The sequence below is a fragment of the Helianthus annuus genome, chromosome 5 (assembly GCF_002127325.2).
Source record: "Helianthus annuus cultivar XRQ/B chromosome 5, HanXRQr2.0-SUNRISE, whole genome shotgun sequence".
In the NCBI taxonomy this organism is placed as follows: domain Eukaryota; kingdom Viridiplantae; phylum Streptophyta; class Magnoliopsida; order Asterales; family Asteraceae; genus Helianthus; species Helianthus annuus.
Window position 1 is genome coordinate 45,538,235 of NC_035437.2, and position 72,089 is coordinate 45,610,323.

General features: G+C 38.2%; 2 non-coding genes across 2 annotated transcripts; both read right to left on the reverse strand.

The window, feature by feature from the left end:
• Positions 1-28,966: 28,966 nt before the first annotated feature.
• On the reverse strand, positions 28,967-29,073 carry LOC118492625. Its single transcript, XR_004894630.1, has one exon. It is a non-coding gene; the product is annotated as a small nucleolar RNA R71 (small nucleolar RNA).
• Positions 29,074-47,155: 18,082 nt separating this feature from the next.
• Positions 47,156-47,262, reverse strand: LOC118492785. The gene has a single exon (XR_004894787.1). It is a non-coding gene; the product is annotated as a small nucleolar RNA R71 (small nucleolar RNA).
• Positions 47,263-72,089: the final 24,827 nt, after the last annotated feature.

Genomic DNA, 72,089 nt, shown 5'->3' on the forward strand with positions numbered 1-72,089 from the left:
ATTCGCTATTAACCATCACATTTCTCCACTCGAACTTCCCTAGTCTTGAACTAGTGGTAAGAACTTAGATCCGTTCATTCTTCATGTTATTTAAGTGGTTAATAGGTGATTTAATGATTAAAATTATGAAACACTAAAGCACTTGCACTAAAGTCTTGAACATATGGAATAAAAGATGGATAAAGAGAAGATATGTGTGTATATCATGTAGATCTTGTGTTGTTATGATTTTTGTTGATTTTCTGATGATTTTTCTGGTTAATATTGATGTTTGATGTTGTTGTGATCACTAAACATGTTAACGGAATCAATCGAACACAAGTTATAAAGCTAAAAGCTTAAACAGAAAGCTGGTTGGTTTTTACAGCCAACTTTAGTTGGCTGTAACCAGACTATAACTTAACAAAAAATGTATTTTCTGAAGTCTAGGTTTATGTACTATGAAATATGGTTCTAATGGCACTGGAATCATAATTTTTGGACTTCGTTTACTATTTTTAAAGACCTGATTTGTAACAGCAGCTAAAGCTGAGTTTTTACAGCAATAAATGGGTGTTATATTTTCAGTCATAACTTGAAACCTAGGTAGGATTAGATCACGAAATTGGTACTACAGATGAACACTGATGACGTAGTAATTGTTCCACTGGTATTTCGTCAATCCGACTTACAATGAATTTTTAATAAATTATTCCATGGACTACAGTCAGAAAAAGATAAATCTGAGTGCAGTCTGGAAAATGATTTTTAGAAAAATATTAGTGATGAATTAGATCCCGAGATTTTTACACAATAATATTTGGATCGTTTAGCACCTTCTGTAAAAAGTTGGGAATTTTTGAAATAAGATAACTATTTTATTAAAATGCTCGAAAACAGCCCAGTTTCGGATATTTAAGTTGAAATGACATAAGTAGTAAATTGGTGTTTAAACGTCGAGTATGTTATCTGTGAATAAAAGCGTTATGTGCAATGTCGTGTGCTTGCTTATGAACGGGAATAGATGGGAAGTTTATATGGGCATAAACCGTTAAAGTGATGCATGTTATGTGCTAGATGCGTGTAGGAATTTTTGTGCTTATTTGAAGTCACTAATAAACTAAGTGGTAATCCTACTAGGACGTGAATGATCTAACATGTTATATGTCAATAAAAGCGTTATGTGCAATGTCGTGTGCTTGCTTATGAACGGGAATAGATGGGAAGTTTATATGGGCATAAACCGTTAAAGTGATGCATGTTATGTGCTAGATGCGTGTAGGAATTTTTGTGCTTATTTGAAGTCACTAATAAACTAAGTGGTAATCCTACTAGGACGTGATTGACCGACTTTGACTATTAGCTATATTTGAGAATCTAACCGAACAAACCGAGGTTAGTTCACACACTTTCTAAGGCATGGGATTCCCGGTGGTTTGGGAATGGGTTAAAGAATTAAAACGGAATCTACATATCTTACTTAGGTAGGATATGTACGGCCATCCTCCTTGGGTAGAATGCCAATATTAATCCTGCGTATTCTCTTTGGGAGAACTACGTACGTTCGTCCTCCTTGGGTAGGACAACAACCTTAAAACTTACTAGACAAAACTCTATCATAAGTCCCTCATTTTATACGACTTAATCGCCGAGGCCAATGGCGAGCGGGTCATTAGTTAATAGCGCTATTAGGTTTAACAAACCTCACACCGTGTCGTCCGAACAGGAGTGTACTAATGGACTATGGCAAACCATCAGTGATGATAGACACTGATGTAGGGTACAACTTACTTGCGTAGTAGTCGATATCATACGGTCTAGTAGTTCACATGGGGAAGCCCCCACTAATCATAAATATGGTCTGGGTAATAAAGAATGAAATGGTCAATCTTACTTTCAACTACGGGGTAACCCCCACGGCAATTACGCCAACGAAAGACAAACCACGTTTTCGGAAATAACTTAAAACTAAACAACCAAATGTGAACTCACTCAACTTTGTTGTTGACTAGTTGTTACATGCCTTACAGGTCGCTAAGTGCTTGGAGCTTGCACGAGGAAGGAGTCGTTGTGGTGTACGGACTGTTATGTTCCGTGCTTAATATTTAAATCCTTATGAACTTATTAAATTTGCGTTTTGAACTTTAACTTATAAACTATGGACTTATGCTTTTGGATTCGCGTTTATGCTTCCGCTGTTTAAACTAAACTTAGTTAACTAGCTTTGGTCATCAATCGTATTGTGGTTGGTTTTATTTACTTAATTACATTGTTCAATATGATTAGTGGCTCGATCCTGGTCATGTCACGCCTCCAAGCAGTGGTACTCCACATGGTGGATTTTGGGGGTGTGACACATAGAGTGTAAAACCTTGGGTTAAAACCATTAAAACCTAAAAAATGGACCAAGTTCAATGTATCTGCCAGAAATTTCAAAAATGGTCCCTGCACTTGTAAAATGTTGGTGCATATGTCTGTTGACTTCGTCTTGTATCAAGTCATGTATCTAGATAGATAGACCAGGACACGTAGTTCGAGAGAAACGAGAAACAGGTCAGAACCAGCAGGTTCGTGCGACCTGGCCAGTTCGTACGAACTGACAAGTTCGGGCGACCTGGACCAGAGCTGGTTCGTGCAACCTGGCATCTCTATATATAGTGGGTCTTGTGATTTCATTTGTAACTTTTCTGATTCCGGTAGAGAAGCTCTGCTGATGTGTCACCAGCTCGTGTAACTTTGTCAAATCAATACAAGAGACAGTTAAAGTGATTCTAAGTGCAAATCAAGTTGCTATAACATCGATACGTCTGATTCCGCCTTTCGTATTGATCGAGAACTCTTCTGATCGACTTGTTTGATCGATTCACCGATCCTACAAGTGGTATCAGAGCTCAAGAGGAGGAGTTCTTACCATTTCAGCTTGTTTTCATTGATAAAATTGATTTCTTCTCATTTCTACTCATTCTTCTACACTTTTTCGTCAAAATTTCAACAAATTTACGGTCAAAATGATCTGAATTTCACATATAACAAGTAAAACACTATTTTAATCAATCCTTGAAAAAATCAGGACCTAAATCAACCTAAAACTTGATAAAATTGACCAGAACGCGTGAAAGACATATCAGATCATTCGACAATTCATCAGATCGCATGAAAGTATGTTCAGGTCGTACGAAGTCGATTCAGGTCGTTTGAAGGTTTGAATCAGGTCGCACGGGTTGAGTGAAATTTGATCAGATCGCACGAAGTTCACCAAGTCGTTTGAAAGATTCTTCCAGCTCGCACGGGGTGATTCAGGTCGTGTGAAACTGAACCAGATCACTTGAAACAATACCAGTTCGCACGGTCTGAGCCAGATCGTACCAAATCCAGTTTGTTTCAAATCATCAGTTCATTTGAACTTTGTGCTTTATAAAACTTTCGTACCAAAACATGGATAACGATTTTTACAATGCTTTTGCTACTGCTCTGGTTGCTCCAGTTACAGTTGCCGAAACTGTAGGTATCGAAAATGAAACGGGAACTTTCCAAAAACGTCCAAAGCTTATGTACATTAAGGACTTTAAAGGATGGCAAGATCGTTTCGAAAACTGGGTGCAAGCTAATAAGTTTGATGCATGGGTTTCGTTAGAGAAAGATTATATTTTACCGAAAGATGATCTTGGAAATGAAAAACCATTAAGTCAATTTACACCGGATAAAAAATTAAGATACACCAGTGAAAAGATGACGATTAGCATTCTCCAACAAGCGGTAAAAGAAGATATTTTCGTTTTGCTTCAACATAAGGGAACTGCTAGATCAATCTGGAAAGCGTTGATTAAAAAGTTTAAGGGTAGTGCTGATATGATAAAAAATAAACGTGCATTACTAAAAAAATCGTTTGATATGCTTACAGCTTTTGAAGGTGAAACAACAAGAACGATTATTGAGAGATATTGTCATCTTGTCATGGAAATAAAAAGATTGGACATCAAGAAAGAAGATGATGAATGGGTTGATAAGCTAGCCGATGCGTTACCACAGAATGAATGGGGAACATATCTGTTGATTTTAAAGCATGACCGACAATTTGAAGATATGAATTTGAGTAAATTTATCCAGAAGTTGGAAGAACATGAGCTAGCAATTCGAAAAACTACTACAATGAGAAGTCCGGGTGCTCAACAGGATGTGAGTTTATACTATAGAGGAAGCAAAGTTGAGACCACTCCAAGTCCAAAGATTCAGACTGCGTTTAGTGCTGATGGTACTTCCGGAACAAATGCAAACAATACAAATCAGAGCAGTGGATATTCTTCGTCTTATTCAAGTTTTGAACAAAATTTCTCAACACCAAGTTCTCAACAACAAAGTTCAACAAACTTTAATGGTCAAGTTTTGCAATGCAATGTAACATTAAATATTCAAAATGGTCAAAATTTCTCTCCAGATATTGCGAAGCAACACATGGCATCACTTGTTACTATGTTAGAATCGTATGAAAGTTTGGTTGCTGGACGAATTGGCAATCCGATGCTCACAAAAAAGGATTATGACCAAATTTATTCTGAGGAACTTGAGTTGATGGAGATCAAGTGGTGTTTAGCTAGTGTTTTGAGAAGAGCAGAAAAGTTCAAACAGATTACCAGAAGAGATGATCTTCGTGAAGCTGCTACATCTCAGCTAGGTTTTGACAAATCGAAGGTTACTTGTTTTCGTTGCCAAGAAAAAGGGCATTTTAAATTAGAGTGTACAAACAGAGAAGCAACTGGAAGACAAGATCCTTTCGGAAACAACGATTATCATAGAAAAGCAATTTATCATCAGGTTGCTCAACAACCACGTACTGTTGAGGAATCAAAGGGTAAAGCTTGTTTTGGTCTGTTAGATCAAGAAGATGAAAGGATTCCGAAATTTTGGACCGTTGTTTGACCCTAAAACGTCAGTCAAGGTAGCTCATCATCACATATAAAGGCGGAATCAGTACATATGATGTTACAACAGCTTGTCCTTTCAATTCCACTGCTTTTATTGCTTTCAAATGTAATTTTGACAGAGTTTCGGCTCCTGAGCACACATACACGCATTCCATATCCGCTGATACAACAACCCTATATATAGGCATGATGGTTTGCTAATATGACAGGTCATATTAGCGGACCTGTTTCACTATGACACAAAAGTGGACCACATTAAACCTTAAAAGCGGACCTCTATACAAATAACCATAAAAGCGGACCTATGTCTAATTTACATAATATAGACATTTTGACCACCTGTTGACCAATTTTGACCTCAGACTTCTTGTAGACGTAGTCAACAGACATCCTATGCATCAACAGACTCCCCCTTGGATGTTGACGTAGTCTTTATCAGTCTTCAGATCCGTAGTCTTCAGTCTTGATCTTTTCACCAACTCTGTCTTCTCTTTATAAACATTCTTCACAAGTTCCAGGATTGTCTCCTAACTCTAACTTCAAACTTCCCATTATCTGTTGAACCAGACTCCCCCTTTCACAGACTCCCCCTCTCAGAATGCTGGGATCTAAAGTATCTGGTTCAAGCTTTGACAATTTACCTCCGTGGGAATAATGAAGTCTCCAAACCTGTTTCTCAATCAATAACATTACAATCTATCTTTTCTAAACAATAAAAACAAATTCAATCAGCTCTAAGAAATCCACTCAAGTTTTCAAGTTCAAGTTAATGACCCTGAACACCTAATTAATCTACCAAGTTCAATTTAATGACCCTGGTTGATCTTTTGACGAATCAAACTGATTTAGTAAAATCATTTTCAACTTTTTCTGAAAATAACAAGTATCAACTTAATGAACTTGTTTGTGACTTTGAAAAAACAATTAAACTTCCAACAATATAAGCTCTCCTCATTCTTCAGCTCAGAATCTCCTGCATCTGCTTCATCTTTCTAGAATCCGACAATCAACTTTCCACTCTGGTTTGTCTAAAATAAAGCAGAAATAAAATCTTTTTGGATTTTTAATGTGATCTAAACTAAGAATTGAAATACAGAAAACTTAAATTGCAGAAAGTAAACTATTTACAAGTTTATTTTTGGCAAGCGTGTCAGGGAATCATATCAGCTTTTCAGACAGATTACAAGTACCGTTAAGCTACATTACATACTCAGACTTAAACAATTCACCTCGATTGTCGATATACTGATCCATCTTAAATTCTCACAAAAACTTCAATCTATTCAGGATACTGTTTAAGTGTCTTAAGAACTTAGATCGATTCATGTGTCCCACCTCTTGAATATACTCCCGTATCCAGAATCCCAATATTCAGTCTTACAGGCAAGAATACTACAATGATGTCTGTACATAAATTAGGGGTTAAATGCGAGAACTGAGGGATCTCAGGTCAGAACTTCCGTTCAGCAGAGAGATATGAGTTTCGACTTTGCAGTATGTCCCCTTTAGAGGATCTTTTCAGCTACAACAGATGATTATCAATTTATTGTCTAATCAGCTGAGGGCTTTATGCTATATTTCAAGCATTTTGGATAAAGTATTAGCCAAGGACTAGGTCAGAACTACCGTTCAGTAAAAGTCCCGGAATAATACCCCAGACATCATAGAGTATAAACACCTAGTATATCAGAATACGAGACCTTTCAAACGAGATTTCAGGGGTTACCTATATATCCAAGTAGTGTTCCCCACGAATTTCACAAGTTTGAAATTTTAGGTTTATATCCCGAATAAATCTACTAAATGTACGAAAACCTATCGACACATCGTTAGTGAGACTGTTTAACTCTTTTTATCTTTCCAAATCTTTAGCATACTGTAATTGTCTAGCTGATGTACAATCATTTTCCCTATATACACAAGCTCTTTTTCAATTTTATCATGTTTTTGGATTTTTGCATTTTTTACTATTTTTGTATTTTTCTGAAAATAAACTATGTACAACTATCTATCTCCCCCTAAATACCAAAACAAATAAAAAACCGACAAACCATCGCAGATTGTTTCTCGTCTTCATCCGCAACAGTACTCTCATCAACGCTCACAACCCCATCCGACACCGAAAGCAATTTCATACCATTAAGTTTTAACAAATATTGAAACCGATTTTTGTCAAAAGCTTTGGTATGCAAATCAGCTTTTTGTTCGTCAGTGTGGATTTTCTCAATTCGTATCAACTTTTTTTCGAAGCAATCGCGAATAAAGTGATGACGAATTTTGATATGTTTAGTTTTAGCGTGATGTACTGGATTTTTAGTTATATTAATTGCGGCCTCATTATCAACAAACAGAGGTGTGTTAAGAAACTGCAAACCGTAGTCGCGCATCTGTTGCTGTATCCACAGGATCTGAGAGCAGCAACTGCTAGCAGAAACATACTCCGCTTCACATGTAAATAGCGCCCTAGATGTTTGTTTCTTACACTGCCAGGTAACCAATCTCGGACCAAAGAACTGGCATCCTGCATTTGTTGATTTCGCGTTGACTTTGCAGCATCCGAAATCTGAATCGGAATACCCTTCGAGCGTAAAATCGCCTTTTCTAGGATACCATAACCCCAATGACGGAGTACCTTTCAGGTAACGTAATATCCTCTTGACAATAATCATGTGCGATGCTCTCGGGTTAGACTGAAATCTTGCTGCGAGGCACGTTGGGTACATGATGTCAGGACGTGAAGCAGTCAGATACATCAAAGAACTTATCATGGAACGGTAAAACGTTTCATCAGCCCTGTCTACGGTGAGATCTGGGTGAATCCCATGATTAGTCGCAAGTGGGGTAGCAACTGGAGTAGAACTTGACATTCCAAATTTATCTAGAATATCATGCACGTACTTCGTTTGATGAATGAAAATTCCCTCAGGAAGTTGTTCAACTTGTAGACCCAGAAAGAATTTCATCTCCCCCATTGATGACATTTCGAATTTCTGCTTCATCACCTGTTCGAAATCTTTGCACAATTTCTCATTCGTTGACCCAAAAATTATATCGTCCACATAAATTTGTACTATCAGAAGATGACCATCAACGACTTTAGTGAAGAGAGTGGCATCCACTTTTCCACGTATGAACTGGTTAGCGAGTAGGTGTTGAGACAAAGTCTCGTACCAGGCTCTCGGCGCCTGATGTAGACCGTACAACGCTTTGTCCAGTAGATAAACTTTGTTCTTGTGGATTGGGTCAGTAAAGCCCTGCGGCTGACCAACATAAACCTCCTCTTTGACCTTCCCATAAAGAAACGCTGATTTAACATCTAACTGATATACTTTGAAATTCTTCCAAGACGCAAATGCTAGGAAAATTTTGATAGCCTCTAGTCGTGCGACAGGAGCATAGACTTCGGTAAAATCAATCCCCTCCTGTTGACTAAAGCCCTGAACAACGAGTCGAGCTTTGTTCCTTACAATCACTCCTCTGTCGTCCCTCTTAAATTTGAAAACCCATTCTGTATTGATTTTCCTTTGACCATCCGGCAAATCAACTAACTTCCACACCCCCAACTTTTCAAACTGACTTAATTCTTCTTGCATCGCTATGACCCAAGAGTCTTCAGTAAGCGCCTCTTTGTAAGTTCTCGGTTCGACCTGCGAGATTAAACAACTTAATGAAAATTCAGTTTGTAAAGGTGCTACTGTAGAATAAAATGTAGGATCGTGTGCTGACCCAAATGAGTCGTTCAGAGGCTTTCTCCTTGATTTCAGGTGCGGAATAACAAGAAACTAAGGTAGAAACAGCAGGCAAATCACTTTTAACTACTTGTTTATTGATTTCAAACTTTTACAGATCAAATCTCGCACCGGCAGGACTTCGGTACGATTTCCACCCAATGTTACAACTGAGATCGCCTTTTGGACTATATATAGAGTGCTGGGACCGCTTATTGGACATGGTCCAATGAGCGGTCCATGTTGTTGACACTAAAGCGGTCCAACACACAAGCCATATTAGCGGTCCAAGCTGGTTTGCCGTTCGAGCGGTCCAAACATGTCCGCTCGAGCGGTCCAAACTCTTAATGGTCCAATGAGCGATCCATGAACCTAAATTTGACTCTAAGAGCGACCCAACTATCTAAAACCTATACAATCTCACTATTTCTCGTATTTCGAGCCCAGATCTAACGTTCTAAGACAATGACTCGATACAAGACGTAATCAGCAGATGTAGTGCACCAACAGACTCCCCCTCAGATGTTGATGGAGTCGACTATCGAGTCACAAAAATGCTATCTTCAGTTCTTCAGTCTTGATCAGTCTTCGGGCTTCTCTTTCTTTGTCATTCTATCAATCTTCAGGAACTCAGCCTGGAATCAAATTTTCTTCAGGAATTTCCTCCTGGAATCATATGCCTGGATCATTCTCTGGCTCTAACTTTCATCAGACTCCCCCTAACATAATGCTGAGATCTCTGTCTGGAAATCGTTATCACCATTGAAATCAACTCCTGGCTTTCTCTGTTTAAGCTCTTCTCTGGTTCTGATGTGTCTCCTGGCTATTCGTAGCAACAGGATCAGAAACCTGCAAAACTCAACCATACTATTACAAACTAATACAATTTGCAATTCAACTTAATGAATCAACAAATCATAAAAAAAGAATTATGAAGATCAAACTGTAGGTTACCATTCAACTTATTCATCAAGTTAATGAACCAAATTTGCATTTCAAATCTTCACAATTTAACACTCTCTTCCAAACCACAAGTTCAACATGTTTAGCACTTGAAATGTCAAATATCAGTTCTTCACACTCTGTTGTCGAAAATCTTTTTGTAGTTTTCAAATATCAAACAAAAATACAATATTTTTGGATTTTTGAATTTTGAACAATACAGAAATGAACACTATTTTTGAGAGATTGTGCAAGAGGATCATATCGGTTTTTGAGACATATCACCAACACCGTTGATCTTGATTAATCAGCAAATGTTAAAAACAAATTTACTTCTGATTGTCAGTATTGTTGTCCACTTAAACCTCTACACAAATTTTCAATTGATTCAAGATACGTATTTAATGTATTAGCACTTAAACTTATTTGAGTGTCCCACCTCTTGAATATACTCCCGTATCCAGATCCCAATATTCTGATCTACAGGTAAGTATAACTACAAATGATATCTGTATATAAATTAGGGGAAAAATGCGAGAACTGAGGGATCTCAGGTCAGAACTTCCGTTCAGCAGAGAGATATCAGCTTCGACTTAGCAGTGGGTCCCCTTTAGAGGATCTTTTCAGCTACAACAACTGATCATCAATTTTATTGTCTAATCAGCTGAGGGCTTTATGCTATGTTTCAAGCATATGAAGAAAGTATTAGCCAGGGACTAGGTCAGAACTACCGTTCAGCAGAAGTCCCGGAATAATACCCCAGACATCAATTGAGTACAAGAACCTAGTATTCCAGAATAAGAAACCTTTCAAACGAGATTTCAGGGGTTACCTATATATCCAAGTAGTGTTCCCCACAAAATAAGTAAGTTTTGATTTTATGTTTATATCTCGAATACAATCTACTAACTGTGTGAAGCCTACTGACACATCATTAGTAAGACTTGTTTAAAAACAATTTTGTCTTTACAAATCTCTAGCATGCTGTGATAGTCCACCGATGTACTATCATCTCCTCTTTTTGCAACAAAACTCATTTTCATTTTTCAATTTTTTTTAAATTTTTCAAAATTTTCTTACTCCCCCTAAAATCAAAATATGTTTCAATTTTGATTTTCCGAGGAAAAAATTGAAAACAAACTATACAAGAAACTTGACAACACAATGTGAATTACCTCAATTCACCATTCTCGTGCAAAAAAAAAACAATCAGAACTCCCCCTCACAACAAACTATTTTCCCATAATGATTTCAAAACACTTAAGTTTGTTTCAATCAAAATGGTTTTTCCGGAAAAATTAGTTTGTGTTCCAACCATTTGTAGATTCGGGGTTATCTCTTCATCTTGTTTTCTTCAAACCTTTTAAAGATTTATTATTTCCAGTTTGATCATAAACCATCAGTAGAAAATCAAGTACAAATTAATGTCCCTGATTTACCACTTATGAGGCGAAAAATCACCAAAGTGAAATTTCTCAAGAAATGTGCCGATTCATGATCCACGATACCATCTTGGGATCTCCGGCAAGTCAGGTTTTTCTATTTAAACAATTTCACCCAAGCCTGACTGACCTTGGGTGATTTTGAATTCTTGCTCAACAATGGTGGAAAATTTGCATCATCCATTGCTAAACTAGAATTCTCAACTTTTACCTCAACCAATGGCTCCTCTGGTTTTACCATACCAGAATCATTGCCTGCAGGTGGCTTGTCCGACTTTGATCTGTCAGATTCATCGCCGACCTTTTCCTTCTTCTTCCCTCTCTGTTCTGTCCTCAGATTTGTATCTGATGAATTCGTCTTGCTTGTTTTTGAAACTGAAGGAGTCGATTCATCAGAACTTTTATTCTGTTTATCCCGTGAACCCGAGGACAAAATCTTCTCGAGATATTCTCTCGCTTTCTTCCTCTTCTTCCTCAGTCGGTCTTTCTGCCCCTGAGAAAGTTTAACTTTCGTCTCTAGAACTTTCGGTTGTTGAACTTTTGGTTCTCGAACTTTTAGTTCTTCGGGCTTGACCTTGACTGGAATTCTTGCCACTTTCTGAGACATAACCCTTGATCTTTCATTCGATCTCCTTGGGCAATCTCGGGCAATGTGACCTTTGATGTTGCAATTAAAGCACCTCCTGGTCTCATATCTCCAGTACTGGCAATTAACAGCAATGTGTCCATGATAGCCGCAGCTGTAACACATTCTGTTATCGTACCAGTTATCACCGTTGTACCAAACACTCAAGTCGTAACACTGTTTGGCCTGGTGATATTCCTTCCTCATCTTTATTGGATTTGACGCTTTAGCACTATGATCTGTCCTGCACCCAGCAATTTTTGAATTTTTAAGTTTTAAATCTTTTGATTTTTGATTGTGATTGGATGATTGAACTGATGAGATTTTTTCTCCATTTTTAATCTTTTGTTTCTGTTTTACAATCTTCTTCACAGGTTTCTGCTTAGAGCATTCTCCCTTTTCAGTCGAGTGTAAAACAGTTTTCTGAAAATTTTCTTTTAACTTCAAAAATTTCTCCTTTTTCTTAATTTTAGCATCAGATTTTGTCTCAGATTCATCTGCTGAATAAAATTCCTCATTTTCATCATCAGTTTTCTCATCATAATCTTCAATCTTTTCACTTATCGGCATAGAATTGAGTGGTTTTGGACAGGGAAAACTCAAACTGTCAGATTTAGTCACAAAACCTTTCAATTTCTTCTCAAGTTCATCAATTTTGTTCCTCGAATTCTCAGCTTCACTTTCAAGCTGAGATATTCTCCCAAAATGAGACTTGATAGTTTTCTCATTCTCAATCTTCAAATTTTCAAGAACAGATTTTTCATTCATCAAAACTTTTATCTGTTCCTGAAATTTTGATTCATTCGCTTTTAGGTTTTTGTTTTCCAATTTTATCCAGAAATCTTCATTTTCAGATGATTTATGTTTGTTTTCAAAAACCTTTTCATTTTCTTTCAAACCTTTGTTCTCTAATGTCAAACTGTTCACACTATCCAACAGTTTAACATTTTCGGCTTTCAGCTTCTCACAAATACTCTGAACTATAAGAATCTGTTTTTCAGCAGTATGCTTCTCGTGTTTCAACTTTTTGACTTCAGATGTCAAACTTTCTGCATCCTTCACAAGTTTGTCATTGACTGTCTTGAAGTTATGACACTTTGAACATACTGAAGCAGACCTTGACGATTCATTCTTCCCAGATTCTTTGACTTTTACTGCTTTTTCTTTCTTTTTCTTATCTTTGATCTCCATCTGTTCTTCAATCCTTTTAATGAGTGGAGTAATTGTCAGTTGAGAAAATTCTCTAGAACTTTTCAAGTTCAAGACATAATCTTCCCATTCTTCTTTCGGTAACGCACTGATAAATTTTTCAATCCACTCTTTTGGTTCTTTTGTAATATTTAAATCAGACATTAAACGAACAAGATGTTTGTATCTCTCAATGACACTTCTTGTACTCTCTCCTGGAAAACCTGAAAATGAATCAAAATCATTCTTTAATATTATTATTCTATCAAGTGTTTCTTGAGTCCTGTTAACGAGATTGAAATCCATGATTCAATAACACGTTTTTCAAACACTGTGACGAATAAGCGAAATAAGTTTGTCCAGATGAGCGATCCAAATAAGCGATCCACCAAATGTCCGAATAAGCGAGCCTGAACCGGTCGAATGAGCGGTTCAACCGTCCGGATGAGCGATCCAAATACGTACGAATAAGCGGTCCGACCAGAAGAGCGATCCTTGATTTGGTCCGGATAAGCGATTTCAGAGTAGTCCGATCGAGTGGTCCATAATCAAATCCACATTTCACCCAGTTAAACTTTTAATTTTGATCCGAAACTTTCCAGGATTTGTCACGGTACTATTTTGCACAATCCCTGAGATTTTGAACGAATTTCGACCGTGAAATCTTCCCGAATCAGAAAAAGAAGGTGTAGAAGTAAGAAAAAGTGACGAAAACCAGCTGATTTCTGCAGAGAACCTCCTCCTGAGCTCTGATACCAATTGTAGGATCGTGTGCTGACCCAAATGAGTCGTTCAGAGGCTTTCTCCTTGATTTCAGGTGCGGAATAACAAGAAACTAAGGTAGAAACAGCAGGCAAATCACTTTTAACTACTTGTTTATTGATTTCAAACTTTTACAGATCAAATCTCGCACCGGCAGGACTTCGGTACGATTTCCACCCAATGTTACAACTGAGATCGCCTTTTGGACTATATATAGAGTGCTGGGACCGCTTATTGGACATGGTCCAATGAGCGGTCCATGTTGTTGACACTAAAGCGGTCCAACACACAAGCCATATTAGCGGTCCAAGCTGGTTTGCAGTTCGAGCGGTCCAAACATGTCCGCTCGAGCGGTCCAAACTCTTAATGGTCCAATGAGCGATCCATGAACCTAAATTTGACTCTAAGAGCGACCCAACTATCTAAAACCTATACAATCTCACTATTTCTCGTATTTCGAGCCCAGATCTAACGTTCTAAGACAATGACTCGATACAAGACGTAATCAGCAGATGTAGTGCACCAACATAAAAACATGTTAAGCCCTGGTCAATTTAACGTCTCGTGCGAACGCCCGATTGCAATTCTCCTATTATCAACTCCTCTGGATGATAAGAAAGAGTTCGCGGCATCACTTTGCTTGGAACTTCTACATTTCCCTCCAGATTAGTAACATTTTAACATTTTGCTCTGCATCTTGTTCACCAACTTGGTTTGTTTGACTTGACAACTGGATCTGCTCCCCCTCAAGGTCTGAATCACCATGATCAAAAACTGGCATGTTATCAGCTTCTTGATCATCATTCACCTCCGACTGATTACCAGGAGCAACTTCATCATCATGTTCACCAGCATTACTAGGACCTGCTTCATCATCATTTGAAGTCTCCCGAGGTCTTCTAGAATACTCTGCTGGGAACCTGAGCTGCGACTCATATTCTCGCGAAATATCCAGCTCATCAAAGAAATCTTCTTCTTCCTCAGATTCTTCTCTCATGTCAAACGAATCCCAAAGTTTGTCATAATGATAACGCCATGAATCACCAGGATTCTGTGGCAGCATAGTGTACCCCTGACATTCAACATTTGCTGCCTCAATAATCTGCTTCTCGCTTGGAAGGAAGACACGTCGCAAAGGACTTGAATAACCCACAAAGATTCCCTCAACGCTCTTCGGACCAAACTTTCCTTTAGGCTCTATCACCGTACAGGGTGACCCAAACGGTTCTAGATACTTTAAATTCGGCTTGCGTTTATTGAGTAGCTCAAAACACGTCTTATTGAACTTTTTTACAGTAAGAACTCTATTGAGAGTATAGCATGCAGCAGAAACAGCTTCAGCCCAGAAATTAATTGGTAACTTAGAGTCTGCAAGCATTGTTCTGGCTGTTTCGATTAGCGTCCGGTTTTTGCGTTCTGCAACTCCATTCTGCTGCGGAGTGTACGGAGCACTGAACTCATGCAGTATACCTCTTTCATCACAAAATTCTTCCATCTTACTGTTTTTGAACTCAGTACCATTATCACTGTGAATTCTACAGATCGGCCTCTGGTACAGATTCTCAATTCTTTTAAACAACGCTGCCAGGCTGTCAAACGTCTCGTCTTTGGATTTCAAAAACATAACCCAAGAAAATCTGGAATAATCATCAGTCACGACCAAGCAGTAGGAATCTCCTGTTATACTCTTGACATTCACTGGACCAAACAAATCCATGTGAAGTCTTTCCAAAGGTCTTGAAACTGAATTGACTTGCTTTGCAGGGTGAGACTTTTTCTTCTGTTTGCCTTTGACACAACTTATGCACTCCCCTTCCAGATGAAAACCTTTAACATGCACTCCTGTGACCAAGTCGTTATGCACTAAGTGATTCATTTTCCTTAGGTGAATATGCCCCATCTTTCGGTGCCATAACCTTGATTCTTTTTCCGTTGCTCTAGACACAAAACAATGAGCCTGACCCGTGGTTGTAGTAGCGACGCTCATGTCCAACACGTACAGATCGTTGACTCTTGGTGCCCTCATGATGATCCACTCTTCAGGTATCACAAATCCCGGTTTCAAGATCAAACATTCTTTGTCGGTGAAATGAGTAGTATACATCCTGTCACAGATCTGGGAGATACTCAGCAGGTTGTTCTCCAGCTCAGCGATGTAGTTAACTCTCTCAAACGTTATAATGCCATTTGACAAGGTTCCTTCACCTATGATCCTTCCTCCCTGATTACCCGCAAAACCCACATAACCACCGTTAATGTTATTCACATCATACAACAGCGCGGTCTTCCCTGTCATATGTCTCGATGCTCCACTATCCATAATCCACCTGGATACAAGTTTTGGAAGATCCTGCACAAAACAAATCATCATTTAAACAACTTCAAGAAAGATGCCGATTCATGCTTCACGAACCAGGAAGCTCCGGCAATTCAAACAGTTTAGTCAAACATTGAGTCCACCCAGGCCTCATCAGCCTTAGGTGCAACCTTGACCCTCGCAATTTGAATTTTGAAATTTTCAGCCTTAAGAGGCGGAAAATTTGCATCATAATCAACAGTAATTTGCTCTTCAGCCTTTTTCTCCTCAGAAGTTGAAACTTTCTTCTCAACTTTTGACTCAATTTTAGGTTTCCACACCTGTTGAGTTACTGCAACCCTTTTGTAAAATTTGTCATTTTTAGTTACCGACTTCTCTACGGGTTCAGTTTTTACTTTTACGTTATCGATTTTAACGTTTTTCTTTTCAACAACTTTCTTCTCAACATACATCGGTGCTTTACCCTTCACATCAACCTTCTTTTGTTGAACCTTCACAGCTTCAGTCTTAGGCTTCACATATGTACACTTTCGTGCAATATGACCAATCTGTTCACATCTAAAACAAGTACGAGTATCAGCTACCCGACTCGTGCCTTCAGACTGAGCCTGCGATGCTCTCTTCTCAAAAAATTCTTTGTTTGATTTTGAAAAAATTTCTTTTTCTTCATCAGCAAGTGAACTTGAACTGTTCACAAACTTTTTCTTTTCGACAAACCTCTTGTTTGAAACATTCTTTTTCTGATACAGTTTACCCCCTGATAACCACCCGACCAGTTGTTTCTGTTGTTATTGTAAAAACGCGGTGGATTAACCGATTTCATGTTATAAACCCTATCTGTCTTTCGACTCAGATTATTCACTGCTGACAACTCGACTTCAACAAGTTTGAAAACATTTGTCAATTTGTTCATGTTAACATTCTCGATCGGAAACTCTGAATCCGAAAACAACTTATCCGAACCCATCATCTTGTACATGACAAGGTTTGATTCTTCATCTAAGTTGTTCTTGGATTTTTTTTTTCGGAATGTATTTATCCAAGAAACACCCATCCTCCTCAGAAGTGTCACAATCCGGTTTAAGCACTTTGTCTACCACACTTTTCACCACATCACTTTGGACACCCTCGTCATTGGAAGACGTGAACGTGACATCAATGTTCTCAGGAAGTTTAACATCACTTTCTTCCTCAATTTCCACCAAACTAGACTGCTTTTTCGTGCAGTTGTCTAAGATTGGCGGTGGAACTTTGTGAAACCCTACACCCGTTCCATCAGAAAACACATCCTTGCCAGCTTTGTTTTTCCTTATAGGTTTGGGAACAATATGCTGCAAAACAAAGCTTGCTGAGCTATAGCTGTTTAACTTCAACTGAATTCTTTCATTTTCAATTTCAGCTTCTTGAACTTTAAGTTTCAATTTAGCAATTTCATCCAGTTGATTGTTAATTGATTCTTCTTTTATTCTCACCACAGCTCTTAGATGTTCGTTTTCTTTAAACGTTTTGCCATTTCAATCATCACTATCTTTGACAATGCTTTTAAGTTTTTCAAACTTTTCAGAAATTTGACGGTTTTCAAGAATTAACTTTTCATTTTCACATTTTATTTTCTCACGTTCAGTTTTATCATGTTCGATTTGAGCCGTTAATTCTTTGATCCGTTCAGTTGAAGCTTTTACAGTTTTGTCACGACCTAGAATCTGATCCTCAACATTTTTAACTTTCGTTGTCAGATTCTTGATTTTCTCATTGTTAAGGTACGTGACAGTGCTACAAAAATTGCATTGTTTGGTGCAATTTTTGCAGTCAACATTTCCGTCGACCTTGTTACCTGACGCATTTGTTGACACAATTTGACTGACCAGCCCCTTTGACTCAGTAACAGAATTAGGGTCTACCTCGAGTGCTTTCGCAGCTAGCACTTTTTCAGCCATTTTTCCAGGTTCTCTTCCGTCAACTCCTGCGTAGTATCAATCAAGCCAGTATCAACATGCTTTGTGTTCTCAAACTCTTCTTTTTCTTTCTTCTCTTTCTCTTCTTTCTCCTTTCTCTCTTTTTCTTTTTCTTCTTCAATCATCTTCTCTGTTGGCGTTCCCCACCATTTGTGCTGCCAGTACTCATCATCCTCTTTTATCTCCTTGATGATGGCTTCCATATCGAGTGTGCTGTCATCAATCGCAATGTTTCCATACCGATCAAGATAACATTCTCTGTCTGGATCCCATCTATTTGCTCTTTTTGCATCCCGATAAATGCGAGAGATCTTCAAGATTCTGTTTTCAGCAATCATTTTTCGATAACAGTACTTCTGCTCTTCAGTACGATCTTCTTTCCACGGAATCGGTTCATCATCATTTGCCATGAATGCGTAACCAACCGCATCTTCTTCCGGTAACACTTCCTTACTCCAATCGTACCCTTCATCATCATAAATCACAGCAAGAGCCCTTGATTTGTCTCTGTTATCTTCAGCCTGCTTCAATCTAGGTGGCTCGGATTTATTCTGATGATATATTGCCTTTTTGTAGTAATCATCTCGAAACGGATTCTCTGACTCATCAGCGTACGCGTTTCTACATTCATGCTTGAAGTGACCCTTCTGCTTACATTTAAAACACGTCACCTTGGACTTGTCGAACCCCAACTTTGTAGACGGACCACCGATCGTTTTTCTTCAAGTAATCTCCATGAAGCGTTGTGCACGTCGAACTGCACTTGCCATCGCCCAACGAATGTCGATCAGTTCCATTTCTTCGGGATCTATCTGATCGTAATCTTCTTTCGTCAGATTTGTATTCCCGATCTTACCAGCCACCAACCCTTCATAAGACTCTAGCACAGATGCCAAAAAGACCATCTGTTGCTTAGCCGACTCCTCATCAAAATTCTGTGCGTTCTTCAAATCTATCGCGATGTTACAAGAAAACTTCGCATCAGAACGGTTTGAAGACGTAGATCCACTGTGATAACCACTGTGGCTTCCACTGCTTTGACTTTCTTTGCTTGCTGAAGAAACATTCTCAGCAGAAAATGCAGTCTTTGGAGAAGTAGCTTTCGGCATCATGCTTTTTGGATAATAAAGATCCAAATTCTGCTGGTAAGATGAGTGATTGACTTTGTACGTTTTCTTCAGTTCCAGCTCGTGACTTTCAAGTCTCTCAATCACCAAATCTAGAGTTAATTTTTCAGAAGGAATAGTGTTCTTCAACATCAATGCGTAATATCTCCAATCCACTTCATCTGGTAATGAATCGAACAGTTTGTCAACTAGTTCTTCATCAGAAAACTTGATTTCATGTCTTACTAGTTCCAGCTTCAGATGACCGAACCTTTCTATCATTTTACAAACCGATTCATTCTTTAGACATCCAAAAAGATCAAATTCTTTTCTAAGAAGCTTTCGTTTGTTTTTCACAATTTCCTCGCTTCCTATACATTTTGCTTTAAGTTTATTCCACAAATCTTTTGCATTAGAGTAATCTATCAGCGAAATGATGTCTTCCCGCACCAACTGAAACAATAACGCAACACACTTTTGCTCGGCTACAAATCCTTCAATTTCTTCATCTGATCTCAATGCTTCACCATTCTTCTTTCCATTTGCATATCCATTCTTTATACTTTTCCAACTTGCAAATGCGAATGCCATCAACCAGTCTTCGAATTTAGTTGCCCATCTACTATAATCTTCTATAGCCATCAGCTTTGGAGGTTTGTTGAATGTTCCAAAGGCACTTTCAGACTCCCAAGCTTCTTTCTTTCTCCCCTTCGGTAAATCCTCATTCGTATTGTTCGAAGATGTATCATTATTTCCAGAACTTCCCGTGAAAGCGTACATGTCGCTGAAAGGATTCAAGAATATATCATCCATCTTGACTATTCCTGTAAAAACAACCAACACTTAGAAAAAAATTTCAAATTTTTTTTGAAAATCTGGACACAAAAGCGGACCAGATTGAAGTCGTAAAAGCAGACCAGATATTGTCTGTAAAAGCGGACCAGATTATGTCTTATAAGCGGACCAGATTGAAGTCTGTTCGAGCAGACCAGACTTGTTCGTTCGAGCAGACCAGACTTGTTCGTTCGAGCGGACCAAGTAATGCACTAAAAGCGAACCAAAAACTCGCGATGTCCGTAAAAGCGGACAACAGTTTTTAACCGATTTTGACCATTTTTAGTCCGAATTTTAGCCTGAAACTTTCTAGGGTTTGTTATTAGTATGATTTACACGTTATACTCAATTTTCAGACAATTTCAACCGTAGGAACCACTGAAAACCAAAAAAGTATGAGAGAAAGTGAGTAGAAAAGAGAGATTTCTGCAGATATAAGCTGTAGTATTATGAACTCCTCGTCCTGAGCTCTGATACCACTTGTTGGACCGTTGTTTGACCCCAAAACGTCAGTCAAGGTAGCTCATCATCACATATAAAGGCGGAATCAGTACATATGATGTTACAACAGCTTGTCCTTTCAATTCCACTGCTTTTATTGCTTTCAAATGTAATTTTGACAGAGTTTCGGCTCCTGAGCACACATACACGCATTCCATATCCGCTGATACAACAACCCTATATATAGGCATGATGGTTCGCTAATATGACAGGTCATATTAGCGGACCTGTTTCACTATGACACAAAAGTGGACCACATTAAACCTTAAAAGCGGACCTCTATACAAATAACCATAAAAGCGGACCTATGTCTAATTTACATAATATAGACATTTTGACCACCTGTTGACCAATCTTGACCTCAGACTTCTTGTAGACGTAGTCAACAGACATCCTATGCATCAACACGAAAGATTTCAATTGGGATGATTATGATACTTCTAGACCTTCAGTTTCTAAAGCATTTGTTGCTCGAATGTTTGAAGAAGAATCAGTCAAATCTATGAACAGTCCGAGAAGACAACCGATTTTTAAGTCATTAGGAAGTGATGCAGACACTAATGATAAGGAAGAGTATATTAATAAAGCTAGAAAACAATTGGATTCTTATAGTTTTAATTTGTTTTTTGCAGATAAAATCGAGATGTTGAAAGAGAAAAGGGCTTCTACACTGAAGAGAGAAATGGAAGCAAGAAGGGTTGCTGAAGAACAGACTAAAGTTCAGATGGAAGCTGATAAGGCAAAAGTTGAAGAAAAACCAACAGAGAAGGACGAGGTTGAAGATAATGAAGTGAAGATAGAATTTGATAAAGAACCGATTGTGATTGAAAAGGTGGTGGAGAAAATAGTTGAAGTTGAAAAAATTGTTGAAGTGGAAAAGATTGTAGAGGTTGAAAAACCTTGTACTAAGTGTTTAAAACCTTGCAACGATTGTGCTGAAAAAGATACAAAGCTTGCTAAATTGGAGAAGCTCAAAGAGAATTTATTGCATAATGTGAGAAGCATAAAGGAATCATATCACCTCCTAAGCAGCAAAGTAAATTTGTACAAAGGAGCTTGTAATGAGGATATTCAGATGAAGAATCTTCTGAAAGCAACAGTTCTTCAAAAGCAAACGGCAATCAACAAATACATTGAGATTAATGCATGGCTGAAACAAGAATTGGCAGCAATGACGATCGAAACAGAAAGAGTGAACAATTTACTTCGAAGTTATCAAAGTTCAGATTATGTTATTGATCGCATCTATCCTACCGTGGCAGCTCATAAGTTTACAGATGATGAAGAAAATTCTGGTAAGAAAACTGGTTTGAAGTATAACAGAGTTCCAAATCCAATGTGGGATGGCTATACCCCCCGAGACTTTGAAAAGGTGGCTGAAGCACTCAATCTGAATCTGAAATCCGAGTCTATCAATGGATTACCAGATAATATTGATGTCACCTTCACAGCGTCTGACACTGATCATGAGTCCGAGTTAATTAAGAAAGTGGTTGATCAAGTGTTGGATAAAGATGAAGAGTCAATGTCAGAGTCTAAATCTGAAAAGTCGAGTTCATCAGACAAAAGCTCGAGTTCACCAGTCAAAAGGGTTTACAATAAAGATTTTCTGTTGTCACAAAATAATTTGAATGACGAAACATTCAAAGTAGCATATACTTTGAATGATTCTGACATATTATATTCTGATGAAGAATTTCCAATAAGAAGTGTTAAAACTGAAATGATTAACAAGGTTTTCAAATTAACAGAAATTAATATTTCTGAAATAAAAGATGTAAATCTTACTAAAAAACCTAAAAATTATACTTCAAGAGTTCAACAAAGATTGAACAAGAAAAAGGGTTACAGTTCTGGTTCTGGTTATCAAAAGAAACCAAACCATAACAGTAATTTCAAAAAGAAAGGATTAGGTTTTATTCCTCCCGAAGATCATAAAAATGAGAAAATTTTTAAACCAAAAACTAAATTTGTTTCAGGAGCAAGTTCAGAAGAGGAGAAGGAGATACCGTTCTAGAAACAGTCAAACAAGGAGTTTCTCGCCGAAAAGCAAAAGAATATGTTGAAGGAATCTGAATTGAGAGTTGAAAGAAGAACCTGTTTCAAATGTCAAGAGGTTGGACATATTGCTTGGAATTGCCCAAAGTCCACCAACACAAAACAGGGAGTTTCTTCTAATTCTAAATATAAAGAGAAATGTGTTGATAAACAGGAACAACCAATAGAAAAATTTAAGGAGATCAAAAATTCGACTTTCGAAGTTGGTGAAAGTTCGAAACATTTTTACAAAATAAGAGCCAATTTAAACAAACAAAAATGGGTTGTCAAGAACTCAGAGGTTGTTTCTGGCAATGAATCTGATTCGTCAAAGTCAGAGGAGCCTGTTGTGATAAATGATGAGAATTCCGTTCCAACAATGGATGATGAAAATTTTCCACCATTGTCAAACGGAAATTTGAAATCAAAACTTGGTAAGATTGAGATTTCAGATCAATTCTTCTCTGATAAGAAAGAATTTGATGCTGAAAAAGCATTTAATGATAAAGTGCTACATATTTTTTGTAAGATGACTGATGGGAAGGTGAAGGGAGTAAAAGATTTTTATGAATCAAAAATTGTTAAACCAAATGAGGATGGTTCACCCATGATTCCTCAGGCATGGGTGAGATTCTTTAAAAAATAAAATCCTGACTTGCCGTGTTAGTGCATATGTCTGTCGACTTCGTCTTGTATCGAGTCTTGTATTAGTCTAGATAGATCAGGGCACGAAATTCGAGAAAACATGTTAGAAGCTTATTTCGTACGAAATAGGACAAGGTATTTCACATGAAATAACTTTGTCATTTCATACGAAATAGCCTGGCTATTTCGCTTGAGTGGTTTCGCACGGAATAAGCCTGCCTATAAATAGGTGCCTTGATGATCTCATTTGTAACTTTCTGATTTCAGTACCGAACTGCTGCCGAAGTGTCTACTCACTGTAAAACGTTGTTATATCAATCAGAAAGACATTTAAAGTAAATATCTAGCTGAATCAACTCGATACGTTTGTTTCCGCCTCTCGTATTGTGCAAAAACTCTTCTGAACGACTCGTCTGGTCGTGCAAATGATCCCACAAGTGGTATCAGAGCTCAGGAGGAAGAGTTCTTACCGATTTAGCTCAAAATTCTGATTTCTACACCTTCTTTTTCAAAACTAACAAGTTTTCACGGTTAAAATGGATTGATTTTCTCACATTATATGCGAAACTGTGTTTTAACAAAGCCTTGAAAGAATTGGACCTAAAATCGGACTAAAACCTGAACAATTTGACGAAATCATGGCCGATATGATGAAGTCAGCAGCATTTCACACGAAATGAGGTTTTCATTTCGCACGAAATAACTTTTTCAGGTTCATTTCGCACGAAATCACACCAAATTATTCTATTTCGTACGAAATCAGCTCATTTCGCACCAAGTTGGTATTTCGCTTGACCATTTCGCACAAAATCACTCATTTCGTTTGAAAGTGTGTTATTCCGTACGAAATCATTTATTTCATATCAGTTTGTTCATTTCGTTTGAAGAGTATTTCGCATCAGTGTTTCGTTTGAAAAATCATCATTTCGTTTGAAAGATTAAGTTTGTGAAATTTTGAAACCGAATCATGGAAAAGGAATTTTACAACGCGTTTGCAACTCCGATTACTATTGCACAACACGCAATGTTGGAAAATGAAACGGGCACCATGCAAAAACCGCCAAAGCTCATGAACATTGAGGAGTATAAAGGATGGGAGGAGCGATTCGAAAATTGGGTGCAAGCAAATTATTTGGATGCTTGGGAATGTGTTGAAACAAAATATGTTAGACCGATGAATGATGATGAGGAGGTTATTGCAATTAAAGATCTTAGTGTTGAAGAGAAAAAGAAATACAAAGAGAAAATATGATGACTAGTCTATTGCATCAAGCTGTTAAGGAAGATATCTTGGTTTTATTGCAACACAATGGAACTGCTTATTCAATTTGGAAAGCTTTAAAGTCAAAGTTTGTTGGAAGTAAAGAAATGATCAAGAATAAGAAATCACTTTTGAAAAAGGAATTTGATCTATTACGTGGTCTAAGAACTGAAAGCACTAAGCAGATCATTGAAAGATATTGCAATTTGTTAGTCAACATGAAGAGGGTAAGCCTCACAAAGGATAATGAAGAATTGATTGAAAAATTGGTTGATGCATTGCCACATGAAACTTGGGGCACATACCTTATGATGTTGAGAAATAAGAAGGATTTTGGCAATTTAACACTGGGAAAGTTCATTGAAAAGCTTGAAGCTCAAGAGATGGAACAAAGGAAGATTTCAAGAATGAAGGACTTTGATGGTGAACAAGATATTGGTCTTTATTACAAAGGAGGTATCAATGATAAGGCTAACTTGTCACCAAAGATTGAAACTGCATTCAGTGCTAAAAGTTCGTCTCGAGGGTCTTCTCAAGGATCTAGTAGCAAAATGGGATTTTCTTCATATCCATCGTTTGATCCAAATTTCTCAAAGACAAAGAATGGCAAAGTTTTACAATGCAACATTGCACTGAATCTTAATGATCAGAATTACTCAGAAGAAGTTGTAAAAAGTCATATGTCTTTGTTAGTGACTGTATTAGAGTCATATGGGAGTTTAGTTGCAGGAGGGATCGGGAATCCAATGCTAACAAAAGAGGATTACGATCAAATTGATGCTGAGGAGATGGAATTAATGGATATAAAGTGGTGTATGGCGAGTGTGTTGAGAAGAGCTGAAAAGTTTAAACAAATTACGGGAAGAGATGATTTCCGTGATGCAAATGTTTCTACTTTAGGATTTGATAAATCTAAAGTTACTTGTTTTCGTTGCAGGGAAAAAGGATACTTCAAGAGAGAGTGCACAAATCGTGAAGCAAGTGGAGCTCAAAATCCGTTCAACGACAATGATTACTATCGAAAAGCAATTTATCATCAAGTTGCTCAACAATCACATCAACAACAAGAACCACAAACTGCACATGCTAAGAAAGCGCTCGAAGAATCTTCTAAGAAAGCTTATTTGATGAACAAATTGATAGATCAAGATGATGAAAAATTACCAGAAGGTTTCAGCTGGGATACTTATTGTCCGGATAAAGAAGTTTTAAAAGCCAAAGCTTTTGTTGCTCGAGTTGCTGAAGACAGTGATAATGATGATGATTATTATGCAAAAAGAATGGAAGATCACTTAAGAATGCTAGAGGAGAGTGACAGTGATGATGGAAAGATTCGAAAGAAAAAGAAGAAGGTTAAAAAAACCAGTCAGCAGTGATGATGAAGAAGTTCCTGTGATAAAGAAAAAAGTAAAAGAAGTTCCAGTTTTCACAGTTGAAGCAGAAGCTGATGCACGAAAGATTCCTATGAAATGTGAAAACTGTGAAGCAGTAAAAAAGCAAAACAGTACTTTGATTCATAACATGAACAGATTGAAAGAATCCTATGATGTTCTAAACAAAGCAATGAATCAGTACAATCAATCAAGCAGTGAATAAGCAACAGCCACGAAAACACTTCAAGGAGCTTTTATGACAAAGCAGAAAGTTGTCAACAATTATATTGAGAAGTGTGCTGTACTGGAACAGAAACTGGAAACCCAGAGGATTGAAACAGAAAGGGTAAATAGGTTGTTAAAAAGTTACTCATGTACTTCTTATGTCATTGACATGATTTATCCAACCGTTGAAGGCATGAAGGCGTTTGAAGAAGTTACATCTGAAGAAAAGACTTCTGAAACTAAAGAAGAAACTGATGTGAAAGATTCTGGTAAGAAACAAATTGTCAGTTACAACAACTGTCCACCCCCGCTTGAAAATGGATATTCGCCACGAAATCCAAATTCTGAAAGAGTAAAAAAGGCAACCAACTTAGTGTGGGAATCTGATCCATCAGATAATTTGCCAGAAAACATTGATGTTACTTACACTGCGTCTGACACTGATCAACAATCTCAATTGATGAATAAAGTGGTGGATTGATGTGCACAAAATGCAACATATAAATTACATCAATTGTGGCATAAAAGTAACCTTTTTTTAGTACTAATGTTGGAAAAAGTGTGTTTTTGTCTTCCTTTTGTATTTTCAGGATTAAATGAGCTCAAATAAACAAAAGAGGTAAAAAGGCAGCTAAATCTAACACAAATAAAAGAAAAGGAACAAACGTGGCATGCCCGAACCCCGACAACATCTTTCCAAGCAAAACAAGAGAACAGAAGGCTGAACACGCCCCGTGCTCAGTGAGCACGGGGGAATGCCCAAGTGTCAGCAGAAAAGACAAAGTTGTAGAAGCTTCCATTGCCCACCACGGGGCCGTGCTCACCGGACACGGGGCCGTGGTCAACTATAAGATTCGTAGAATCCAGGCAAATCTTGATAGTACATATATGCTTCTGCACACGGGGTCGGGCTCAGCGGACACGGGAGCGTGGTCAACTAATGCAGACAAACTGCAATTAATGAAGAAAGAGAGGAGGATGGATACGGGGCCGTGCCCGAGCTTCTGTTCAGCCTATAAATAGGAGTGCTTGGTTCACTTGCAACTCATCCCTTGGCAGACCACCTCTCCCACACTTCACCCACCACCCACCACCATCACAACACCATCATCCACCACCATCATCCATTGTCCATCATAGAGTGTGTGAGTCGTCTCGGGATCCAAGATTGATCGTAAGAGTTCTTGACAATCCAAGGCCATGTTTGCCTATGTCTCTTACATCACTTAGTGAAGACAAGTGTTTAGTGTAATACTTTTTATTTTTAATCTTTTCGCACTTTTTATTTGGTTATGTATTAATGACTTTAATAACTAGTTTCTTATGTTGAAGGTGATTCTTCCTTATCGTTTGCCCGTGGTGTCTTGGCATTATTTTACTGTCTATATGAAATAAAAGATTTTCACCATTCATATCTCCACGGTCTATATAGAGATATGTTGGCTACCTGGTCGGGGGTTAAGGGAACGGTTTGGTAAGAGTCTTGCCATGGTTCAATGTATAGATCCTGCAAAGGACCTGGGTCAAATTTAGTAGGACCTCCTTCAATACCCACCGGTATTGGATGGCGGTGGTCCAAACTCTTTGACCCCCTCATAAGTTAAACTACTATTCAAACTTTAACCCGGCTACTTAGGACTGTATCCCTGCTGACTCAGACTACTTAGCCGAGGGTAACGTTATCTTCAAAAGAGGGGCCTACCACATTATGTATTAATAACTTAATTAATTATCTTTCAATAATCTGATCCTTTAGGATTGTATCCTTGCTGAGTCAAACTACTGGGTTGAGGGTAACGTCACCTTCAAAAGAGGGGCCTACTACAATAAGTAAGATTATCTCTTAAAATGTGCAAAAGTGCGGAAATAATCAAAGGTTACACTACACACGAGTCGGATCCAAGTGATCCATCTTGTCTATCTGTTTTTATTTTTATTTTATTTTCAGCATTTTAGTTAGTTTTATTTTTCTAGTTTAAAAACCTTTTTCTAACTTTTTGATTTGATTAGACGTTGAGGATAAACCGGTACTAAAAGCTCTTTTGTCCTTGGACGACCTCGGAATTTTACCAACACTATACTACGTCCACGATGGGTGCACTTGCCCATATGTGTGTTTTGTGTTAGTAAATATCATGTTTTATAAATTTAAAACTTGGCTAAAAAGCGTAAAAGGGCTTAATATATACACCTAATATATATAACACCTTGCACACATCAAGTTTTTGGCGCCGCTGCCGGGGACACAAGGATTTTAAGAAAGTTAGGAATCAACAGCCTAATCTTTTTTTTCTAAATTTTTCTTTTATTTTTCGGATTTTCGTAATTTTTCAGCTTCTGTAGAACTCAGCACGGGCCGTGTCTGGTCGGACACGGGCCGTGTTCAGCATTGTCACTGGCAGTTTTTATTTTCCGAGTTACAGAGAGCTGAGCACGGGGCCGTGTTGGTGCAACACGGGGCCGTGTCCAACTCCTCAGTAACAGGGGTCCGGGAAACAATCACTGTATCTTCGACCATGGGCCGTGTTCACCTGAGCACGGGGCCGTGGTGAATCTTCTGACCGACATTCCTTTTTGTTTTTATTGCAGGACTTGGAAGTCAGGCGCTACATTCGCATTCTCCACATAGTGTATGAGCTCCAGTTCCAGTAGAGACATAAAAGAACCCCGAGACGAACCCGAACGCTTTCTACGCAAACGACTCAAAGCTTAAAATCAAGAGAAAGCTTCGGGGGACCTACTTCCAATGGTGGACCAACGTACTCTCATGGATTACCTACGTCCCACCGTAGGTAATCTAGGCGCCGCTATCAATGCACCGAATGTCGAAGCCAATAACTTCGAACTTCGGCCACATTTGATACAAATGCTTCAAAACTCCGCAACCTTCCATGGGCTTACGGACGAAGATCCCCATCTACATATTATTAATTTCTTAGAAATATGTGATACCTTTCGGATCAATGGAGCATCCAACGATGCCACCAGCCTTCGAATGTTTCCATTTTCACTAAAAGACCGAGCTAAGGCTTGGCTCAACGCCCTCCCAGTTGGCTCAGTAAACACTTGGGATGAACTGGCCCAAAAGTTTCTATATAAGTATTTCCCTCCTGCTAAAACGGCTAAATTAATGACTAAAATTAATACATATTCACAAGAGGATGGGGAATCCTTATATGAAACTTGGGAAAGGTTCAAGGAGCTACTAAGAAAGTGTCCTCATCACAGCCTTGCGGTGTGGCAACAAGTATCCACGTTCTACAATGGGTTGTTACCACACACAAGACAGACACTTGACTCTAGCTCCGGGGGACTTTTAGGTAATCGCCGCCCAAATGAAATATATAATCAAATTGAGGAAATTGCTCAAACCAATTTTCAGTGGCACACCCCCCGAGGCAATAAATCTATTGACCCGGGCGCCCATAAGGTTGATGAAAGCACTTCTTTACAAGCCCAAATCGAGGCCCTTTCTTCAAAAATAAAAAACTAGAAATGATAAAAACCGCCTCGGTTATGGCTTGTGAAGGGTGTGGTGGGCCACACGAAAATTGGAGTTGTATGAAAGAGTTAGATGATCAAACAGAGTCGGTAAACTACATTGATAATAGACCTAGGCCGTCGGGTCCTCCAACGGGTACCTACAACCAAGGATGGCGTAATCACCCTAACCTTGGCTGGAGAGAACCCGACAATAGTAGTAACCAACAAAACTTGAACCAACTGACAAACTTTCAACAACCAAGAAACGAGTCACAAAATTTCTCTCAACAATAAGGTGGACGAGAAATGCTTAAAGATACTGTATCTCGCCTCATCTCTGATACCGAAAAGAAAAACTCGGATCGATTTCAACAATTGGAATCCAATTTTAGAAATCAACAAGCTAGTATACAAAACATTGAAAAACAAATAAATCAATTAGCTCAAAATTTCTCTGAGAGACCACAAGGCGCGTTACCAAGTAATACCGAAACCAACCCGAAAGCACAAGTCCATCTCATAACATTGAGAAACCGTACCGTGGGTTCCGAAGAAGCTCCACCACCGCCAACTGAGAGAAGCACAACCCCGCCCCATGAAGAGAAGGCTTCTCCACCAATTCAAGAGCCTACTAAGGCTCCTCCGGTTCCATACCCCGGTCGGTTAATTCGTCAAAAGACCGATGAGCAGTTCGCAAAGTTCAAAGATTTATTAAAACAATTGCATGTTAATGTTCCATTTATCGAAGACCTAACTCAAATGCCTAAATATTCAAAATTTATGAGGGACTTCCTCACTCATAAAAGGAAAATTGAATCATTGCAATTAGTTAACTTAAGCGAAGAATGCTCCGCCTTACTACTCAACAAACTCCCGCAAAAGAAGATTGATCCTGGAAGCTTCACAGTTCCTTGCTCAATTGGGGAATCCCCCATTCGCAATGCACTAGCCGATCTCGGGGCTAGCATAAACCTCATGCCAGCTTTAATGTTCAAACGACTCGGCCTAGGAAAAACAAGCCCTACAAAGATGAGCATACAACTTGCCGACCGATCCGTCAAATATCCACAAGGTGTCGCTGAAAATCTATTGGTCAAAGTCGAAAATTTCGTATTCCCGGCCGACTTTGTCATACTAGACATGGAAGAAGACGCTGAAGTCCCATGAATGACGGAACACTAACATTGAAGTTTGGGGTTGGAAAAAGAGTAGAAGACGAAGATCCGGTCCACTACATGAAGGTCATCGACTCTAGCTTGGATGATGCTCTCCGACGGTGCATGGGATGCAAAACATCCCGCTTGGGTAACATATGACCATGTTTTGGGTCTAGCCAAGGACCCTTATAAACGTGGCGCACCACGGAGGCATTCCGCGGAACTATCCTTAGTTTAGATTAAGTTTTATGTTTTCTAGTTTAATTTTAATTTTCAGGAATAAAACACACTCGGGATGGTGAAGGATAATAAGGGAAACTTGCACCAACACCCCATGCACGAAAACAGGGCCATCTGACAAATTTTCTTCGTTATAGCAAGTTCAGCACGGGCCGTGTCCGCCCGACACGGCCCCGTGCTGCACAATCTGCAGAAAATGCCCAGTTCAGGTAACTGGACACAGGCCGTGGTCACTGAACACGCCCCCGAGTCCAGGCTTCTGTTTCTTTTTACAAACTTTTGTTACTGGCACTTGAACACGGGGCCGTGCCCGGTCACCACGGGGCCGTGTCCAGAGTACCGGTAACATGAAATTTTGCTTTTTCGCACCTTTTTACACATTCAATCAACCTAAAAACTTATTTTTGGGACACATTGAGGACAATGTGTAATTTAAGTGTGGGGGAATGCTAAAACTTTGATCTTGCAAGTCCTAATTAACATGCCTTACACAAAACTCTATTGGAACCGCTAATCACCCCAATTTTTTTTTCAAAAATTTTCATTTTTTTTACTTGTCTAAGTTTAAGTTGGGAACTTCAAAATTCTAAAAAGGTTATATTTTTACAAATTTACAACCGATAGCGTCGTGATAAAAAGAACCAACATAAGAAAATTATGAAACGGCATGACAAACTTAGTTAAAATTTGATTATATACTTGATCACATAAAAACCCATTCCCACACAAGTGAGTTTTGAGCCTTTACTTAGCATACAAATACATATCTTTAAACTAAATGCTCATTTTTCGTTTCTTGTGTGAATAGCCGCTTGGTTCTTACAACTCTACACTTGCCACGACAATACATTCCCGGTCCTTACCAACTTAAACCCGAGTAAGTAAATGATGGAGGCATTAGGACTAACCATTTTTATTTCTACACCGTTATTTTTCTTTTTTTTACCACCTACCCAAAATCCCCTAGTTAACCCCTTTGAGCCTAAACCTTTTCGTTTCTTAACCCAATTCAAACACCCTTTTACCCACCAAAACCCTTTTCCCTTTAAACCCTTTATTTTAGTAACAAAGATCGGTTTCTCTTATGACTTGAAAAAAAAATGATGAGAATGAAGCCAAAGAAATAAACAAACAAGTTTATCAAAAATAACTTTGTTTGAAATGCTTCATCGAAATTTTTTTTTTTGAAAAATATCAAGTCTTACGAAAACCGACGCTTTTTACGCTTTTCGCCCCTTTACTAACTACTACCCAACCACCCACCTTTAGCCCAAGCCTAACCCTTTACCCAAAAAGTCCTCTTGATATTTACAAAGGTCTGTAGTTAAAAAGGAGGAGGATTGATTACTTGGCAAGCATATGGTAGGAGTAAGTTCCATGCCGCTCTCGAGTGATTCACTTAAAAAATACACCTTCGACTGAGTTTTGAGTGATCCCCCGTGAGGTATGTGAACTTTTATATAAATGGAATTTTAAAAATACATGTTATGCCCTAATAAATAATTTATCTTATGAAACGTTTTTAATAAATCATGACGAATAAGATTTTAAATAAATAAAAATAAAACTTAATAATGAATCTTGGAAATCCCGACACTCTATGACAAGCCCAAAAACCTTCTCTTCTACCCATTCCATTTGGGAGTGTTAAGCCACATTATAAAGAGTTTTTCTTGAGGATAAGCAAAGATTCAAGTGTGGGGGTATTTGATGTGCACAAAATGCAACATATAAATTACATCAATTGTGGCATAAAACTAACCTTTTTTAGTACTAATGTTGGAAAAAGTGTGTTTTTGTCTTCCTTTTGTATTTTCAGGATTAAATGAGCTCAAATAAACAAAAGAAGCAAAAAGGCAGCTAAATCTAACACAAATACAAGAAAAGGAACAAATGTGGCATACCCGACCCCCCGACAGCATCTTTCCAAGCAAAATAAGAGAACAGAAGGCTGAACACGCCCCGTGCTCAGTGAGCACGGGGGCATGCCCAAGTGTCAGCAGAAAAGACAAAGTTGTAGAAGCTTCCATCGCCCACCACGGGGCCATGCTCAGCGGACACGGGGCCGTGGTCAACTATAAGATTTGTAGAATCCAGGCAAATCTTGATAGTACAGATATGCTTCTGCACACGGGGTCATACTCAGCAGACACGGGGGCGTGGTCAACAAATGCAAACAAACTGCATGAAGAAAGAGAGGAGGATGGACACGGGGCCGTGCCCGAGCTTCTGTTCAGCCTATAAATAGGAGTGCTTGGTTCACTTGCAACTCATCCCTTGGCACACCACCTCTCTCACACTTCACCCACCACCCACAACCATCACAACACCATCATCCACCACCCTCATCCATTGTCCATCATAGAGTGTGTGAGTCGTCTCGGGATCCAAGATTGATCGTAAGAGTTCTTGACAATCAAAGGCCATGTTTGCCTAAGTCTCTTACATCACTTGGTGAAGACAAGTGTTTAGTGTAATACTTTTTATTTTTAATCTTTTCGCACTTTTTATTTGGTTATGTATTAATGACTTTAATAACTAGTTTCTTATGTTGAAGGTGATTCTTCCTTGTCGTTTGTCCATGGTGTCTTGGCATTATTTTACTGTCTATATGAAATAAAAGATTTTCACTATTCATGTCTCTTTACGGTCTATATGGAGATAAGTTGGCTACCTGGTCGGGGGTTAATGGAACGGTTTGGTAAGAGTCTTGCCATTGTTCATTGTATAGATCCTGCAAAGGACCTGGGTCAAATTTAGTAGGACCTCCTTCAATACCCACCGGTATTGGATGGCGGGGGTCCAAACTCTTTGACCCTCTCATAAGTTAAACTACTATTCAAACTTTAACCCGGCTACTTAGGACTGTATCCCTGCTGACTCAGACTACTTAGCCGAGGGTAACGTCACCTTCAAAAGAGGGGCCTACCACATTATGCATTAATAACTTAATTAATTATCTTTCAATAATCCGACCCTTTAGGATTGTATCCTTGCTGACTCAAACTACTGGGTTGAGGGTAACGTCACCTTCAAAAGAGGGGCCTACTACAATAACTAAGATAATCTCTTAAAATGTGCAAAGTGCGGAAATAATCAAAGGTTACACTACACACGAGTCGGATCCAAGTGATTCATCTTGTCTATCTGTTTTTATTTTTATTTTATTTTCAGCATTTTAGTTAGTTTTATTTTTCTAGTTTAAAAACCTTTTTCTAACTTTTTGATTTGATTAGACATTGAGGATAAACCGGTACTAAAAGCTCTTGTGTCCTTGGACGACCTCGGTATCTTACCAACACTTACTACGTCCACGATGGGTGCACTTGCCCATATGTGTGTTTAGTGTTAGTAAATATCGTGTTTTATAAATTTAAAACTTGGCTAAAAAGTGTAAAAGGGCTTAAAATATACACCTAATATATATAACACCTCGCACACATCATGGATCATGTGTTAGATAAAGATGAAATGGAGGAGTCTAAGTTGGAATCAAAGTCTGAAGTCAGCACTTCAAGTCAAACAGTCAAAAAGGACAAACGGGTTTACAATAAAGAATTTTTGTTATCAAAATCTAATTTGAATGATGAAACATTCAAAGTTGCATATAATTTGAATGATTCTGACAAATTATATTATGATGAAGAATTTCCAATAAGAGGTGTCAAAACTGAAATGATTAAAAAGGTTTTCAAACTAATAGAAATTAATATTTCTGAATTAAAAGATGTAAATCTTTCTGAAAAACCTAAAAAATACACCTCAAGAGTACAACAAAGAGAAAACAAGAAAAGGGGTTACAGTTCTGGTTCTGGATATCGAAAGAAACCAAACCATAACGGTAATTTCAAAAAGAAAGGTCTTGGTTTTATACCACCAGAAAATCATAAAAATGAGAAAATTTTTGAACCAAAAACTGTATTTGTTTCAGGAGCTAGCTCAGAATAAGAGGAGAAAAGCTCATTCTGGAAGCAATCTAACAAAGAATTCCTTGCGAAGAAGCAAGAAGGAATGAAGAATGAAGTTGTTCAAAAGAAAGAGATGAGAACCTGTTTTCAATGCAAAACAATTGGTCATATATTGCCAGGAACTGTCCAAAGGCAGTTCATACAAAACAGAAAGTTTCTCTTAAAATGAAAGAAAAGATGGTTGAAAATGAACCACCAACCAAACCTTCTATAGTTTTCAAAAACTCGAAATTTGAGGTTGGTGAATGTTCAAAAAGGTTTTACAAGAGAAAAACAAATCTTGACAATCAAAAGTGGGTTGTTAAGTCTAGCGATGATTCCGATTCGACAAAATCAGAGGAGCTATCTTCTGGCGATGAATCTGATTTCAAAAAGTCAGAGGAGCCACAAGTTGAATTAAAAGGTGAAAAATCAGTTCCGCCAATGGATGATGCAAATTTTCCACCATTAAGGGCTGAAAATTTAAAACAAAAAGTTGGTAAAGTTGAGATTTCAAATCAATTCTTTTCTGAAAAGAAAAAAATTTGATGTTGAAAAAGCCTTTAACCCCAATGTGAAACATATTTTTGGAAAAATGATTGATGGGAAGGTCAAAGGGATAAAGGAATTTTATTACAAAAAGATGAAAGGAAAGAAACCGAGTGTTGATGACTCGGAATCTCCCAAGGACTGTCAGGCTTGGGAAAATTTCTTTAACTGAAAAACCTGACTTGCCGGAACTCCCAGGTTGGTAATTGGGGAGTAGGAATTGGCATCTTTCTTGAGAAATTTACAATTGTGAAATTTCAATTTACAAGTGGTATTTTCAAATTATCATATCTTATCTTTACAAGTGGTATTATGATTAGCAAACCTACAAATTGGTTGACAGAAGGTTTGTTCCTACAAGTGGCAAATCAAGGTCATTAAGTTGAACTTGGTTTGACTATAATACAAAATGATTGATTAAACAATGTGATGAGTTTTTCCCCTACAAATGGTTTGTGAAAATCAACAAAACATATTTTACGGAAAAACCGTTTAATTAAAACAAACTTAAGTGTTTTGAAATTATAATGGGAAAATAGTTTGTTGTCAAGGGGAGTTCTGATTGTTTATGCCAAAGTGAATGGAGAATTGAAGCAATTCGCATCAGTTTGTCAAATTTTCTTTAAATGGTTTTGAATTTTAGGGGGAGTAAGAAATTTCAGAAAATCCAAAAACATTAGAAAATTTGAAAAATCCAAAAACATCGAAAAATTCAAAATGAGTTTTGTAGTGAAAAAGAGGAAATGATAGTACATCAGTAGACTATCACAGCACACTAGAGAATTGGAAAGTCAAAAGTAATAAACGATCTCACTGCGGATATGCCAGTAGGTTTTTACTCATTCAGTAGATTGTTTTCGAGATATAAACCTAAATATCATAACTTACTTATTTCGTGGGGAACATCTCTCGGATATATGGGTAACCCCCAAAATCTTGTTTGAAAGACTTTCTATTTTTGACATACTAGGTCTTTGTGCGTGATGATATCTGGGGTATTATACCAGGACTTCTGATTTTGCGGAAGAAATAGCCTAGTCCTCGTATAATACTTTGCACTGCTTTAATCTTAAAGCCCACCCTCAGCATAAAAAATGATGAAACATTGAAAAATGCTAATCATGTGCTGTTGAAGAAAAGATCCCCAAACGGGACACACCGAAAGACGAGCCATCATCTCTTTGTCTGAACGGAAGTTCTAACCTGAGCTCTCATGGTCTCGCATTACCCGTTTATAGATATCATTAGTGTACATTCACCTGTAAGACTGAATATAGAAGTCTGGATACGAGAGTATATTCTGAGGTGGGACACGCGAATAAGTTTAAGTCATTAAAACACTAATCTCGTATCTCGAAACAGTTGAACTTTGTGTGAAAATTTAAGTGGAACAGTATACTGACAATCTAAGTGAATCGTTTAGACCTTAAAATGTTTAAAGCTTAACGGTCTTAGTGATTTCTCTCATAAACTGATATGATCCTCTTACACAAACTCACAAAAATATTGTCTGTAAATTTTTCGTTACTGCTTTTCAAAATCCAAAAAGATTTTAAGTGTGTTTTAGCATAAAATTTTGAAAATCCAAAAAGATTTTATTTCATTTCATTTTCGACAACTGAGTTGAAAAGCTTATTTTCAAAATTCCAAGTGCTAAACATGATGAACAAAAGGTTTGGGAGAATTTGTTTGAGATGAAAAATTGTTTAAAAATTGTTATTTCTACCAGTGGTTCATCAGAGATTAACTTTGTTCAATCATTTTGAATGATTTATACCTGCAAGTGGTATATAGATTTGTCAAATTATAAATTTGTGAAATTTATTATGAAGTAGAGGTTGTGCAGGTATGAGAAAGAGCTAGGTTTCGATTCCTGAGCAGAATGTGAGCCAGGTTATGATTCTAGAACCTGTGAAAGCTTGACTATGATCCAAAGCACAACTTAAGGGGGAGTCTGCTAGCAAAGGAGAGTCTGTAGATGTAAAGAGCCAGGTTCTGATTATGGATCTGTGGTCTGCACAAGCTGCTGATGCTGATGAACTTAAGGAATCAAGAGATCTGATCAAGAGAATTAGAAAGCTTGAGAGCCAGATTATGATTAGGAGAAATCAGATCAACATCCAAAGGGAGATTATCTGTTGGTGTTGATAAAAAGAAAAGATAGAGATTGAGGATGCTTTACATTGTAAGATACTTTAAGATAGATCGGGAAGACTGATAAAGACTTAAGATTGAAGACTCGACACTGAAGACTTCGTCAACATCCAAGGGGGAGTCTGTTGGTGCATATGTCTGTCGACTTCGTCTTGTATCGAGTCTTATATTAGTCTAGATAGATCAGGGCACGAAATTCGAGAAAACATGTTAGAAGCTTATTTCGTACGAAATAGGACAAGGTATTTCACACGAAATGGCTTTGTCATTTCGTACGAAATAGCTTGGCTATTTCGCTTGAATGGTTTCGCACGGAATAAGCCTGCCTATAAATAGGTGCCTTGATGATCTCATTTGTAACTTTCCGGTTTCAGTACCGAACTGCTGCCGAAGTGTCTACTCACTGTAAAACGTTGTTATATCAATCAGAAAGTCTAGCTGAATCAACTCGATACGTTTGTTTCCGCCTCTCGTATTGAGCAAAAACTCTTCTGGAGGACTCGTCTGGTCGTGCAAACGATCCTACATGCCGGAGCTCCCAAGTTGGTAATAGTGGAGCATGAATCGGCATCATTCTTGAAAATTAGTTTTGTTGATTTAATTTGTGTTAACATTCACACAAGTGGTGAAAGAAAAGGAAAAGTGAACTTACAAGTGGTAATTTGAAAACAATGTGATGAAACCCCATGTTTGTGAAATAACAAACAAACTAATTTTCCGGAAAAACCATTTTGATTAAAACAAACTTAAGTGTTTTGAAATCATAATGGGAAAATAGTTTGTTGTCAAGGGGAGTTCTGATTGTTTATGCCAAGAAATAGAGAATTGAAGCAATTCACATCAGTTTATCATTTTATTTGTACAATTTATTGCGTTTATTTTCAAATTTTCCTTGAAAATCAAAAATTGAAACATATTTTTGATTTTAGGGGAGTAAAAAATTTAAAAATTTTGAAAATTTGAAAAATCCAAAAACATGATAAAATCTAAAAACCAAAAACATCGAAAAATCAAAAATAAGTTTTGTTGTGAAAAAGTGGAAATGATAGTACATCAGTGGATTATCACAACACGCTAAAGAATTGGAAAGTTAAAAATGTGATAAACGGTTTCACTGAAGATATGCCAGTAGATTTTTATACATTCAGTAGATTATTTTCGAGATATAAACCTAAATATCAATACTTACTTATCTCGTGGGGAACATCTCTATGATATATAGGTAACCCTTGAAATCTTGTTTGAAGGGCTTTCTATTTCTGACATACTAGGTCTTTGTGCGTAATGATATTTGGGGTATTATACCAGGACTTCTGATTTTGCGAGAGCAATAGCCTAGTCCTCGTATAATACTCTGCACTGCTTTAATCATAAAGCCCACCCTCAGCATAAAAATGATGAAACACTGAAAAAAGCTAATCATGTGCTGTTGAAGAAAAGATCCCCAAATGGGACACACCTAAAAGACGAGCCATCATCTCTTTGTCTGAACGGAAGTTCTAACCTGAGCTCTCATGGCCTCGCATTACCCGTTTACAGATATCATTAGTGTACTGTTGGTGCATACATCTGTCGACTTCGTCTTGTATCGACTCTTGCATTGCTCATGGCACGGAGTTCAAGAAATGGGTCAAAACAGTTAATTCCGCATGAAGATGCTAATTCCGCATGAAGACATCTTTCATTAATTCCGTGCGGAATTAAACCATAATATCGCATGAAACTGTAATTTCGTGTGTGCATGTAATATCGTGTGAATTGTAATTTCGTGTGAGTGAGGTTCATACGGAATTAGTTGGCTATATATAGGGTTTAGGTCTGTGTCATTCCATACGAAATTAGACAGTGATACCGAAGTGCTGCCGGTTTGTCTATTGACCTGTAAACGTCTCAGAATCAATCAAAAGACAATAATTAGTGAATATCTTGCTGAAATTCATGCATTATGTCTATTTCCGCCTTTCATAGTGTATAGAACGCCTCTGATCGACTCAGTTCGGGTCAGCAAACGATCTTACATGTGGTATCAGAGCACAGGAGGAGGAGTTCTACCATTTTCAGCTAGATTTCATCTCATTTTCTCTCTTCTTCACCTTATTTTCTGAATTGAACTAGATTTCACGGTCAAAAAGTTCTGAAATTTACACATCTTAATTGGAATCATGTTTTAACAAAGCCTTGAGAAAATTGGACCTAAATTCTATCAAAATCTGATAAAACAAGTAATTTCGTATGAAAAATGCTGACATCATCATTAATTTCGTTTGAGTTTGCATTATAGTTCCGCACGGAATTAAGACATTTGATTAATTCCGTTTGAAAGATTAGCTGATTCCGTACGAAATTCTTAATTCCGTTTGAAAAGTGTAATTTCGCTTGTAATTGGAGTTTAATTCCGCGCGAAATTAGAATTTGTTGTTCAGTTCAAACGAAATTAGGTATTTTCGTTTGAAAGTTTTAATCTCGTTTGAAACTTAATCCCGTTTGAAGTTGTTTGCAGGTAATTCTGTTTGAAAGCTTGAATTAATTCCGTTTGAAACACTAATCTCGTTTGAAAATGCCTAACGAAGAATTTTACAACGCGTTTGCCACATCTCCGACTACTCCGGCTGCTATTGCTCAAAGTATGAACTTAGAAAATGAAACCGGAACTATGCAAAAACCCCCGAAGCTAATGAGCATTGAGGCGTATTACGGATGGAAAGATAGATTTGAAAACTGGGTTCAAGCTAACCATTTGAGATCATGGGAGTGTATTTTTAAGAAATATGTTCTACCGCGTACTGATCTGCAAGTTGAAAAAACAATCTCTGAATTCAATGACAAAGAACGTGACATGAACAAAGCTGAAAAGATGATGATTACTCTACTTCAGCAAGCTATTAAAGAAGACATCTTTGTATTGCTTCAACATGACAAAACTTCAAAATCAATTTGGGAAGCTCTTAAAACCAAATTTGAGGGAAGTGAGAAGATGATTAAAAGCAAAAAGGCACTGCTTAAGAAAGAATTTGATCTTTTCACAAGTTTGCCAGGGGAAGATACAAAGAAACTGATTGAAAGATATTGCCACTTAGTACGATCTATGTCAATGTTAAGCATAACCAAAGATCGAGAGGAATGGGTCGACAAGTTGGCTGACGCATTACCTCAAAAGGAGTGGGGTACATATTTAATGATCCTGAAAAACACCGGAGAATATGATGGGTTGACGATTTCTCAGTTCATCGAGAAGATTGAGGGTCAAGATCTAGAACAGCAGAAGATTGCGAGGATGAATAATCCGAGTGGTCAACAAGATGTGAAAATGTACTACAAAGGCAGTGTTCAAGAAACAGAGATGAGTCCTAAAATTCAAACTGCTTTTAGTGCTGGAAACTCATCTGGAAATGTTGATCAAGGTTCAGACAACAGCAGTGGTTTTTCTTCAAATCCAAGTGTTAACCCAAAAAGTTCAACTTCAAATTTCCATTCTCAAAGCACAAAAAGTGGAAATGGCTGTGTGATACAGTGCAACATTGCATTGAATCTTCCAGAGGGTCAAAGTTTTTCTGAAGAAATTGCAAAAGATCACATGTCATTACTTGCAACTGTGCTACAATCCTATGAAGGTTTGCTTGCAGGGAGCATCGGAAATCCTATGCTAACAAAAGAGGATTACGATCAGATAGATGCTGAAGAATTGGAGCTCATGGACATCAAATGGTGTCTAGCTAGTGTCCTGAGAAGAGCAGAAAAATTTAAAATGATTACAGGGAGAAATGATTTTCTGGATGCACATGTGTCTACTTTGGGTTTTGATAAATCTAAAGTTACGTGTTTTCGTTGCAGGGAGAAAGGTCATTTCAAAAGAGAATGCAAAAATCAAGAAGCTAGTGGAGAAAAGAATCCGTTTGGTAAAGATGATTACTATCGGAAAGCCATTTATCAACAAGTTGCTCATCAACCACAACAACAACAAAAAGAGCCACAAACTGATCATGCTAGAATGATCGAAGATGCACACAAGAAAATGTATTATGGCATTATTGATCAAGATGATGAAAAAGTGGCAAAAGGGTTCAGCTGGGACAAATACATTCCACCTGATTCAAATGTTGTTGCACTAATTTCTAAAATCATCCAAGAACCAGATATGTTTACATAGTGGATGAAAGTGATTGGTGTTAATGTGAAGAGTCAAAAAGAAGAATCTGTTTCATCACATGAAAGCTCACAAAGTTCAGATGAAAGTTCAGAAAGAGCAACTGCATTTGATCAAACACCATCTGATTCTGATTTTTCAAATGATAGTTCTTAAAAGAAAATTGATTTTGATCAATCACCGACTGATGACAATGATGATGATGAAGAAGAAAACCATATTAACGTTGCAAAAACTCATCTATCTCCTGAAAGTTTTCAATTTTATTTTGCAGATTGCTTGGAGAAACTGCAGGAGAGACGAGCTGCAAAAGAACAAAAGAAAATGAAGTTTGAAAGTGTTATTCAAGAGGATGACACTGTTCAAAATGAAAAAGTTAAAATTGTTGCTGAGGAGGTTGGTGAAATAGAAAAGGTGATTGAGGTTGAGAAAGTTGTTGAAGTCGGAAAAATAGTCGAAAAGATTGTTGGGGTTATCAAGTCGTGTGAAAAATGCTTGGAATCTTGCAAGCAGTGTGCCGAAAAAGATGAGAAACTGAGTGAGAAAGACAAGATGATAGAAAAGTTACTGTTTGATCTCAATTATGTGAAGGAATCATACGATGTATTGAACAGAACGGTAACCGGTTTGCAAAAGACTAATTCTGAAAGAGAAGATGCTTTGACAATGTTGAATGCTGTGATGATGTCGAAGCAGAAAGCTATCAATTTTTACATCGAAGAAAGTGCAAAGTGGAAGCAAGAGTTGGAGACAGAGAAAATAGAGAATGAAAGAATCAGATGCTTATTACAGAGTTATTCTAGTTCTGATTATCTTATTGATCGAATTTATCCAACTGTTGCAGGTTTCGAAGCATTTAAGGATGAGAAGCCGATGAAGAAGGATACTGGTAAGAAACAGAGTATTAGCTATAACAAGTGTCCACCTCCGATCTGGGAAGGTTATTCTCCTAGAAAACCAAATGAGGAGCAAGTCCAAAAGGCAGTCAATATAAAACTGAAGTCTGATATAACCGATGAGTTACCAGAAAACATTGACATCACTTTTACATCGTCTGACACTGATCATGAGTCCGAGTTGATAAAAAAGGTGGTCGATCAGGTGTTGGATAAAGATGAGGAGTCTGATTCTGGAAATTCAAGTTTATCGATCAACAGTCCAAAGACGTCGGTTAAACGGACTTACAGTAAAGAGTTTTTGTTATCAAAATCGAATTCGGATGTTGAAACATTCGAAGTTGCATATACTTTGAATGATTCTGACAAATTATTCTGACAAAGAATTTCCAATAAGAAGTGTTAAATTTGAAATGATCAAAAAGGTTTTCAAAATGACAGAAATTAATATTTCTGAAATAAAAGATTTAAATCTTACTGGAAAACCTAAAAAATACACTTCAAGAGTTCAACAAAGATTAAACAAGAAAAAGGGTTACAGTTCTGGTTCTGGTTTTCAAAAGAAACCAAACCATAACGGTAATTTCAAAAAGAAAGGATTGGGTTTTCTTCCACCGGAAAATTATAAAAATGATAAAATTTCTAAAACAAACACAAAATTTGTTTCAGGAGGAAGTACTGAAGAGGAACAAAAGAAACCTTTCTGGAGACAAACAAACCAGGAGTTTCTTGCTGAGAGGAAAGGGACTGGAGTTTTTCACAGAAAAGATACTCGAACCTATTTTAAGTGCAATGAAGCTGGTCAAATTGCATTAAATTGTCAGTTGGATACAAAGACAAAACAGGGATTTTCTGAAAAATTTAAAGAAAAGTTGTTGAGAAAAATGAACCACCAACTGAAAAATTCAAAACTTTTAAAAATTCTACTTATGAAGTTGGTGAGTGTTCAAAGAAAAATTTTTACAAAAAGAAACCCAAAGACAACCAGATGTTGGTTGTTAAGAAGTCTGAGGTAAAAACGGGCGATGATTCTGGTTTCACAAAGCCAGAAGAGCCACAAGTTGAGTTTAAAAAGGAGAAATCAGTGCCTTCAGTGAATGATGTTAATATTCCATCATTGAAGGATGAAAATGTTAAGCAAAAAGTTGGTAAGGTTGAGATCTCAATTCAATTCTATTCTGAAAAGAAAGAATTTGATGTTGAGAAAACGTTTAATGGGAATGTGAAAAAGATTTTTGGAAAAATGGTTGAGGGTAAAGTTCAAGGGGTTAAAGATTTTTATGAGACAAAGAAGGCAACTTATAACCCTACTAAACAAGAATTAAAAACACCCAAGGTTGGTAAGACTTGGATGGAAATTCTCTTTCCTTAAAGAATCTGACTTGCCGGAGCTCTCAAGTTTGTAATCGCGGAGTAGGAATCGGCATCATTCTTGATAAAAATTGATTTTGTGAATGAATCTTAAAAGTTGATAAATTTTTAAAGGTTGTGATTTGCCGGAGCTTCCAGGTTGGTAAGTGTGAAGCAGGAATCAGCATCTTTATTGGTAAAAATGAACTTGTGTAGATGTTTTATTCCTACAGCTAGTTATCTACAACTGGAAAAGAGGTTTATTCTTACAAAGTGATTTATCAAGGTCATTAATTTGAACTTGATGTAATCCTCATTCAAGTGGGTGAAAACAAGGTGATGATGAACCCCGAACCTACAAATGGTTCTAACAAAACTTATTTTCCTGAAAAACCATTTTGATTAAAACAAACTTAAGTGTTTTGAAATCATAATGGGAAAATAGTTTGTTGAAAGGGGGAGTTCTGATTATTTATGCCAAGTGGATGGAGAATTGAAGCGATTCACAGCAGTTGTCACTTTACTTGTACAGTTTTATTTTCAAATTTCTTTTAAATATGTTTGCATTTTAGAGGGAGTAAAAATTTCAGAAAATCCAAAAACATTAGAAAATTTTGAAAAAGACAAAAACATGATAAAATAAAAAATGAGTTTGGTTGTAAAAAAGAGGAAATGATAGTATATCAGTGGATTATAACAACATGCTAAAGAAATGGAAAGTTAAAAATGTGATAAACAATCTCTCTGAGGATGTGCCAGTAGGTTTTTGCACATTTAGTAAAATGTGACGAGATATAAACCTAAATATTCAAACTTGCTTATATCGTGGGGAACATTTCTTGGATATATGGGTAACCCCCAAAATCTTGTTTGAAAGGTCCCCTGATGTGCACAAAATGCAACATATAAATTACATCAATTGTGGCTTAAAACTAACCCTTTTTTAGTACTAATGTTGGAAAAAGTATGCTTTTGTCTTCCTTTTGTGTTTTCAGGATTAAATGAGCTCAAAATAACAAAAGAAGCAAAAAGACAGCAAAATCTAACATAAATACAAGAAAAGGAACAAAAGTGATATGCCCGACCCTCCGACAGCGTCTCACCAAGCAAAACAGAGAAGCCAGAAGACTGAACACGCCCCGTGCTCAGCGAGCACGGGACCGTGCCCAAGAAGCAGCAGAAAAGACAAACCTATAGAAGCTTCTATTGCCCACCACGGGGCCGTGCCCAGCGGACACGGGGGCGTGGTCAGGTTGCTGCAGGCGCATTTATTGTAGTTGCGAATTACAATTAATGAAGAGAGAGAGTGTCAGATGGACACGGGGCCGTGCCCAAGCTTCTGTTCAGCCTATAAATAGGAGTGCTTGGAGCCATTTCAACTCATCCCTTGGCACACCACCTCTCTCACACTTCACCTACCACCCACCACCACCATAACACCATCATCCACCACCATCATCCATTGTCCATCATAGAGTGTGTGAGTCATCTCGGGATCCAAGATTGATCGTAAGAGTTCTTGACAATCAAAGGCCATGTTTGCCTAAGTCTCTTACATCACATGGTGAAGACAAGTGTTTAGTGTAATACTTTTTATTTTTAATCTTTTGCACTTTTTAATTGGTTTTGTATTAATGACTTTAATTACTAGTTTCTTATGTTGAAGGTGATTCTTCCTTATCGTTTGTCCGTGGTGTCTTGGCGTTATTTTACTGTCTATATAAAATAAAAGATTTTCACCATTCATATCTCCACGGCCTATATGGAGTTATGTTGGCTACCTGGTCGGGGGTTAAGGGAACGGTTTGGTAAGAGTCTTGCCATTGTTCAGTGTATAGATCCTGCAAAGGACCTGGGTCAAATTTAGTAGGACCTCCTTCAATACCCAAAGGTATTGGATGGCGGGGGTCCAAACTCTTTGATCCCCTCATAAGTTAAACTACTATTAAAACTTTAACCCGGCTACTTAGGACTGTATCCCTGCTGACTCAGACTACTTAGCCGAGGGTAACGTCGCCTTCAAAAGAGGGGCCTACCACATTATGCATTAATAACTTAATTAATTATCTTTCAATAATCCGACCCTTTAGGATTGTATCCTTGCTGACTCAAACTACTGGGTTGAGGGTAACGTCACCTTCAAAAGAGGGGCCTACTACAATAACTAAGATAATCTCTTAAACAAGTGCAAAAGTGCGAAAATAATCAAAGGTTACACTAACACACGAGTCGGATCCAAGTGATTCATCTTGTCTATCTGTTTTTACTTTTATTTTTATTTTCAGCATTTTAGTTAGTTTTATTTTCTTAGTTTAAAAATCTTTTTCTAACATTTTGATTTGATTAGACGTTGAAGATAAACACTATACTACGTTCACGATGGGTTGCCCATATGTGTGTTTAGTGTTAGTAAATATCGTGTTTTATAAATTTAAAACTTGACTAAAAGTGTAAAAAGGGCTTAAAATATACATCTAATATATATAACACCTAACACGCATCAAGTTTTTGGTGCCGTTGTCGGGGACACAAGGATTTTAAGAAAGTTAGGAATCAACGGCCTAATCATTTTTTTATTTACTTTTTTTTTTTTGGATTTTCTTAATTTTTCAGCTTCTGCAGAGCTCAGCACGGGCCGTGCCTGGTCTGACATGGGCCGTGCCCAGCAGTGTTACTGGCAATTTTTTATTTTTCGAGTTACAGAAGGCTGACCACGGGGCCGTGTCGGTGCAACACGGGGCCGTGTCCAACTTTCCAGTAACAGGGATCCGGAAAACAATCACTGTAACTCCGACCACGGGCCGTGTTCACTGAGCACGGGGCCGTGGTGAACTTTCTGACCAACATTCTTTTTTGTTTTTGTTGCAGGACTTGGAACCAGACACCGCCTCTACGTAGTGTATGAGCTCCAGTTCTAATAAAGACATAAAAGAACCTCTAGAAGAACCCAAACGCTTTCTCGGAAAAAGACTTAAAGCTAAAAACCAAGAGAAAGTTTCGGGGGAACCACTTCCAATGGCGGACCAACGTACCCTCATGGATTATCTACGACCCACCGTAGGTAATCTCGGCGCCGCTATCAATGCACCGAATGTCGAAGCCAATAACTTCGAACTTCGGCCACATTTGATACAAATGCTTCAAAACTCCGCAACCTTCCATGGGCTTGCGGACGAGGATCCCCATCTACATATTACTAATTTCTTAGAAATATGTGATACCTTTCGGATCAATGTAGCTTCAAATGACGCCATCCGCCTCCGAATGTTTCCTTTTTCACTAAAAGACCGAGCAAAAGCTTGGCTCAATGCCCTCCCAGTTGGATCGGTAAACACCTAGGATGAACTAGCCCAAAAATTTCTATATAAGTATTTCCCTCCCGCTAAAACGACTAAATTAATGACTGAAATTAATACATATTCACAAGAGGACGGGGAATCCTTATATGAAACTTGGGAAAGGTTCAAGGAGCTATTGCGAAAGTGGCCTCATCACGGTCTTGCGATATGGCAACAAGTATCCACTTTCTATAATGGGTTGTTGCCACACACACAAGACAAACACTTGACTCTAGCTCCGGGGACTTTTAGGTAACCGCCGCCCACATGAAATATACAATCAAATTGAGGAAATTGCTCAAAGCAATTTTCAATGGCACACTCCCCAAGGTAATAAATCTATTGCCCGGGCGCCCATAAGGTTGATGAAAGCACTTCTTTACAAGCCCAAATCGAGGCCCTTTCTTCAAAAATTAAAAAGTTAGAAATGGCAAAAACGGTCTCGGTTATGGCTTGTGAAGGGTGTGGTGGGCCACATGAAAATTGGAGTTGTATGAAAGAAACAGACGATCAACCAGAATCGTTAAACTACATTGATAATAGACCTAGGCCGTCGGGTCCTCCAACGGGCACCTACAACCAAGGATGGCGTAACCACCCTAACCTTGGTTGGAGAGAACCCGGCAATAGTAGTAACCAACAAAGCCTAAATCAACGAACAAACTTTCAACAACCAAGAAATGAGTCACAAAATTTCCCTCAACAACAAGGTGGACGAGAAAGGCTTGAAGATACTGTATCTCGCCTCATCTCCGACACTGAAAAGAATAACTCGGATAGGTTTCTACAATTAGAAACAAATTTTAGAAATCAACAAGCTAGTATATAAAACATCGAAAAACAAATAAATCAACTAGCCCAAAATTTCTCCGAGAGACCTCAAGGCGCGTTACCAAGTAATACCGAAACAAACCCAAAGGCGCAAGTTCATCTCATAACGCTACGGAACCGTACCATGGGTCCCGCGGAAGGACCACCGCCTACTGAGGAGATCGCAACACCGCCCCAACAAGAGAAGGTTTCTCCTCCATCACCAGAGCCCACCAAGGCTCCTCCGGTTCCATACCCCGGTAGGTTAATCCGTCAAAAGACCAATGAGCAATTCGCAAAATTCGAAAGTCTACTAAAACAATTACATGTCAACATTCCTTTCATTGACGTCCTGACCCAAATGCCTAAATACTCGAAATTCATGAGGGACTTCCTCACTCATAAAAGGAAAATTGAATCATTGCAATTAGTTAACTTAGGCGAAGAGTGCTCCGCCCTCGTACTTAACAGACTCCCCCAAAAGAAGATTGATCTCAGAAGCTTCACAATTCCTTGCTCGATTGGGAACTCCCACATTCGTAATGCACTAGCTGACCTTGGGGCTAGCATTAACCTCATGCCCGCATCAATGTTCAAAAGACTCGGCTTAGGAAAAACGAGTCCTACAAAGATGAGTATACAACTTGCTGATCGATCCGTCAAATGCCCGCAAGGTGTCGCTGAAAATCTGCTAATCAAAGTCGACAATTTCGTCTACCCGGCCGACTTTGTCATACTTGATATGGAAGAAGACACCAAAGTCCCCCTCATACTAGGGAGGCCCTTTCTAGCCACTGCACAAGCAGTGGTAGACATGAATGACGGAACGCTCACTTTAAAATATGGGGATAAGGAAGCAAAGTTCGGGGTTGGGAAGAGAATAGAGGACGATGACCCGGTCAATTACATGAAGGTTATTGATTCGAGTTTGGATGATGCTCTCCGACGGTGCAACATGGGATGCAAAACATCCCGCTCGGAAAACATATAACCTCACCTTGGGTCTTGCCAAGGACACTTATAAACGTGGCGCACCACGAAGGCATTCCGCGGAACTATCCTTAGTTTAGTTTAATCTTTTAGTTTAAATTTGCAGAAATAAAACACACTCATTGTGGTACAGAATAACAAGGGAAACGAGAAACATAGCCCCATGCACGAAAACAGGGCCGCCCGACAACAATTCCTTCATTACAGCAAGTTCAGCACGGGCCGCACACCCTGCAGAAAATTGCCCAGTTCAGGTAACTGGACACGGGTCGTGTTCGCTGAACACGCCCCCGTGCCCAGGATTCTGTTTCTTTTCTTTAATTTTTGTAACTGGCACCTGAACATGGGGCCGTGTCCACACTGCCAGTAACATAAAATTTTGCTTTTAACACCATTTTACACATTCAATCAACCTAAAAACTTATTTTTGGGACACATTGAGGACAATGTGTAATTTAAGTGTGGGGGGATGCTAAAACCTTGAATTTTGCAAGTCCTAATAACAAGCCTTACACAAAACTCTATTGGAACCGCTAATCACCCCAAATTTTTTCCAAAAATTTTCATTTTTTTTACTTGTCTAAGTTTAGTTGGGAATTAAAGTCTTAATAAGGTTATATTTTTACAAGTTTACAACCGATAGCGTCGTGATAAAAAGAACCAACGTAAGAAAATTATGAAAAGGCATGAAAAACTAAGTTAAAATTTGATTATATATACTTGATCACATAAAAACCCTTTCCCACAAAAGTGAGTTTTGAGCCTTTAACGAGCATACAAATATATATCTTTACACTAAATGCTCATTTTTCGTTTCTTGTGTGAATAGCCGCTTGGTTTGTACGACTCTAGAACTTGCCACAACAATACATTCCCGGTCCTTACCAACTTAAACCCAAGTAAGTAAATGATGGATGCATTAGGACTAACCCTTTTTCTTTCTACACCATTATTTTTCATTTTCTTTACCACCTACCCAAAATCCCCCTAGTTAACCCCTTTGAGCCTAAACCTTTTCATTTCTTAACCCAAAAACCATCACCCTTTTTACCCACCTAAACCTTTTTATTTTTAACCCTTTATTTTAGTAACAACGTTCGGTTTTCTAATGACTCTATTAAAAAAAAAGCTATATATTTTGATGAAACCAAACAAACAAAAACTTCATCAAAAATAACCTTGTTTGAAACAAATGGTTCATCAAAATAAAATAAAAATGTAAAAAATAAAAAGTCTTTTGAAAAACCAACGTTTGTTACGTTTTTCGACCTTTTTACTAACCACTAACCCAACCACCCACCTTTAGCTCAAGCCTAACCCTTCACCCAAAAAGTCCTCTTGATATTTACAAAGGTATATAGTTAAAAAGGAGGAGGATTGATTGCTTGGCAAGCTTATGGTAGGAGTAAGTTCCATGCCGCTCTCGAGTGATTCACTAAAAATACACCTTCGGCCGAGTGTTGAGTGATTCCCCCGTGAAGTATGTGAACTTGTATATAAATGAAATTTTAAAAAGGTATGTTATGTCCTAATAAATAATTTATCTAATGAAATGTTTTTAATAAATCATGACGAATAGGATTGTAAATAAATAAAAATAAAACCTAAATAATCTTGGAATTCCCGACACTCTATGACAAGCCCAAAAACCTTCTCTTCTACCCATTCCATTTGGGAGTGAATAAAGCCACATTATAAAGAATTTTACTTGAGGACAAGCAAAGATTCAAGTATGGGGGTATTTGATGTGCACAAAATGCAACATATAAATTACATCAATTGTGGCTTAAAACTAACTTTTTTTTAGTACTAATGTTGGAAAAAGTATGTTTTTGTCTTCCTTTTGTGTTTTCAGGATTAAATGAGCTCAAAATAACAAAAGAAGCAAAAAGACAGCAAAATCTAACATAAATACAAGAAAAGGAACAAAAGTGATATGCCCAACCCTCCGACAGCGTCTCCCCAAGCAAAAAAGAGAAGCCAGAAGACTGAACACGCCCCGTGCTCAGCGAGCACGGGGCCGTGCCCAAGAAGCAGCAGAAAAGACAAACCTGTCACACCCCGGCCGCGTATAACATGCAACCGCGGCGGAAACGCCGGGGAGTGTTGGGACAGAATTAATTTTTTCATAACCATGGAAATTAAAGTTTCATTTTATTTATTAAACACGAGTGTTACATCATTTCAAAACAGGAAATACAAAGTTCATAACATAATTAAACTAGTCTATCTTCATTTTTAGGCTCTAAGGCACAGGTCCGCCCTAGTGTCACCATTGTCATCCTACACAATAGCTCCTGAAAACACATGTGAAAGTAGGTACGTCAGCATAAAAATGCCTGTGAGATACATAGGTTTTGTGAAAATGGGATTCATGACTTGAGTTTAAAGAAATGTTTAATAACAGTCAGTCATGAACCTTGTAATTTGTCTTGCTTTGTAAACCATTTGAAAAACGATAATATCAGATGATATGTAAACTAAATGTAAGGTTAAAAGAATAACCTAGTAAAATGAGTATGTATAAGATAAGTTGTTTGTAAAACAATGTCTTGTGAAGAATATGTTATTTTTAATATGTTTATACTGAAATGATTTAGATAACGCTACGATATGTAATATAATGCAAGCATTTATATATAGGAAGTACCAGCGGCGTATCCACCATGTTTGTATCATATTACATACGCCACGTTACTCCAACCATTTACCCAAACCAACCACCATGTAAATTGTTCATGTATAAATCAATTGTCAAGTGTTATTGTGTAAACCATATCGAAATGTCTATGTTCGATGTAACCACCAAGTATGTATATCAATGTCAAAATGTTTATGTTTAATGTAGATCATGTAATGTGTACCCAAAATATATCTTGTATGGTAAGTGAGATGTATCAACTAAACCATATGTAAAATGCACAAAACAAGGTGTTGAAGTAAAACATGGTTTAAATCAACGTTATGTTTTGTGGAACAATGCATGCTCTACTAATATTAACATTTATGCGGTATTGTGAAAATGCATACATCCAAGCCTTGAGACTGTGGCGATAAAACCTTAAATAAATTAAAGGTTTATCTAAGTTATGTATATCGAATTCGGGCATTCCTTCCAATCCAAACAAACCCAGGATTTCAGGAACGGGAGTTGTCAATTCCTATGGTACCACTACCTACTAACGAATGGCGTAGCTAATGTTAATGAATGTATTGTTCCATGTTAAACAAACCAAATGTCATACCAAAATGAAGGCATGTGATGTAAACAATTGTACTAAGTATGCACACAATGGGCATAAATAGCATGAAATGCAATGTGAAGCAATGTACTAAGCACGCACACAACGGGCATACATAGCATGAAATGTAATGTAAAGCAATGTACTAAGTACGCACACAATGGGCATACATAGCATGAAATGTAATGTAAAGCAATGTACTAAGTACGCACACAATGGGCATACATAGCATGAAATGTAATGTAAAGCAATGTACTAAGTACGCACACAATGGGCATACATAGCATGAAATGTAATGTAAAGCAATGTACTAAGTACGCACACAATGGGCATACATAGCATGAAATGTAATGAAAACATGTACTATAATGTACTAACGAACATAGCAGGTATATGATGTGAAAACAGGGAAAGCATGAAAGTAACAAGTAGGCACATGTGTTTCACCCCAAAACATTTTAGAAAACGGTAAAAGATGGGGTTCAATGTACTCACCTGAGATTGCTTTGAAGTTCTTGTATAATAACCAAACAATGCTAGAGATCACGGATATCAAACGGCACCTAATATAGGTAACTACGTTAATATACCGGACCTAAATCGGAGGATCGGATAGTATGCGGGTTCGTAAACCAAACGAGTATGGAGACTCGTGTAATATGGTTTAACAAAGCCTACATACTAAAATGAGACCTAACCTAAGTGCTTACGGCCCATTACGACCCGTTTAGGTAGCTTATGCTACCTTAATGCGTCGTTCGCGTAGAACGCGTTTGGAACGCCTAACATCGTGACCACAAGGTATAACCTCGGAAGGTTACAGCTATGGTCACCTAATGTGTTTGGTCGGATCCTAATGATCAACCAAATGGGTCGGGTTCGAAAGTATAAGCGATGGTTTAGATCGCCTACCATACGACCCTATATATGCACGAAACTAAAAGTGACGAGCTAAGCATGTTAGGACATGCTTAACTAAGTTTAGAAAACAGGTTTGGCATCAAAACAAACGGCTTTGATGCTCACGAGTAGTTTGGTTACAAAATACGCAAGAATGCGCATTTTGGCCGAAACTACGACTCGTCACTGAGCCTAGATAACGTGGTAATCAGTAGGTATAGTCACTACGGACAATAACCATCGTGATCTCGCTCACGTTATGAAGTTCCAATGAACTTCGTGTTGACCATAAGCTGGTCACACAGAAAGTCAAACAAAACTATGACTTTCGGACTCGAAAAGCGAATAAAAGAACGAAAGAACACTTACGAAGGGTCCCCGAATGCTAATCTAGATCAAAATGGCTCAGGTATGAAACAAAGGTTCCAACTTAGAACTTTTGATCAGATTTTTGTGGGTTTTAACCAAAGAGGGGGGGGGGGTATTTATAGGAAAAGCAAGACCGTTAGGATCGTTTCTTGAATATCGTGCCACGATCTAACCCGTACACTTGTCGCAAAGTTGTGGTGGCTTATTTTGCCCCCACCATAGGGTTTTGACAAGTAGCATTGGCCTTTGGAGAGTTGAAGGGCTGTTACAAGCTGTTTAAACATTGAATCTGGTCCAGAAGGGGCCTCGCGTGACCTCTAGACCCGTCGCGTCACGCCTAGCCCTTATTTCTGCAGAATTTGCAGAAATGGTCCCTGCACATGTTTCGTTGCGTAACGGCACTTCTAACACCCGTCAAACCCAATTTCAAGCTCCACAATGATGTTAAGACATAGGGAACATGAAATATGCTTGGAAATATCCCGGATGTCGGTTCGTTTGGCCGTACGATTGCGATGTTCGCTTAATTACGACGGAATGCGCATAAGCGCGAAAAATGATCCAAATTGCGCGACGAATGGATTTTTCTCATGCCAAACACTAAGGCATAATATAAGGATGCTTGCATAAATTTTTGGATGTTCGTATGTATTCAGAACGTAAGTTATGCGCGAAAGTGCAAACTTAAGCACTTTTTGACACTTTTAGTCCCTGAATGATCCAAAAGTTTATTTTAGCACACCGAACACCTCAAAGCCTATTTCTAAGCTTTGTAAAGGATATTTATGGTATGTTTAACTTACGGACATGTTCCGGAATGTCTGTTTTAGTACGAATCGTCATACTTTCGCAGTTTGTCAGGTTTAGTCCCTGTAAGCGAATTAACTTGTTTTTGCCATACCAAAGCCTTCAAAACTTATTTCTAATTTATGTAAAGGTTATTTAAGGTATGTTAAGTATATGTTGATGTTCTGGAGTATTTGTCGCATTAAACTGAGTACGTTTACGCACCAGTTTGCGTATAATTCTCCAGAAAGCGATGAAGAGTTTAAAATTGAACAAAAGTCAAAACATGAAAAATGTAAAACATAACCAAACAAACATTGGGATCAAATAACATTGTTTTATTGATAATTGAACTGTTCACAATGATTTCAAGCACAAATGTTACAGTCTCCCCTACTTGTGGAAATTTCGTCCCGAAATTTATTTAGAGGAAACTCGTGGAAAAAGATGCGGATACTTCGCCTTCATTTGATCTTCGCGTTCCCAAGTAAACTCGGGTCCACATTTAGATTCCCAGCGAACCTTGACCAAAGGAATGCGCTTGCGTTTAAGCCACTTGACTTCACGTTCCATGATTTCTACCGGTTTCTCAACAATTCAGTGTTTTATCAACACGAATTTCGTCAAGCGGTATGTGGAGATTTTCATCAGCTAAACACCTCTTGAGATTGGATACGTGAAAGGTTGGATGAACATTTCCAAGTTTAGGAGGTAACTCAAGTCTGTAGGCTACTTTACCGATTCTTTTGATGATCTTGACTGGTCCAACGTATCTAGGTGCAAGTTTTCCTTTCTTTCCAAATCTGATCACACCTTTCAAAGGTGAGACCTTAAGTAATACACGATCACCGACTTGAAAATCCAAGGGCTTGCGTTTCAGGTCCGCGTAACTCTTTTGACGGCTTCTAGCTGTCTGAAGGTTATCACGAACTTTCTTTACCTTATCTGTTGTCTCTAAAATGAGGGCAGGTCCAGTAAGTTGAGCCTCGCCGATCTCATTCCAGCAGACTGGTGAACGACATTTTCGACCATAGAGAGCCTCGAAAGGAGCCATGTTGATGCTAGAGTGATAACTGTTGTTGTATGAGAATTCAATCAACGGAAGATGTGAATCCCAACTACCACCAAAATCGATCACACAAGCTCTAAGCATATCCTCCAGAGTCTGGATTGTTCTTTTAGATTGACCATCCGTTTGCGGATGATAAGCTGTGCTCAGATTAAGTTGGGTCCCCATAGCAGATTGCATGGTTCTCCAAAAATGAGAAGTGAAACGAGCATCTCTATCAGAAATGATGTTCAAAGGAACACCATGTCGAGCTACAATTTCATCCACGTAGATTTGAGCAAGTTTGTCAGCCGAAAAATCCTCACGGATTGGCAAGAAATGCGCTGATTTATTGAGACGATCAACGACTACCCAGATGGCATCATGACCTTTCTTTGTGCGCGGGAGTTTGGTAATGAGATCCATAGTAATGTTTTCCCATTTCCAAACTGGGATCTCTGGTTGGTCCAATAATCCAGAAGGACGCTGATGTTCAGCCTTAACCTTAAGACAAGTAAGGCATTTGGATACGTATAAGGCAATGTCTTTCTTCATACCAGGCCACCAATATTGAATACGAAGATCCTTATACATCTTATCTGAGCCAGGATGAATAGAATAACGAGACTTATGGGCTTCATCCATAAGCAGGGTACGAAGATTATCTTGGCTCGGGACCCACAAACGGTCCATGAAGTAATACGATCCATTGTCCTTCAGTTCAAGAGCAGGTGTGATGTGATAGGGAAATTCCTTATCCATCAAGCCTTGTGAAACACAAGATTGTTGAGCCTGAGAAATACGGGCTTGGATATCGGATTGAGCTTGAATAACAGATTGGACACGAACACAATGAAGCTTAGTACGTTCCTTGCGACTCAAAGCATCGGCTACGACATTCGCCTTACCAGGATGGTAGCGAATTTCGCAGTCATAGTCGTTTAGAAGCTCCACCCAACGTCTTTGCCTCATGTTGAGTTCCTTCTGATTGAAGATATGTTGAAGACTTTTGTGGTCTGTGAAAACCATACATTTTGTACCGTACAAATAGTGTCTCCAAATCTTAAAAGCGAAGACAACTGCACCCAACTCAAGATCATGAGTGGTGTAGTTCTTCTCATGTATCTTCAACTGCCTCGATGCGTATGCTATGACTTTGTTTCTTTGCATCAGGACGCAACCAAGACCTAATTTAGATGCGTCGCAATAAACGACGAAATCATCATTTCCCTCGGGCAATGTTAGGATAGGCGCGTCGCAAAGCTTTTGTTTCAAAGTCAAAAACGCTTCCTCTTGCTTGACTCCCCAATCAAATGGCTTGTTCTTCTGAGTTAGAGCAGTTAGAGGAACTGCAATCTTTGAGAAATTCTCAATGAAACGGCGGCAATAACCCGCCAGACCAAGAAAAGAACGAACCTCAGTAGGGGTAGTAGGCGTATCCCAATCCTTAATCGCACTGATCTTGGAGGGATCCACATGAATACCTTGTTTGTTGACAATATGTCCTAAGAATTGAACTTCTTTAAGCCATAATTCACACTTGGAGAATTTGGCGAAAAGTTGCTCTTTCTTTAGGAGTTCCAAAGTAAGACGAAGATGTTGCTCATGATCAGCTCGCGTCTTAGAATATATCAAAATGTCATCAATGAAAACGATGATGAACTTATCTAAATAAGGCTTGCAGACCCTATTCATTAAGTCCATGAAAACAGCAGGAGCATTAGTCAAACCAAATGGCATGACTGTGAACTCATAATGCCCATAGCGAGTGCGGAACGCTGTCTTGGGAATATCTTCTTCATGCACACGGAGTTGATGATATCCAGATCGCAGATCAATCTTTAAAAAATAAGAAGCGCCTTGCAATTGATCAAAGAGATCATCAATGCGAGGTAGGGGATATCGATTCTTGATGGTGAGTTTGTTAAGCTCACGATAATCGATACACATCCTAAAAGATCCATCCTTCTTCTTGACAAAGAGAACGAGAGCACCCCAAGGTGAAAAGCTAGGACGGATAAAACCTTTGTCAGAGAGCTCCTAAAGCAGCTTAGATAATTCTTGCATCTCAGATGGTTTAAGGCGGTATGGAGCTCTGGCAATGGGATTTGCACCAGGTACGAGATCAATACGGAACTCGACTTGGCGTGCTGGAGGTAGACCAGGTAACTCTTCAGGAAAAACTTCAGAATAATCCCGAATGACATGAATATCTGAAATAGACTTACCCTTGCCTTTATATGCTGTAACATGTGCTAGGAAAGCCACATAGTTCTTCCGTAGATACTTCCGTGCTTTAAAACAAGACATGAGTTTGAGACCACCGGCAGGCTTCTCACCACGAACCTGTAGGATCTCGCCTGTCGACAGCGGTACACGAACAATCTTCTCAGAACAAACTATCTCTGCGCGATGCTTAGATAACCAATCCATACCCACAATAACGTCGAAGCTTCCAAGTTGCATTGGCGTGAGGTCAATAGGAAAAATATGGTCGTTAAGGTTCAACTGGCAGTTGCGGAGAACAGAATCAAGAACAATGGGTTCACCACTAGCAACCTCTACTGTCAAAGGTTTACCTAGTTTCGTTCTAGACACGCGAAGCATTGGCTCAGAAGTCAATGACACAAAACTCTTGTCGGCACCCGAATCAAAAAGAACAGATGCAGGCTGATTATTAATAAAGAACGTACCGTTCACCACTTCCTTGTCTACTTGTGCCTCTTGAGCATTCATGTTGAAGACTCACCCTCGATCCTGAGCCTGATTCTGGTTTGCATTCTGGTTCTGGTTTGCTAGCCTTGGGCACCGGTTTCTGTAGTGGGTCAGATCCCCACAGTTATAACAAGCACCTGGTAGGTAGTTTGGTCGTGCAGCCTGACCCTGTTGCTGAGCAGGAGGCTGAGCAACTTGTTGAGCAGGGTTCTGAACTGCGCGATTTTGAGCAAACCGACAAACATCGGCAAGATGACCTGACTTCCCACAGTTAGTACAGAAACGGCACTGATGTTGCGGCTGATGGTGATTGTTGCATCTATTGCACAAAGGTGCATTCCCTGAATAGGGCTTCTTCACTGGAGGCTGTGCGGATTGGTTGGGAGCTGCCTGGTTAGCTTGGGCAGTGACATCATAGTTTTGGGAAGCCTTACGCTTCCTTGCTCTTTTCGATGAACCAGAATCCTTTCCATTTTTGTTTTGACCTTTCTTGCTATCTTCCTTGTCAGACGACTGTTTCTTGCCCTTGTTACCCTTCCTGTGTAATTTATTCTTCCGAATCTGCGACTCAGTCAATGTCGCTGATAACTCGATCGCCTGACGGAGTGTGGTAGGGTTACTACCAGTAATGATGTCTTGTATCGAGTCAGGCAGGCCGTCGATGTACCTTTCAATAGCCTTGTCGAGTGGGGTAACCATAGTCGGGCAAAGCAGACTCAACTCCTCAAACCTATCAGTATATGCCCTGTGCTCGCCACTATCTTGCTTCAAAACATCAAACTCTTTCTCCAACGCTCGTTGTTCATGACGAGGGCAAAACTCCCTCATCATAAGAGCTCTAAGTTCAGCCCATGTCTGTGCTAGAGCAACTTCTGCACCACGGTCTCTCATTACCCCATTCCACCATGTAAGAGCTCTCTTCTGAAACACGCTCGAAGAAAACTCGACCTTGCGATTATCCGGACACTGAACGTGGTGAAAAGTATTCTCAATGCTCTCGAACCATTGAAGAAGCCCAGTTGCTCCTTCGGAACCACTAAACTTGAGTGGTTTAGCCAAGTTAAAATTCTTGATATTGCATGGAGCATTATTGTTGTTGTTGGCTTGGTTCCATTGAGCAAAGAGATTTGGGAATTGAGCAGCCATCTGCTGTGCAATAATTTCTGCCAGCTCGGCAGTAGCTATCTGGTTTTCGCGTCGAGGAGGCATTCTAGAAGAGGAAAACATGAAAGGAAACGAGTGAGATGATTGGATGAAGAGAATGAGATGAAACAAAATCAGCAAAAGCAAAGATGGTGGTTATGCATCGCAAAGCAAACAAGCGACACACAATGTCTAATCAAAGTAAACGAGTCATTAATAATGTATCGCGAAGACATGTTCGCCTATAAGTGAACACTCACCCCAAGAGTTCCCAGGTAAGAGTGACTGGTCCGATTATGTGGATTTGTACGAACACTCTAGCCTTAGACAGAAAACCCAGGATACAGGCATTCACTCTTCCAGTTCGCACGTGTTCACACTATTAAAACCCAAAAACCTTGACGAGACTTTTGAAAATTCAAAGGGGTTCAAAAACCTTATAACAGAGGGTTCAAAACCTAGTAATCAATCATCCTAGAACAGATGATAAATTTTCAAAGTGGATTCGGAATCGATGTTCTCGTTGTAGTTATCACCTAAGGATAGGTGAAGCGCATGTTTTAAAATCTAAACACAAGTCTAGGTCAAAGCATTACTAATAACCTAATTCCCTATAACCATTGGCTCTGATACCAACTCTTCTGTCAATCCCCGGCCGCGTATAACATGCAACTGCGGCGGAAACGCCGGGGAGTGTTGGGACAGAATTAATTGTTTCATCACCATGGAAATTAAAGTTTCATTTTATTTATTAAACACGAGTGTTACATCGTTTCAAAACAGGAAATACAAAGTTCATAACATAATTAAACTAGTCTATCTTTATTTTTAGGCTCTAAGGCACAGGTCCGCCCTAGTGTCACTATTGTCATCCTACACAATAGCTCCTGAAAACACATGTGAAAGTAGGTACGTCAGCATAAAAATGCCTGTGAGATACATAGGTTTTGTGAAAATGGGATTCATGACTTGAGTTTAAAGAAATGTTTAATAACAGTCAGTCATGAACCTTGTAATTTGTCTTGCTTTGTAAACCATTTGAAAAACGATAATATCAGATGATATGTAAACTAAATGTAAGGTTAAAAGAATAACCTAGTAAAATGAGTATGTATAAGATAAGTTGTTTGTAAAACAATGTCTTGTGAAGAATATGTTATTTGTAATATGTTTATACTAAATTGATTTAGATAACGCTACGATATATATAATATAATGCAAGCATTTATATATAGGAAGTACCAGCGGCGTATCCACCATGTTTGTATCATATTACATACGCCACGTTACTCCAACCATTTACCCAAACCAACCACCATGTAAATTGTTCATGTATAAATCAATTATCAAGTGTTATTGTGTAAACCATATCGAAATTGTTAGTGCAGAATGTCTATCGCCTTCGTCAATCGGAACCGTAGCTGAAATAGAAGTAAAATAGGCTTTATATTGTAATTTGTTAGCAATAGGCAAGGTGGCATTATTGTAAATAAGGGGAAATCCCTTATAATCTTGTGCCTATAAATAGGAGCCTTAGGGTTTAGATTTAGAACTTTTGCCACATTAGAGCTTGGAGAGCTAGGTGCTTAGAGAGAGAAACTAGAGAGAGAAAGTGGCAAAACGTGATTCACGGAGCTTGTATTCGTCACATCATAAATAGAATCACCGATTAGTGTACGTTATTGTGTGTTCGGTCACGCACGTTCACGGATTCCGCACGTCGAACGTTCGTTACGCAATCGTAAGGTGTCGAAACCGATCCTACAAGTGGTATCAGAGCTAGGAGCTCGATTGCACGATCAAACGCATTGATTCGTACCAGATTTCAGCCGATTCATATCCGATTTTATCTATTTCTTCATCTTCTACCTATTTTTCACGTTTTTTTCTGAAATTCGTCAAATTGAATGTGATTTTACGGTCCGATTAGTCTGAATTTTGGATATATTGTGCGAATATACCTGATCTACAACCCTACCAAGTTTCAGATCAAATCTCCTAGCTGTTTAGGAGAAATCACAGTTTTTCGGTTCGTTTTTGCGATAACAATCAGATAGGTTCGCTCGTACAATACACAGGTTCGCTTATTCGGTCAAAAAGTCAGGTTCGCTCATAAGATCATTAGATTCGCTTTTGTGGTCCGCTCCTAAGATCATTGGTTGGTTCGCTTATTTGACACTTGTGAGGTCCGCTTATAGGACATCAATAGGTTCGCTTATTGTTACATATGTGGTCCGCTTTTATGACTTCAGTTGTTCCATAGATCCGCTCAATAGATCTGTTTTTGTGACCTTTGTTTGTCGGCTCAGTTGAACAAAAGGCCCAATCACAAAACCCGATTTGAGTTGTCTGAATACTTGATTTGAGATGTCGGCTTAGTGGAACAAGAGGCCAAATCACATTTTTACATTTAAGATTGTAGTTGGTCAGCCAAATCAGCTTTATCGGCCCATGTGTATATGCATGTGAATTGATATAAAAGGCCCATGTGATGTGTCTTAAAATACGCATCTTGTGAACTGATGTTTTAGTTGAGGTCCAATCATTATCAACTCATTGTATTAGAGAAATTGCAGCCCACTACCAAATTGTTGTTGGACAGAAATTGCGTGAAGGCCCAGGTGTAGATAAGTGTCAAAAGAGAGGCCCAACCAAAGTGTTTCAAAGTGGAAATTTGTCAGCCAGTTTTTAACATTTACATGATATAATTTGAACAGCCCATCATACAAGATATTTTCATTTTGGGCTTTGAAAGTTAGTATAGAATTAGTGAATCTTGGGCCGTTTAATAGTGGATTTGTTGTTTCAAGTGTAAAAGTTTACGGCTCAATCAGTGAAGGCCCAGTTCATCTTTAGCCCGTATCTTGTGAATAGTTTTTGTTCAGGTTCATTCATTAAGTGTTCTCACGTCATCAACATTGAAACAAATCTGCAAATCTTCGACAACAAGTCTTAGATTGGTTTCATCAACACACTGTTACATATTCAGACTTTTTAAACTGATTGTTTGATTGTTGGTTTGCAGGTGACACGAGGCAATTTACAAGGTAATTCACAAATATAAGTTCATGACAAATAACGATGAACCTATTCCGTGGAAAGATGATCGTACTGAAGAGCAGAAGTATTGTTATCGGAAAATGCTTGCCGAATACAAAATCCTTAGAATTTCTCGTATCTTTCTGGAAGCAAGAAGAGCGGGAAGATGGGATCCGAAAAGGGAGTGCTATCTTGATGAGTATGGAAACATTGCCATCGACGACAAAACAATAGATATTGAAGCCATCATCAAGGAATACAAAGAAGATGATGAGTATTGGCAACATAAATGGTGGGGAACTCCAACTGAGAAAATGATAGAAGAAGAGAAAGAGAGAAAGGAGAAAGAAGAAAAAGAGAGAAAAGAAGAGGAAGAGAAAAAGATGAATGGAAAATGTTCGAATTGTGAAAAATCAGAAACAGACAGTGTGAAACTCTTGAAGGATGTGGAGAGTTTGACATTGGAAAACGATACTTTGAAGATCAAGAAGAAGGCTGATAATGAACGGATTTTGGAGTTATTCTTGAACTATGAAAAGCTAAAATCTGAGAATGATAAACTGTTAAAAGATTTAAACAGTTTGACATCAGAAAACAAAATTTTGAAAGAAAATGAAAAAGATTTTGAAAGCAAAAGAAAATCTTCAGAAAATGAAGATTTCTGGATAAAATTGGAAAACAAAAATCTGAAAGAAAATGAAACAAGATTTCAAGAACAGTTAACAGTTTTGGAAAATGAAAAATCTGTTCTTGAAAATCTTAAAATTGAAAATGAAAATTCAATCAAGTTCTATCTTGAAAGAATCTCTCAGCTAGAAAAAGAAGCTGAGAATTCAAGAAACAAGATTGATGAACTTGAAAAGAAATTGAAAGGTTTTGTGACTGCATCAGATAATTTGAATTTTCCCTGTCCAAAACCGATCAATTCTGTTGCAATAAGTGACAAGGTCACAAATTTTGACAAGGTCAAAATTGAAGATTGTGATGTCAAATCTGATGATGAAAAAGAAAAGGAAGAAAAAAGAAAAACATTTTTGAAATTAAATGAAATGTTTAAAAATACAGTTTTACATTCTACTGAGAAAGGTGAATGCTCTACGCAAAAACCTGAAAAGAAGAGTGTGGAACAGAAACAAAAAGATAAAAAATCGAAAGATTTTCAAAAAGAAAATAAAAGTTCATCAGATCAAGCATCCAATCAGAATAAAAAATCACAAAAATTTAAAAAACAAAACTCAAAAATAGTTGGTAATCAGTGGTGCAGGTTTAACCACAGTGCTCAAATGTCAAATCAAGGATACAAGAAGAGAAATGACTACCACAAGGCAACTCAATGCTATGATCTAAGTGTGTGGTATGAAAATGGTGTACGATATGAAAGAAAGAAGAGGTATGATAACAGAGTGTGTTACTCTTGTGGTCATCAAGGACACATTGCTGTTAACTGCCAGAGTTGGAGATATGAGACGAGAAGATGCTATAATTGTCAAATCAAAGGTCACATTGCCAGGGATTGCCCAAGGAGATCAAATGAAAGATTGAGGGTTAATTCTCAGAATTTGGCAAAGAAACCAGTCAATGTCAAGCCCGAGGAACTGAGAGTTTCAGACCAGAAAGTCAAAGAATAGAAGGTCCAAGAACCTAAAGTTCAAGAAAAGAAAGTGAAGCTTTCACAAGGGCAGAAAGACAAACTGAGGAAGAAAAGGAAGAAGGCGAGAGAGTATCTCGAGAGGATTTTCTCCCCGGGTTCATCTGTTGGTAAGAATAAGGGTACTGATGAATCGCTTCACTCGACAACAAAGTCAAGTAAACCGAATTCGTCAGATGCAAATCTGAGGACAAAAGAGGAGATAAAGAAGAAGGTAAAATTTGGTGGCAATGACTCTGTTTCTTCGGAAACAAAGGAGCCACATGTCGGCGATGAATCTGACTGATCAAAGTCAGACAAGCCACATTCAGGCAATGATTCTGGTTTGTCAAAACCAGAAGAGCCAAGTTTTGAGGTAAAATTGTCAAAAACACCCAAGGTTGGTCAGGCTTGGGTGAATCTATTCAAGTAAAATCCTGACTTGCCGGAGTTCCCAGGTTGGTAAGCGTGGAACATGAATCGGCATATTTCTTGAGAAATTTGACTCTGGTGATTTTTCGTCTTACATGTGGTAAATCAGGGACATTAATTTGTACTTGATTTTCTACAACTGATGTTTGAGATTTAAAATTGAAATTGTTAAATCTGTCAAGTGATTAAAGGAAAACAATGTGATGAAAGAACCCCGAATTTGTGAAATGACACACAAAACTAATTTTCCGGAAAAACCATTTTGATTAAAACAAACTTAAGTGTTTTGAAATCTAAATGGGAAAATAGTTTGTTGTCAGGGGGAGTTCTGATTGTTTATGCCAAATGAATGGCGAATTGAAGTGATTCGATATCAGTTTGTCATTTTATTTGTACAGTTTTCAAATTTTCCTTGAAAATCAAAATTGAAACATATTTTGATTTTAGGGGGAGAAAAATTTTAAAAAAAATTAGAAAATTTGAAAATACCAAAAACATTGAAAAATCAAAAATGAGTTTTTGTTGAGAAAAGAGGAAATGGTAGTACATCAGTGGACTATCACAGCACGCTAAAGAAATGAAATGTCAAATGTGATAAACGGTCTCACTGATGATGTGTCGATAGGTTTTTACACATTTAGTAGATTTATTCGGGATATAAACCTAAAATTTCAAACTTGCGAAATTCGTGGGGAACACTACTTGGATATATAGGTAACCCCTGAAATCTCGTTTGAAAGGTCTCGTATTCTGATATACTAGGTTTTTATACTCAATGATGTCTGGGGTATTATTCCGGGACTTCTGCTGAACGGTAGTTCTGACCTAGTCCTTGGATAATGCTTTCACCAAATGCTTGAAACACAGCATAAACCCTCAGCATGCAGATGAAACAATAAAATTGATAGTCGCTGCTGTTGTAACAAAAAGATCCTCTAAAGGGGACATACTGAAAAGTCGAAGTTGATATCTCTCTGCGCATACGGAAGTATCGACCTGAGATCCCTCGGCCCTCGCATACCTAATTTATGTACAGATATCATTGTAGTATACTCACCTGTAAGACTGAATATTGAGATTCTGGATACGGGAGTATATTCAAGAGGTGGGACACATGAATGAATTAAGTTCATAAAACATCTAAATCGTATCCTGAATAGATTGAAAATTGTGTGAAAATTTAAGAGGACAACTATATCGTCAATCTACGTGAATCGTTTAGAACTTAAAATGATTAAAGCTTAACGGTGCTAGTGATTTGTCTCAAGAACTGATATGATCCTCTTACACAAACTCACAAAAATATTATTTGTATATAGTTGTTTACTGCATTTCATTCAAAAATAAAAAAATCCAAAAAGATTTTCGGAGTGTTTTAGCATAAATTTTGAAAATTCAAAAAGATTTTCGACCAACTGTTGTTGAAGAGCTGATATTCAAAATTCGAGTGCTAAACATGATGAACAGGATTGGGAAATTTTGTTGAAAATTCTTTGAATGTCATATATAAATTTGATTGAAAGATTGTGGGTTTAGTTAATCAAGGTCATTCATTTGAACTTGATGTAACTATACAGTTTGATGAATGAATGATTTCTACCAGTAAGTTTCTTAAATCTAACTGTTATAAATTTGTGAAACTTATGTTGAGGTAGAGGATGTGCAGGTTAACCAGGTTTCAAGTCCTGAGCAGATGCAGAACAAAGTCAGGAATTGATCCTGAACTTGTGAAACGGTGAAAGCCAGACTACGATCCCGACAGCTGAGTCTAAGGGGGAGTCTGAAGACGAGCTCAACGCAAACGGAAGCGTGTAAGGAGCCAGGTATCGTTCCTGGAAGAGCTTGTATCTGGAAATCCAGGTGTCGATCCCAAAAGCACGGAAGCTTGACGAAAGGGGGAGCCTGAAGAAAAAGAGTCTAAGCGAGAGGGGGAGCAACGAAAGCTCGTAAACAGATCCACGGGGATTCTGTTTGAGAAAGAGGGAGTCTATGGTTGCTGAAACCGTCAAACCTTCAAGAAGACTCAGATAGAGAGAGAAAGTCAAGTTGCTACGAGTTTGACTACAGATTGACTGCGGCAATATCCAAGGGGGAGTCTGTTAGTGCAGAATGTCTATCACCTTCGTCAATCGGAACCGTAGCTGAAATAGAAGTAAAATAGGCTTTATATTATAATTTGTTAGCAATAGGCAAGGTGGCATTATTGTAAATAAGGGGAAATCCCTTATAATCTTGTGCCTATAAATAGGAGCCTTAGGGTTTAGATTTAGAACTTTTGCCATATTAGAGCTTGGAGAGCTAGGTGCTTAGAGAGAGAAACTAGAGAGAGAAGGTGGCAAAACGTGATTCACGGAGCTTGTATTCGTCACATCATAAATAGAATCACCGATTAGTGTACGTTATTGTGTGTTCGGTCGCGCACGTTCACGGATTCCGCACGTCGAACGTTCGTTACGCAATCGTAAGGTGTCGAAACCGATCCTACAGAAATGTCTATGTTCGATGTAAACCACCAAGTATGTATATCAATGTCAAAATGTTTATGTTTAATGTAGATTATGTAATGTGTACCCAAAATATATCTTGTATGGTAAGTGAGATGTATCAACTAAACCATATGTAAAATGCACAAAACAAGGTGTTGAAGTAAAACATGGTTTAAATCAACGTTATGTTTTGTGGAATAATGCATGCTCTACTGATATTAACATTTATGCGGTATTGTGAAAACGCATACATCCAAGCCTTGAGACTGTGGTAATAAACCCTTAAACAAATTAAAGGTTTATCTAAGTTATGTATATCGAATTCGGTCATTCCTTCCAATCCAAACAAACCCAGGATTTCAGGAACGGGAGTTGTCAATTCCTATGGTACCACTACCTACTAACGAATGGCGTAGCTAATGTTAATGAATGTATTGTTCCATGTTAAACAAACCAAATGTCATACCAAAATGAAGGCATGTGATGTAAACAATTGTACTAAGTATGCACACAATGGGCATAAATAGCATGAAATGCAATGTGAAGCAATGTACTAAGTACGCACACAATGGGCATACATAGCATGAAATTTAATGTAAATCAATGTACTAAGTACGCACACAATGGGCATACATAGCATGAAATGTAATGTAAAGCAATGTACTAAGTACGCACACAATGGGCATACATAGCATGAAATGTAATGTAATGTAAAGCAATGTACTAAGTACGCACACAATGGGCATACATAGCATGAAATGTAATGTAAAGCAATGTACTAAGTACGCACACAATGGGCATACATAGCATGAAATGTAATGAAAACATGTACTATAATGTACTAACGAACATAGCAGGTATATGATGTGAAAACAGGAAAAGCATGAAAGTAACAAGTAGGCACATGTGTTTCACCCCAAAACAGTTTAGAAAACGGTAAAAGATGGGGTTCAATGTACTCACCTGAGATTGCTTTGAAGTTCTTGTATAATAACCAAACAATGCTAGAGATCACGGATATCAAACGACACCTAATATAGGTAACTACGTTAATATACCGGACCTAAATCGGAGGATCGGATAGTATGCGGGTTCGTAAACCAAACGAGTATGAAGACTCGTGTAATATGGTTTAACAAAGCCTACATACTAAAATGAAACCTAACCTAAGTGCTTACGGCTAATTACGACCCGTTTAGGTAGCTTATGCTACCTTAATGCGTCCTTCGCGTAGAACGCGTTTGGAACGCCTAACATCGTGACCACGAGGTATAACCTCGGAAGGTTACAGCTATGGTCACCTAATGTGTTTGGTCGGATCCTAATGATCGACCAAATGTGTCGGGTTCGAAAGTATAAGCGATGGTTTAGATCGCTTACCTTACGACCCTATATATGCACTAAACTAAAAGTGACGAGCTAAGCATGTTAGGACATGCTTAACTAAGTTTAGAAAACAGGTTTGGCATCAAAACAAACGGCTTTGATGCTCACGAGTAGTTTGGTTACAAAATACGCAAGAATGCGCATTTTGGCCGAAACTACGACTCGTCACTGAGCCTAGATAACGTGGTAATCAGTAGGTATAGTCACTACGGACAATAACCATCGTGATCACGCTCACGTTATGAAGTTCCAATGAACTTCGTGTTGACCATAAGCTGGTCACACAGAAAGTCAAACAAAACTGTGACTTTCGGACTCGAAAAGCGAATGAAAGAATGAAAGAACACTTACGAAGGGTCCCCGAATGCTAATCTAGATCAAAATGGCTCAGGTATGAAACAAAGGTTCCAACTTAGAGCTTTTGATCAGATTTTTGTGGGTTTTAACCAAAAGGTGGGGGGATATTTAAAGGAAAAGCAAGACCGTTAGGATCGTTTCTTGAATATCGTGCCACGATCTAATTCGTACACTTGTCGCAAAGTTGTGGTGGCTTATTTTGCCCCCACCATAGGGTTTTGACAAGTGGCATTGGCCTTTGGAGAGTTGAAGGGCTGTTACAAGCTGTTTAAACATTGAATCTGGTCCAGAAGGGGCCTCGCGTGACGCCTAGACCCGTTGCATCACGCATAGCCCTTATTTCTGCAGAATTTGCAGAAATGGTCCCTGCACATGTTTCGTTGCGTAACGGCACTTCTAGCACCCGTCAAACCCAATTTCAAGCTCCACAATGATGTTAAGACATAGGGAACATGAAATATGCTTGGAAATATCCCGGATGTCGGTTCGTTTGGCCGTACGGTTGCGTTGTTCGCTTAATTACGACGGAATGCGCATAAGCGCGAAAAATGATCCAAATTGTGCGACGAATGGATTTTTCTCATGCCAAACACTACGGCATAATATAAGGATGCTTACATAAATTTTTGGATGTCCGGATGTATTCAGAACGTAAGTTATGCGCGAAAGTGCAAACTTAAGCACTTTTTGACACTTTTAGTCCCTGAATGATCCAAAAGTTTATTTTAGCACACTGAACACCTCAAAGCCTATTTCTAAGCTTTGTAAAGGATATTTATGGTATGTTTAACTTATGGACATGTTCCAGAATGTCTGTTTTAGTACGAATCGTCATACTTTCGTAGTTTGTCAGGTTTAGTCCCTGTAAGCGAATTAACTTGTTTTTGCCATACCAAAGCCTTCAAAACTTATTTCTAAGTTATGTAAAGGTTATTTAAGGTATGTTAAGTATATGTTGATGTTCCAGAGTATTTGCCGCATTAAACTGAGTACGTTTACGCACCAGTTTGCGTATAATTCTCCAGAAAGCGATGAAGAGTTTAAAATTGAACAAAAGTCAAAACATGAAAAATGTAAAACATAACCAAACAAACATTGGGATCAAATAACATTGTTTTATTGATAATTGAACTGTTCACAATGATTTCAAGCACAAATGTTACAAAACCTATAGAAGCTTCTATTGCCCACCACGGGGCCGTGCCCAGCGGACACGGGGGCGTGGTCAGGTTGCTGCAGGCGCATTTATTGTAATTGCGAATTACAATTAATGAAGAGAGAGAGTGTCAGATGGACACGGGGCCGTGCCCAGGCTTCTGTTCAGCCTATAAATAGGAGTGCTTGGAGCCATTTCAACTCATCCCTTGGCACACCACCTCTCTCACACTTCACCCACCACCCACCACCACCATAACACCATCATCCACCACCATCATCCATTGTCCATCATAGAGTGTGTGAGTCGTCTCGGGATCCAAGATTGATCGTAAGAGTTCTTGACAATCAAAGGCCATGTTTGCCTAAGTCTCTTACATCACTTGGTGAAGACAAGTGTTTAGTGTAATACTTTTTATTTTTAATCTTTTGCACTTTTTAATTGGTTTTGTATTAATGACTTTAATTACTAGTTTCTTATGTTGAAGGTGATTCTTCCTTATCGTTTGTCCGTGGTGTCTTGGCGTTATTTTACTGTCTATATAAAATAAAAGATTTTCACCATTCATATCTCCACGGTCCATATGGAGGTATGTTGGCTACCTGGTCGGGGGTTAAGGGAATGGTTTGGTAAGAGTCTTGCCATTGTTCAGTGTATAGATCCTGCAAAGGACCTGGGTCAAATTTAGTAGGACCTCCTTCAATACCCAAAGGTATTGGATGGCGGGGGTCCAAACTCTTTGATCCCCTCATAAGTTAAACTACTATTAAAACTTTAACCCGGCTACTTAGGACTGTATCCCTGCTGACTCAGACTACTTAGCCGAGGGTAACGTCGCCTTCAAAAGAGGGGCCTACCACATTATGCATTAATAACTTAATTAATTATCTTTCAATAATCCGACCCTTTAGGATTGTATCCTTGCTGACTCAAACTACTGGGTTGAGGGTAACGTCACCTTCAAAAGAGGGGCCTACTACAATAACTAAGATAATCTCTTAAACAAGTGCAAAAGTGTGAAAATAATCAAAGGTTACACTAACACACGAGTCGGATCCAAGTGATTCATCTTGTCTATCTGTTTTTACTTTTATTTTTATTTTCAGCATTTTAGTTAGTTTTATTTTCTTAGTTTAAAAATCTTTTCTAACATTTTGATTTGATTAGACGTTGAGGATAAACCGGTACTAAAAGCGCTTGTGTCCTTGGACGACCTCGGTATCTTACCAACACTATACTACGTTCACGATGGGTGCACTTGCCCATATGTGTGTTTAGTGTTAGTAAATATCGTGTTTTATAAATTTAAAACTTGACTAAAAGTGTAAAAAGGGCTTAAAATATACATCTAATATATATAACACCTAACACGCATCATCCCTCTTTCTGAGATACTAGGTCTTTATACTCAGTGATATCTAGGGTATTATCCCGGGACTTCTGATTTTGCGGAAGCAATGGCCTAGTCCCCGTATAATACTTTGCAAATTGCTTGAAATATAGCATCGCCCTCAGTACAAAAAATGATGAAACATTGCAAAATGCTAATCATGTGCTGTTGAAGAAAAGATTCTCTAAAGGGAACACACCGAAAGTCGAGCCGTCATCTCTCTGCTGAACAGAAGTTCTGACCTGAGCTCTCACGGTTTCGCATTTAACCCTTTAACAGATATTATCTAGGTATACTCACCTATAAGACTGAATATTGGGATCTGGATACGGGAGTATATTCAAGTAGTGGGACACGCGAATAAGTTTAAGTCATTAAGACATTAATCTCGTATCTCGAAACAGTTGAACTTTGTGTGAAAATTTAATGGATCAATATACTGACAATCTAAGTGAATTGTTTAGAACTTAAAATAAAATGAAGCTTAACGGTGTTGGTGATGTGTCTCATAAACTGATATAATCCTCTTACACAAACTCACAAAAATATTATCTGTAAATATTTCTTTACTGCATTTCATTATCAAAAATCCCAAAAAGATTTTGAGTGTGTTTTAGCATAAATTTTTGAAAAATTCAAAAAGAGTTTCGACAACTGGTGTTGAAGAGATGATTTTCAAAATTCCAAGTGCTAAACATGATGATGATTTTGATGGGTAGTCTATTGAAATTAAAATGATTAAATCATTCCTACAAGTAGTTGATTAGGAAGAGATCTTCAAGTGGTGTCTGTGATTGTCAAATCTCAATATCATAAAACTTATGTTTGTGGTAGAGACAATGCAGGTTTGATACTTGAGAAGAACCAGGTTCCGATACCTGAGGACTCTGTGGGTTAGAGAAAGCTAGGTTCCGATACCTGAAGATTCTGGAAGCCAGGTGACGATCCTGATGTCGAGCATAACTCGAGGGGGAGCCTGTAAATGCAAAGAGCCAGATTTTGATCCAGTGAGTCAGATTACAATTCTGGAACTAAAGTTCGCACAAGCTGATGATGCTGATGACCTTAAGGAATCAAGAGATCTGATCAAGAGAATTGGACATAGAATAGAGC